This window comes from Falco rusticolus, chromosome 2 (genome assembly GCF_015220075.1).
Source record: "Falco rusticolus isolate bFalRus1 chromosome 2, bFalRus1.pri, whole genome shotgun sequence".
Taxonomy (NCBI): domain Eukaryota; kingdom Metazoa; phylum Chordata; class Aves; order Falconiformes; family Falconidae; genus Falco; species Falco rusticolus.
The window spans coordinates 9,991,197-10,063,285 of NC_051188.1; the positions used below are offsets into that span (position 1 = coordinate 9,991,197).

The following is a 72,089-nucleotide window of genomic DNA, read 5'->3' on the forward strand; positions in this document are numbered from 1 at the left end:
ATGCCTGGAAGTGTCCCCATTGGCTAATCTAAATTGTATCCTGAGCTGCTCTAAGTATTCATCACTTGCCAAGGATTAATGTAACCACAGATTACAAAGCGGAGCAATTCAGAGCTTCCTGGGTAAAGAGAAAACAAGTTTTCCCTTCCTCCATTTCATCTCTAGGCCACTTCCACTGAAACAAATACTGATTGTGGTTAAGCCTAAAACAGGAACTTTGAAAACTGGAAAGTTCTGATACTTAATAGAAATTAACCTTTAAGTTAGTATTTATGCATTGCTTGGCACACAGTCTAGATGCATATTTGTTATAGAGATACACATACAGCTACACACAAACTGTCCTGTGGATTGAGATGAAGAAGTGTGTTTTATTGCACTCAGAAAATCATCATCATCTGGAGATTAAGGCTGGTTAGGCAGAACCAGAGCTGAGAGACACAGCAGCCAAGGGCAGCCCTGGGGCTGAGGGCGGGAGGAGGAGGAGGAGAGGGAGGAGGAGGAAAGCAGCTGCTTGCCATCCCTCCTCACATCCCGCAAAGCTGCTGGCCACCGGTGCCCGTATGGCCAGGAGGAAGGCCACCCTCCGCGCATGGCTGGGCTGCCCTGGGCTGCTGGGCTGCTTCTTGCTGGGCTTTCTTGCTGGTGAGTACAGGGACACAGGGGTTCAGCCTGCAGCCTTTGCCCTCTATGGATACTTACGTGCAACCCCTGTTGCGATTAACTCCCCACCAGGGAGCTTTTACTGCTTTTAGGGATGTTATAAAATATTCATCCTACTGTTTTTCGAAGATATTTTCTCTAGCAATTTGGGTCTTTAGGGAGTGAGGAATATAATGGCCGTGGGCTTCAGCCCAAGACGAGCCCCGGTGAATTGACAGCATCCCGTAATGGGCAGTCAGCCATTCAAAGAGGAAAGTTTAATAGAAGAGATTGAGACTTACGTGGTTGCAAAATCTCCAGATATTTTTATTTTATTTGTATTTCCTGATTTTTACTGAAGATCTATTTAAATGCATCTATTCAGTTACTATTTTAGAAGTTAAGGGCAGAATGTACAGGAGGAGGAGTTTTGACTGACATCCAAGAGTGGAGTTGCTGAATTTTTCATCATGTACCATGAACTTCACTAGAGTATTAGATTATTTAATGCAGTCACTTGCAGCATTTGATTTTAATTCTAAAATTGCATGTCTGCATCTGTGCTTTTTAAACTTCTGTTGTAGCACACACCTAAGGCTAAAGCATGAAGGAAAAACCCATGAGGGTTATTAAATATAAAAACCATTAGTTTGATTTAGGAGATCCCTGAGCTGCAAATTTCTGGTGCCTATGCTATTCTTACACATTTCTCTGAACTTCATCTTTTGGCCATGCTCCAAAACAGGATTCCAGGCAAGATGGACCTTTGGTCTGATCCAGCATCACTGTTACGTTCAGAGTGTTACTAAAGCTGCATTTAAGTCTAACAGGTCATATATATTGTGCATATGACAGCATATATGCTTGGCTTTATTGTGACAGTTTTCCCAGTTTGGGATTTTCTAGCTCTAATAATGAAAAGAATTGTTGGGGTTTTTTTTTAAGACAAATTTGTATTGTTGATAGACTCCTTTTAGATTTATGGCTACCGAAAAATCTTTAACTTTTTAAAACTGACTGGGGGGTTGGTTAACATTATTCTTTTAATTATTAAAAAGACTAACCCCACCCTTCCCCAAATCTATAACTATTATAATGCTGTCAGGGTGGCTATTGAATCCGAGATCTTCTCTTTGAATATATCTTTAAATATCTTTAAATATGTGTATAAATTAAATAAGGGAATTTCATCAAAAGTATCAGCAGTATCCTCACACTGCAAACAGTTATTTGAGAATTTAAACTGTACTTTAAAATAAATGATAGGTGAATCTGCCTTCAAAAGGGGACAGTATTTACAAGAGTTTTAAGGTGTGCTCTTTTAATTATGTCATTTTTTAGGCAATTCAGTCAATGACGTATACTTTACTTTTCTGCTTCTGTGTTTGAGCCAGAAAATACTGACAGAGGGTGCTTTAAGCCCTGTTCATCTCGTGGTTTTAATGAAACTGTCCTGTACTTCAGGCTGCGCATGGGCTCAAATATGTGAGGACCAGGGTTCTTGCTAAGAAGACAGCTTTTCAAATGTGTTTCAGGATGGTTTACAAAACCAGCTGGAAAAGACCCCAACACTACAGATGTCTATCAAAATGTGAGACAGAAACTTGTGGCTGAAATGAAAGCAGAAAACATCAAGCAATTTCTTCGGTAAGCCCTGTGCATCTTGGTTTTTAAATAATTTTATCAGTCACAAAAGTCAGGAAGTGATAACATCGTCTTCAAGAACAAGCCTCTGAAAGCAGAGCTGTTAAAGTGCTTTGAAAGTATTTGGTTTTTACAGAATATCTGGGAGAAGGTGATGGAGCACAGCCTGTCTGTTCCCCCACTCCCTGGTTTTTAAGTTAGCTTTTTGGAGTAGTTGTACTGTTAAGTGTACTTCTCTCAAGCTGCATGACTGCCAGTGCTTATCATTCTTTTTTGTTATGATTTTCCATAGTCTTGATTTAATGCAGTGTGTTTGGTTTTTCCTCACAAGGTCTGAAGCTCTAACATCAGATAACTTTGCTTTCTTTCAGACTGAGACGATTTTGCTACAGTCTAATTAGAAAATGAATATATTAAAAATGTAGCATTAAAAATGCTATAGTTTTCATGGCACTAGGTTGCATGTATACTTAGAACTGGTAATTCCTTTGGTGTGGCCCCATTGGATAACGTGCTGTTAATTGGGTTTGTGAGATCCCATTATACCCTGTCTTCTATTTCAGAAGATGAAGGGCTCCATTCATGCACAGCGTGTGCGTGTGGTTGGTTAGCCTTAAATATACTTTTTTGTGTCCTAGTGCATCCATGTGGTTTTTCCAAACTATTTAAGATGCCAGGGATATAGAAATAGCCTCTTTTTTTTCGGTGTATTTTACTAGTAATGAAAAAAATATTATTGTACATATTTATATCTTTTACAGACGAACAAATGTGTTCACACAAAAAGTAAACAAATATAACCTCTAGTTAGTAACATGGTATTCAGCATGTAAGCCAGCAGCTGCATCAAAAACATCAAAGGATTACTGACAAATTTGATTCCTGTACATTTATTCTAAAGGTTACATTTCTAACATCAATTAGCTTTTTAAGTTATAGGCCTTATCTTATTTGGTCTTGGTTGCTCTCAGTAGCTTGGAGGGTTCCTGAAGATTATGTTTGAGTAAAAATCTAGGCAACACAGAGATTGACAACGGCATGAAATAGCACTGCAATTATGCTAAAGTTTCTTGGCCATAGGGCATTAATGGTATGTGGTTTGTCTGCTTGCTTAGATGATGGACCAAAGGCATCATACAGGTTTTTTTCCTAGATTCAAATACAAAGCAGGAACTGCAGAAAAATTATATTAATATACTATCCAAACAGTTTGTTAAAAGCATAAAAAAATGTGAACTTGAGAATTTTGGTCCATATTCTTACTTTTTCAGACTACCAAATCTGCTTTTGTCAAGTGGGGAAAACAAACTATGAGTCTCAGAAAATGCACTTGGACCTTAACATTGAATCATACCTCTGGAAAGGATGAAACTGTTTGGAAGTGAAAAATTGAAAAAAGGCATCCCGTGTTGTTCTGTATATTTTTCCTGATAACACATGTATTATTTAAACTAGAGTACTTAAGGAATTAAAAGGTATTTAAAATGCTCTAGAGCATTAATGTGCGAGAGGAAGACAGGCAACAAGCTTCAGCAAAGGTTGCTTCCAGCCGGTGCATACCACCACGGTTTGAAGAGAGGGAAAGACAATAGCACAGGGCTGGAGGTTGTGGTTTGCTTAGAGAATCTAGATGCGTGCCAATCCAGGGGCACAGGTGGGGTTGACCTGGGTGTTATGATTGCAAGGCTGCTGTCTATGACAAGTTCTGGTGATTGAAAGAGGACCTTGGTGACTGAAAAAGGCTGATGTTGTGCCCACCTTTAAGTTCTTCCATGGGTTGAAAATAGTCAGAAGGGACAGGGTGGAGTAGTACTAATCATGGTATATGGTACCACTAATTAACGGTAATTAATGGTATCTGATATCCATGGGGCAGACATTCAAAAGTAGCCTGTTGGGAAGTTGAAGCTGGTGCTTAGCACCCAGCTGACTGATCAGCATTCACCATAACTCATTTGTTCTGTGGGCCAAACAAATTGTAGACAGATTTCTGTAGGGTAGCCCAGAGGGTCTGGATATTGTTTCTGACTATTTATCAACATTATATGCTGTATCTCATCTGGATGTAAATTTTCTTAATAAGGCTTTTATTATTCAGGCTTCTGATTAAGAAAAAAAAAAAAAGAACATGACTGTGCAGATAATTTGGCATAATTATATTCAAGTTAAGCTTACTAGTACATGTTATGCCAACAATGTACAAGCCCATCATCAGATACCAGAATTATATGGAGGGCTTCTTTCTGAGTGTGTAGCTTTTCTGTATCAATTTCCGCTCCTTGGATACTCTTCATATTCTTTTGCTGAATGTCTTTGACACTGATTTTCATTGCTTGTGCATAGATGTGCCTATTCTTGCTGTGCAAACAGAAGGGTTCAGCTGAATCATCTTAAGGCCTCAGGAAAGATCCTCTGCTCTGATACATTTTGTGCTTATCCTGATAAATTGACCCTGATAAAGAATCACATTATACAGCTCGGACTTTAATTATAAGACCTTACTGTCTGTGCATGTGGCATGAAGATAAGCTTTGTACACACCGATCCTAGTTTGCTGTTGTGCCTCCCTGCTTGTGCAGCTTACTAGCAATTTTCCGTTTTATTCTAGCTTGTTTACCAAGTTGCCTCACCTCGCAGGAACTGAACAGAATCTTCTTCTTGCCAAGCAAATTCAAGGCCAGTGGAAGGAATTTGGACTGGATTCAGCAGAACTTGTTCATTATGATGTGCTTCTTTCGTACCCAAATGAAAAACAGCCAAACTACATCTCAATAATTGATGATCAAGGGAATGAGGTGATCTTACTTAATGATTAAACTGTATTTACGTAAGACTTCTTTAAAGAAGCAGTACCTTCCTCTGTTTTCCCATCCAGTCACTGCAGCATGTGCTTTATAGCATGAAAAAAATTCAGTGCAAAGGGAACTCATATTTAGAAAAGGTTTTCCTGGCTGTGCAGCAGAAGAGCAGAGTGGCTGCAATCTCAGTGCTTCATACGGTAGAGAGCGGATGTTTGGAGAGGCTGCAATTAACACCAGTAGGCAGTAAGATGTAAGAATGACCATACTGGCTCAGCTTAAGGATACACCTAGGCCAATATCCAATATTCCATAAACAGCCTTAAGTGGATGCACAGCGGTGTTTAAGAGCAAAGAAATGTTTTTAAGGCATGCAATTCTTCCAGTGTCTAGCTGTTTTCAGCTCAGGGCTTCTCTGAGCATGATGTAATTAGGGTTTAAGAATGTTCATTAAACCTCTTTTCCAAGTATTTAACCTGTTAGTGGCCCTCATTAGATCTCTCTTCCAAGTATCTATCCAAACCCTGCTTGAACATCTGTGCAATTTTTGCTTCCACAGTATGCTGAGGTAAAGAATGCCATGCAGATACTACCCATTGTATGAAGCACCTGATCCTGCTGGCTTCCTATGGTGTCTCCTAAGTTAGTGGTGGAAGTAATAACAAACAGTTGGTTTATAATCACGTCCTTCATTTTGTACACCCGGGGGAATAAAGAAGTAGATGTAAAATCTGACAAGGAGCCTGAGCAAGGAGAGGAGATGGGACTGCTAGAGAAGCGTTATAGCACATATGTAGGGATAAAAAGCCCTGGTAGAAACTAAGGAATATGTATGTGCTCAGGGATGACATGATCTTAGAGGTGAAAGAATGGAGAAATTCTTCCAGAAACCCCCAAGTCTCTCAGCTATAATCTCACAAGGTGACAGAGTGGACATGAACCTTGAGGTAATGTGTTACAACAGACTGTGATAAAAGGCAGCGTGTTTAACAGGAGTGTAACTAGTAAAGAGGTCAAGGGAATAGTAATAATGCAGGTGGGAGTAATCACAAAAAATACCTGTGATGGCATGGATGAAATAGGTGTGTTTTGATTGCCACCACCTCTTGGCAATTTCGAGCTACTTCTTTGCTTAGGTTCAGGCAATGACTGATGAACATCTCTGAATACAGAGTGAAGTCTAAATACAGAGCGATCTGTCTTTCTGTATTCATATCTACATTCTGTTATAAAAAATCAGCTATGCATCTCTAGCTGGTTTTTAGTTTGAACTTACATGTGCTAGTTAGAACTGTATTTTTTGCTGACAGTTTATGGAAACTGGCATATCATTTGCAATAGCCAAGCTTAGTGTACAAACTTGTGCCTGGAGGTAGAGTGTTTAACCAAAGACTTCTGTTCTTTATTGATAGATTTTCAATACATCATTGTTTGAACAACCTCCACGAGGGTATGAAAATGTTACTGATATACTACCACCCTATAATGCTTTTTCAGCACAAGGAGTGCCAGAGGTAAGAAAAAAAAAAATTAGGTAAGGTTATTATTAGCTGAAGTCATATTCTGCAAAACACTTGCTGGGGTAGATTGCTCCAACTTCTCAAAATATTTGTTGTAATAGTTTTAATTAACCATTAGTATAAGAGACCACTTAAGGACAGCTAGGCCACATACCGTGTGAAGGTTAGAAGTCTCCTATTACAAAAAAAAGCTTTCTCAGATTTCTAGAACTCTGAATCATATAATAAATGAAAAGTTTTTATCTTTATGGAAAATTTTGGATACATCTCAGATTACTCCACATTACTTGATCATAAGGAGAGGGCTTGTTTAAGTCTTAAGTACAAATAGTAATATATAAATAAATTCAGGAGACATTTTGGATTAAGTGCGTATCTTCAAAGGCTACAAAAATCCCTCACTTAATGTGGTAATTCATGATGGAGGAACAAGTCAGGGCGATGTTGCATTCATGGCAGTGTTTGTGTATGCAAGGAATACCACTATTTTTTCATGGGCACAGAATTTTGTCAGTGTAGCAAAGTATGTTGGTTTAATTTCCAACCCGTTTATAAGGCTGATGTTAAATGCAGGATAATACAGAAATGTCAGCAGCGTGAGCTGTGCTTGCTGTAGAATATTAGGGATATCTTTTGCTATTGTTTTTATGGGCACTGAATTTCATTTGTAGAAATGCAAAACAATAACTATATCATACATAGTGAACAAAACTGTGTATTTCTGAAAGCAGATATTTTGTTTGTTGAATGACCAGCTGCCATGAAACTGCTTCTCTTTCCTGTGCAGGCAGATCTCGTGTATGTGAATTATGGCCGTATCGAAGATTTTTTTAAGCTGGAGCGTGACATGGGAATTAACTGCACAGGAAAGATTGTCATTGCCAGATATGGGAAGATCTTCCGAGGAAACAAAGTAAGGATCGTGTTTTATTTTTTCCTCTGTGGATCAGAGACTGCTCCTGGTAGTGCTGGCAGGAGTTAATGGGGGCTGTAAGCTGGAGCACAGGAGCAGAAGGAAGCCTGCAATATATCCGTTGTGACTGCCTTCTAAGAATAACTTCCAAAACAATAAAAACAGATGAATTTATTAATCTCCTGAGCCTGAGATGACTGCAAACTCCTTGGGCAGTTCTTGCAAGAGATTCCTTTAGGGAACTGAGTAGTTTGTAAGGCCAAAGCTTTTAACACTTTGTATCCATAGAACTGCAATATTTGGAAGAAATATTAGTCAAGGAGTCTGATGCAAACGGACTGAGTGACTAACTTTTCTGACATTAGATAACAACTCTGACAGAATTGGTGACAGTGGGGCAGTGAGGGTAGTGATCAGTTTTTGTGCTTCAGTTTTATGTCCTGTGCTTTATTTCAGTCTTGTGCTATGAGTAAAGGTGTGACACCAATAACAAACATACTGTGCTTCACCGTGGTTTGTTCTTCTGCTGAGTCTGTGGTCATTTTCACCCTGCCACATACACAACTTCTAAAGCTATGTCCTCATGGGAGTAAATTGCAACATTCAGATTTATTACCACATTAAAAAAGACAAAAAGATAAAAACCCCAAAAGGCATTTCTTAAAAGCAAATAATTTCACAGGTTAAAAATGCCATATTAGCAGGAGCCAAAGGGATCATACTTTATTCAGACCCTGCTGACTACTGTGCCCCAGGAGTAGAGGCTTATCCAGATGGCTGGAACCTTCCAGGTGGAGGAGCCCAGCGTGGAAATGTGTTAAACCTGAATGGAGCTGGGGACCCTTTAACACCAGGTTATCCTGCAAAAGGTGAGTGGAAGATCTGTACCCTGGGCCATCAAGTAATTTATAAACTGGTGCTGAAAATTATTGTGGCACTAGAAATTAATTTATTTTCAGTAAAGATGTAAAGCAAAGAGCTGATTAAAGTTATTTTTAGCAGGAGTTAATTTTCCTATTGCAGACTAAGTTCTACCTGTATGTCCTTTCAATCGGTTGCTTTTGAGTTAGGCAGGGAAAGTAAGTGTTTAGGAAAATCTCTTTGTATGATCCCAGCCTTGTAACTTCTAGAAAAGCAGGACATGTAGGTTTACAGACTGTGAAGCAGCAGAAAATGGCAAGAATTTATAGCCATTTTTAAATATCTGTGTTTCCCAAGAGGACCAGTTTAAACTAAATTGTAGTCTACCATCAAAAAGGAGTAACAGCTTTGCTTGGAGGTATGTTTCCTTGTTGACCCTAAATTCCAAGCAGAAAAACAGTTTAAATTTGTCTTTACAGGGAGTAAAATTTCTTTTATTTTATATATGTATATATATATATATATATATATATATAAAATATATAAAATAGTAAAAATAACAGTAGCCTGGAGTATTTTGAAACTTGGCACTATGTGCTTGTCTTCTCCTTGTAGGCATCCTGAACTCAGTCTGAACTAAGATGCCTACCAGTCCTGCCTGCTGATGGGATGGGGATACAGGGGTGCTTCTGGAAAGCTTACTGGTTTGTGTGATGGTTTTTGGGTGCGTAGGACAACAATCTACTGAAAAAAGCCAGCATAGATTGCGTGTGTCTGGCCCAACAGGTTCAGAGGGACACTAACTGTCTTCAACATTGGTAAATGCATCTGTGGATGTCTTCTGCAGCTTGCCAGCAGGCTGCACAGGGGCCATCTTCACCTCACACACCAGCTCGGTTTTCTCACAGTCAGCTTTGAGGAGCTGTAATAATATGGATGGACAACAAATCTAGCCTTGCATCAAAAGCGGGGACTTCTCTTACACAGCTGGGCAGATGCACTATTGGGTTAGTTGTTCTGTCATTACATTTTGGTTTCCTAGAAGCAATATCTAAGAAATGATGTAAGAATTAAAAAAAATGATGCATGCTTGTGGCTACTGTGTGGCTGCACTCTTCAAAAGTATTTCCAGTTTGGTGAAAGGTGCTAAGAGCACTACAAACTTGATGTTTTGTTCTGGTTTCTCAGAGTATGCTTTCAGGTATAAAGTTAATGAAGGTGTAGGGATTCCCAAAATCCCAGTTCATCCCATTGGATATCATGACGCAGAAGTATTATTACGGTGAGTATACATCAGTCCTCTTCACCAGAAGTCACTATTCACAAACGTGCAGCAAAACTTTTTGTACTAAGATGCCAAAATCCATGCTGTTACTTGTACTTATTGTTCTTTTATAGCAGCATGTGCTTCAGAAAATGTGGAAAATTCAAAGCAATATGTTTCTAGCATATGTTTTCAAGAAGTTTGTAAACTCATCTTGGTTTAGGTGCAGTAATCATTAAGGGAATTTAAGTTTTAGCCTACTGGTCAACTCCATTTGTCTTGGTTTTCACTTGGCAGTGCAATGGGAGGACCCGCAGCTCCAGACGGCAGCTGGAAGGGAAGTCTCGATGTGTCTTATAACATAGGGCCAGGATTTGCAGACAACTCTTCTACAAGGTCCGTTTTAACACTTGCCTATGTATAAAATATTGGGGGGTGGGGTGGAAATCTCAACAAGAAAAAGACTGTGAAACAATGCATCTAGAGATATTCTGGAGAAATTGACTTCCTTCTGAGTGGGAAACACCTGGTGATAATTATTAGAATTTAAAAATAAATTATCAAAACTATGGGGTTTTTTCAGTGTTCCCACTGTCAATAGCTAGAGAGATTCAGAGGGTGTAGGTCCAGCCCTGACATCTCAACTTTAATTCTTACTTTTGTTTCACTGGTCCTTTTTAAAAAGGCTATATAGAATTAAGTAGGCATTTTTTAATGCTGTTGAATTAACACAAAACTCCCTCCTCACTTCAAGTTTGGTTTTTCTTTTCTGTTTCTGATGACCAAAGGAATAGGAAAACCAGCTTGTACCGGTCCAACAGGGAAGGACTGACAATTCAGTAGCTCTTTCGGATATAAGTTTCCCTTAAAAAAAAAAAAAAAAAAAAAAAAAAAAAGGGAAAGTTCCACTGGAAGCCTCCCAGGGTTTCTATGAACTTAGAGCTTTGAAGTGTAGCAATTATTTGGGAGTTCATTAACTGTGCCCCAAAGCTGGCAGGCCCCATGGTTGAAAGCAATAACAGGATAGAAGAGCCCAAGGCACATACATCTTGCTAATTTTTTTTGGAGGAACTATCCTTTGACCAGCTGGATTATCAGTAGTATGTTTGCGGTTTACATTTTTTCAGCTCTAACAGAGAAATACAACTTTCCAAGTCTTCAGAACTAAGAGTTGCTCTCCGGCAGACCAAGCTGCATTACGATTGCATTTGGTGATCAGGGACTGTCATAGCGTACTTCCTTTTTTATAACTGATAAGCTACAGTACATAAAGCTAAAGATCACTTTTCTGTCACTTTTTCACATAAAAATACTTTCCGTTTACATGAGATACTATTCTGTGAGGACTGGTAGTGGACCACAACGAACAGTGTGTAAAAATGGTGTATCATTATCACTGCTCCGCCTCCCGCAAAATGAGAGTATGTCTGATATACAATTTTATCATTTTTCTGCTCTGCTTTAACACTAGCTGAAAATGAATAAAGTAGGAATAAATAAATAAGAAAGCATATCTGACATAATTAAGGTGCTGTTTGGAATGTCTTGAAGAGCAACAGTGAGAAAAGAAACAATACGATTCATCCACAAAATACATCCATGGGAAATATTTCTGAATGCACTTTTTAACATCTTCCTACTTGATAGGGTAACAGTTTTTGTAAATGTGGGCTAATCCTACATACACTTCTTTCTCAGAGTAGCTCCATATCAAAATGAACCTTCTGAATCTAGTTAGAAAGTCACTTGCACATGGAAAGTGTGCAAGTATATGCATACTCAAGGCACCAGTGTCAGTTATTTTCTGGGCAAAAATCCAGTAGCTGTCCTGAAGTAGGTTTGGATTTTGACAACTATGCAGATTTGCTGCTGAAAAGATAACTTCAAATGTGAAACGCTTGGGGTTTTGCCAAACACACAAAAAAGCATTGCTTGATGCTTTGTTTCTTCTACGGGTTAAGAGGGGCTGAATACTACATTATTTTTAACTCTTCTAATACATGAATTTCCTTCCTTTTGATAAAATTTCACAAGCAGATTTTAATGGGGGTGGGGGGGTGTGGGGTGGGGTGTGTGTGCAGCAGGGTAGGGATGGAAGATTGACAGATCCTGGTCACTTAGATCTGCTGTCCTAAACAGAGATTTCAGTTTATTCCTGTGTGAATATTTCTAGTGACCTTCTCTCCAACTCTATCTTATGACATGGAATTATTCTAGAAACCAGAGTGTATTCTTTGTAAAAAAAATGTGTAACCAGCATTATAATTTTGGTCAAAATGTAAATCTATTTTTAATTACTGTATATGCTTTTCAGTTTACTCCTGTAATATACAGTTATCCAATTGACTCCCATAAATAACAATTCAATAAATTCTGTAAATGTTTGAAAGTTTATAGATTGCTACGGTCCATAGGGTTTTTTCTAAGGTATCTTTCTGTCAGGAGGTTAACCTGAAATAAAAAATGGGATACTGATACAGCATAACAGGTTAGATCAGTGCTAATACACAAAGCAGAACAGAAACACAAACTTTCTGGCTTACAAGTTGTTAATGTTGACTTTTTATTGCCTTCTCAGTCAGAAATTGTTACTCCATACTGCTTTTCGTTTCAGAAAAGTCAGAATGCATGTTCATACAAACAATAAAATAACACGAATTTACAATGTGATTGGCATCCTCAGAGGAGCCGTAGAACCAGGTGAGCATGAGTGTGATGATTTTAATTCCCTCTTAATTTTGTGTCTGGTGATCTTGTTGTCATGTTGCAAAAACCTCCTAGTTTTTTAGATAGTCAGATAATATGGAATCTGAGAAACCCTTAATAAATGTCCCACCCATCACACTGTTTTTCGTTGGCATTCCCAAGAATATATTTGAGTGAGAATGCTAGAATGATAGATGTCGGACAATTTTTTTTTAACGCTTGTCATTTTACAGTAGGTTTCCCCTAACATCATTCATACATTTTGCCTTTGCAAAAACTACCACAATGCAAAGTACAGAAAAATAGTGATGATTTGGGACTTCAACATACTATTGTTGATACTTAGTCATATACATGAAAGACTTTTAAGTGGAAATATATATATAAAATATTTCTTGTTTTCATTTATATACTTAAGTAGAGTAATTAAATGATTGCAGATTACCTTAAAAAATAAATTTGTAGCACTGGAATTAAATTTTGTATTTCATTTGACACAAGTAGGGATGCAATCAAAGGATATACAGGTAACCTAAATGCATTTTTAATTAAGGATTGATACTGTGTGTTTGTTTCCAGACAGATATATTATTTTAGGAGGTCATAGAGACTCTTGGGTGTTTGGTGGTATCGATCCAACTACGGGTGTAGCTGTTCTACAAGAGGTTGTACGGAGTTTTGGTAAAATGAAGATGGAAGGTAACTTAATTATTACACACATAAAATGACAGATATGGAAAACATCAGCTTTGAGGAACTGTCACATAAGCAGTTGCATTGACTCAGTTTTCACCTCTACAGAAAGTTGTATTTCTCATTATGAAAGATACAAATTCATTGAAGAGATGCATATGTAGCATTGCATCTTAGCTGACTGAACTTATTTCTTCATGTCTGTCATCAGTATAATAGTACCCTCTTAGTTGTGTGGAATGAAAATATTGCATTAAGAAGAAATGCCTCTGCAATAATGTGTTCCTCTTTTTTTTTTTTACTGCTATGTCAATTAAGTGCTATTTTTAAAGTGATTTCAATTAGCTGTTGTGATCTTTCACTAGACTTTCTAACTCTAAGTTGAATTTTCAAGTTTAGCTATGTGATTGCAGGTTGGAGACCCAAGCGAACTATTGTATTTGCTAGCTGGGATGCAGAAGAATTTGGATTATTGGGTTCCACAGAATGGGCTGAGGTAAATAAAAAAAAGCAAAACTTGAAAGTCTGTTGCAGGCAGCTGCAGTACCCAGTGGCATCTATTCCTAGACTACAATCAATAGCTTCAAGGTAAAATTGGAGCACAACAGACTCCTTCAGGTCCTGTGAGGCCCTCATTTGTACAAATTACCTATCCAGCTTCTTACAACATAAGCGCACTATATCTTCCAAGATTTAAAAATCTACTTTGTTTCAAAGCTAATAGACCCTCAGTGCTGTCTATTTGGAAATCTATCTGTTCATTTAACAGAATGATAGCATTTTATATAACCTAAATTGGTTTATTTTCTAACTTTCTATTTGGGAAATTCCTTAGTTCCTATAAACTAAAGCCCAGGTCATGTAACTTTGAGCCATACGCACACCAAGCCCTTAGTGTGGAAAGTAATCCTCCTGGGCAAACGAAAGAGTAGGTAATCTGTGAGTCTGTAGTTCCAGATCCCCATGAAACTTCCAGTGTTGTAAAGTCTCAGGGGCAGGACGATTAATTCTGCAGAGGGATCCTTGACTATATTCCTGCCTTATGGAAGGATGTTGGGAAATTCAAAAGTGAGGTTCTGAATGTTTTTCTCTTCCTTTCCCTGTTGGGCATATTCAGTTTTTAATCCTGTAAGTGGATTTGTTCAGCCCTGGTAAAAAATAGAGATCTTACAAGAGTTTTCATTGCTTTGTCTGTAAAACCCAAACTAGAAATAGAGCAGGCAGAAAAATGTCAGATGAAACACATTTATGCTGAACTATAGCAATTTATTAGTACTGAATGGTTTAACAAAAATTTGTTGCCTTGTTCTTCTGTTAGAACTTTATTTACAAGGTTATATTTAGATATATGGATAGAGCTTTCAAAATCTATAAAAGAAAACATTTTAATCTTTTTCTTTTAGTTTATTGGCATGTATTTTAGTAAACCACAAAATTACATGGCAAAATGACAGAGGAGGGAAAAAACCAGAAATACGCTCCCAAACACCAAGGAAATCCGCTGGTAACAAAGCTGAGATTTCTGTTCCTTTAGGCTTGCATTAATTCTTTCTCCTGTAAAGTGTTTGGCTTCCAGCTGCAATAGACTCTCTGCATCTTACTGTTGGTTTATGGGACATTGGATCAAGAAAGCATAATTTAAATTATCTTTGAAATCGTTTACTGAAAGATTTTAATGAGTTGGCAGTAAAGTTTCATCCCACCTGAATGCCACTGGTAACAAAAGTATACTATATAAAACTTTATTTGTGATTTTTTTTTCTATGTATCTGTGCACATATTTAGATGCTGTAAAGAAAAAACACACAATTGTTTTAACTGTGAGGAATATGGAACAGTGAAACTTAAAAGATCAATTTCTCTTGGGCAAGTCATGAATAAATTAAGAGTTCTTTTTATGTTTGATTTATTCACATATTGCTACTGCTGTTCTATAGTGTTTATTGTTTAGTAATTTCTTATCTGGTATTATATTGTCCATTATTTCATGAAATGGCAGCTGTAGTAGATTAGGCAGCCCTGAGCACAATTCGTATTTGAACTTGAATGAGTTTCTGTATTATTGGTTTCTTGCTTGATCCTGGTGTTGTGCATTCCTACTCGTTTACACCTCAATTAGATTCAGTTTCTCTAGAGACATTCCTCACAGCTTACATTCGTGTTTTTTGCAGCTGCCAGATCTGTCATGTGCTAAATCTTGAGGAAAATTAACCCATAATATTCACCATCTTCTGTGTAACAAAAAGACTCTGCAACTGTGGCAATATCCTTTTGTTACATGGTCTCCATTACTCATGAATCAAAGAATTTCTTTATGTTGCAAATATACTTTTGCATATATGCAAGGCCTCATGTATGCATATACAGGCTTGCTCCCTCCATCCAGATTCTCTTGCAGAATCTCCTCTACTGTTTAAGGATTTTAATTTCATTATGAAGTTATCAATTACCAATTCAATTTTTAGTTCACGTGACTTACAAATAATTAGCTAGGGTATAAACTGAATGAATCAAGTAACAATTACTAATCTAATTAGACTATCTATCACAAAGCCAAGACTTAGTAACGTACCACTTACTGATTAGAATATCAATTTCAAACATAATTACCAGTTTGCCAAAAATTAAACTAGTGTGTGTATATATTCACTATGAAAGCAATGCTTGGTTGACTCAAAACCGTCGGTCAAATCCTTTTTAATAGGAAATGTTAGTGCTTTGACTTACTCATTTTTGAAATGGAGGAGTGCAGAAATGACAGCAACACTTGGGTTATCAGTGTTAAAGTTGAGTTCAGTGCTTGGAGCTCACATGGATAACTAGGGATTAGAAGCGTGGAGGAATTCTGGCTGACCTCACAGTCACATGTTGCATGTTTAAAAAGCACTGCAAGTTCAGGGTGAAAATACATGTGTAACCTTAATTTACCCTGTTACGATGCTGCTCAGTAATTTTCCTGTTCCACCTTGCTCCTGTGTGATACAGCAGGCAGCACTGACATTCTTTGGATGTTTTCCACAACAAATTCAGTCCCAGAAAGCAGAATCAGATGCCCAGATCATTGACCCATCCTCAAGCATTAATATAATTAGTAAGTTACATAATGCTACTTATCCTGACTGGGTTCTTAAAGGTAATGCTGTAATAAACAGTGCACTTATGCCCTTGATGAAATGTCACTAATTGAAAGAATAATTACACTTTTACAACTCCAGGAAAATTCTAGAATCCTCCAGGAACGGGCGGTTGCTTACATCAACACAGATTCTTCTATAGAAGGTGCGTCCTTTGTTTTTAACTCACCTTATTTCACAGATGTCAATTTTAATAGCTCACTTTGTATTATTTATTGCATCCAGAGGTGGCAAACAGAAGATAGGTAATGCCATGTTCAAATACAGAGCTAAGTGGAGGGAGAAAACAGTTTAAATTGTCACGTGTCTTTCTTTTGCAAATAGCACCATCCATCCATGGAGCTGCAGCCCATGTATCTCACGTCCAGAATGTCTCCCCTGGAGGAGTTTAGTATTCTAATGAACTGAGTGGTCTGCATGTTAAACTCTCCCTTAACTACACTAGCTTTAATTTACAGCTACAGTTTTAATGTATGTCAGACTGCTCCTTGTCTGCTTGCCACTCCAGCTTCTTTCCTTGTGGAATTACAGTATTTGGGACACTAATTTATTACGATCTTAAGATGACTTGTGTCAAGACCTTAGGCTTACGTTTTGTGGGGGTGGGACCCATTTGGGTGCTTTGGGCCAACATGGTCACCTTTGTTCATCACTGTGAGCAGGGAAAATATGCAGGGAGTTTTGGGTGTATTATGGCAAGGCTTTTCTAGAAAAATAAGCACTGAAGAGTGTTTCACAAAATAACTGATCCACCGTTATTCCATTTCCTATGCCCTTCAGATTATGAGAAGATTCTGTCATACAGGAATGCTGCTTAGAAACTGGACTTTGAACTTTGGGCCCAACACTATGACCTGAATCACAAAATCCTTCTTAAATTATTCTGAGCTTTATTACAGAAGGACTTCATTTGCTGTTGTCTGTGCCAAAATAACAGTCGGTGGAGTCCTGGGTCATAACCTCAGTTATTTAGGGCATTGCTCTTCCCATGTTAAACCCAAATTATATGGGCTTAAAGCGTGTGAATAAAATGGATATCAACAGACATATTTAATCCTGTCAGCTGAAAATTTTGTCTGTCATGAAAGGACTGGGAAGAAAGAAAAGCTAAACCCAGTTTCTAAATGCTTGGTTGGAGTTGGGGTATAGGGAGGGTTAGAGCTGTTCCTTCAATTATGCAGCCTACATGCTGTGTAAAAAGTAGAGCAGAATTTCACGCCTGGAAGATTTCACGAATGAAATAATAGCTTTAGAACTGCTTCATATTCTCAGCATGGATTCTAACACATATTTTTTAGCTGGTTTGCAGCCAAGGTGCTGCTGCCTTAACAATTTACTTCTAAAGCTTGATTATTCAAACATGTCTCTTGCTTTATGCATTAAAGAAAATGTGAAAGTAAAACCACTGGAAAAGAAATATGTAATAAGGAAAAGAACACTATATTTAGTGTACTGGTTTAATTTTCTTGGAGATCTTTCACCTGACTGAGCATTAAAGTCCCCTGTAGAGCCATATCATCCACATACTCCGCCGATTGTTTATCATCATACATTCTCCACGGCACTTTTTATGCTATGTTTTGGACAGAAAATTACTTTGGTTAATTGTCCTTTAGCAATGAAAAGAACAACAGTAGGTCATCCTTCCGAGCACTTTTGTGACTTTAATTTCCAGTTCTTAAACATAGCCTCTCCTTGGAAACATCGTTAACATTATCTAGTATTTTTTCCATCGCTGTGGGGTTTCCTGTAATTGTCAGTCTAGTCCTCATGTGAGTATACGCTGTGCAAAAGATGACACAAAGGCCTAAAGCCATATCAAAACTTAATAACTGTGTTACCTGCTATCTTAAGTTTTATGATGTTCCAGCCTTGACATCCCTTTTCCCCTCTTTGTTGTTACCTGTATTTGAGGGCAGAGGTGTTTGCCCAGCTGCTACCTGGTGGCTGTAGTCTGTAGAGAAGACGCGTTTATACTCCTGCCTGCCTCGAAAGTGGCGATACTTTCTTTCCGGTGGGACTTTTGCTGCTGTAACTGATAACTTTGGCATGAGATACTTACCTAGCTCAACATAACCTGCAGGCAGTGTGGAAACTTCATGGGTGTAAAGTGTAAAAGCCATGGCATAGTGGCAAAAGGAGAGGTTTAGGAGACAGTAGATGAAAACATTGCATCCTTGTTGCTTCCTATTTGAAAAATATAAAACGCCAAATCTCTTGCAAGTGTTTTAGATGACCTGTCTTTCAGACACAGTCTGCAAAAACATTGAGAAAAAAACTCTTTATGATAAGAGAAGAAGTAGCTGCATTGAAATACTTTTTAAAACATCTTGCAGAGAATATGTCTTTACTCCTGCACAGTTCCTGAATGCGCTAGCTTTATTTTCAACATCCTACAAAAAGTAGGATGTTACACTGCCTTCTGCTTAACACAAGCTTTGGGGAGCGTATGAGTGACAGGGTCTTGTAGCTAATGAGGGTTAGTTAGGCATATTTTAGAACTATGGGAAGGCTTAATTACATTACTGTGTATGTATGAAAACCAATGTACATTGTCCTGTAGTAGCAGTAGCTTATACAGTATGACCAAGTAGCCTATTTCTGTATATATTCTGAGGCAAGGTCTAAATTCCTGCCTTGAAATCAAGAAGTTTGTCTAACAAAAGGACTGCAGGGTTTAATACATTAAGAAGATAATGCCACTGCTACACAAAAGGGAAAACATCAATGTCTTTATTTCATTTTCAGGTAACTACACATTAAGAGTTGACTGCACCCCTCTTCTCTACAAACTGGTGTATAATCTGACCAAAGAGGTACAGAATAAGAGTGTCTATTATTTGTGACTTTCTGAGAATGTAAACCTGCAGGTTTATTGGAAAAAGTCAGATTACTGAATAATATTGGATTTATCTTATTGCTGTGCTGGAAGAATCTTGATTCCACCAAAATCAATAGCAAACCATCCCATCAGTGGTAGACTGTGCAGGCTCCCAGTCCTTCAGTATTCTTAGAAAGACTGAAATGTGTCACTGGCATAAGTGGAATATTATTTTCAATATATAGTAAAAATGATAATAATAACAACAAGATAATAAAACACTTGAGCAAAATCTGTTCTCTAAAGTGATAAGCATTCAATGAAATAGATTGCATTTTAAATTTCCATTTCATGTGCAAAAGAATGTCTATTAATTTTCACACTGGTTAACTACCGCTTTCTTTCTGTCTGTTCCCCCTGAATTCCCTTCCGGAGCTCTCTCCCTGAGCCCCTGAAATACTGTCATAAAGACTGAAGAACCGAGCAGGTTTTGTAACCTGCCAGCGGTATGGATCTGCGTGATTACAAGTGCTCTAACAATGACTGCATTGCTTTCACCTTTCAGGATTAATTATAAGGCTGAAAGATTGTGATCCATTAAAGTATGAAACTTCATTGGCTGCATGAGGAGTTACCCAGCTTAGGCACCTAGTGTGAGCCGTGGTCACTATCCTCAGATCTGGATTCACCTCAGTTCACAGAGGATATCTCTGTCTTGACTGAAGCAACATAGGCTCCCTTTAAAGGCAATGGGTAGAAATAGGCACCTTTGGGATGAGATACATTTGACCAAATGTGGTTGCCTACTCTTGTGCATACAGGACTCTCCACCTGTTTTTCCCCTTGATATTAAGGGAACCCAGGTGACTTGGTCCAGTGTAAAAATCTACACTGTAACGGCACTGGTAGGATGACTTCAGCTACTAGTCTCCCATCCCACTAGATGCATTCATCCTAAGTTATATTCAAACCCAGTACATGTTTTTTTTTTTAACACTGGAAATGGCATGGTTTGAATCTGGGGAGGTTTATCTATGCTATTTCCATGGTTTTCTTTTCCTTTCTACATTTTATTTTCTTATCAGCTTTTCCGATCTTACTCTTTCTTCCTCGCTGGGCAAGAAGCTGTGCTTGTTCAAACGTTAGCTGTAACACTTTGCACACTGAAGGGCATTTTGCCTATAAAAATTGCCATGTCCCTAGTGCTGCAGGGCCCCTGGATAAAATAATTTACTTTCTATCTGCAGCAATCCACTTACCCAGGGATATGTTTTCCTGCAAAATATAAAATACTCAGGGCTAAAAATAGCACCTTACTCTTGATCATCAGTCAACTATTCAACTATTGCTGGATTCGAGTAGAAAACTTCCATTGAAGTACCATACAAAGTACTTGAGACTGGATTTTTTGAAAATTTTCCTATTGTATTATTTAAGTTTTAACAATAGAAGTTTAATGTAAACAATAGAAAACCTGACAACTATTCCGTAATTCCATGCTGTCTCCCAGCTAAAAAGTGCCTAGAAGTACATTACATTCATCTATGTTTTTCATAGCTCCATTTATAAAGGAGATGATTTTATGGTAGAGAGTTGTCAGTGAAAAGTGTGACTGTTTCATGGGCTCCTGTTGGAACATCTTAGATCATTTTTCTTCTGTTTGTTGTGGACAAAACCCTCAACTACTTTTGTTTTCTGTTGTTCCACAGAGTAGGATTCTGCAACAACATTCTGTTTCTCGGATGTTCTCTGTTTTCTGTACATAGTCAAAGAGCATTTTCCCCAGTTTTATCATATTGTCTCTGCCCAAAGAATCTCATCTGAAATCCTTTTTTTAATTTTTACTCATTTTTTTTCACAGTCTTTCTAAATAAATGTGAGGTACTCCTTGCCACATTTCTCTAGAGGAGTGTGTTCCTCTTTTTTTTTTTTTTTTTTTTTTTTTTTTTTACAGCTAAACCTGGAACCACCTCTCATCTTTTTGAAAAATAAAATCATGGTTCCATTTCTACAGTGATTCAACACTATAGTTTTCATTCTGAACCACCTTTTGTTTACTAGGGCGGATGTGTCACTAGTGATCTCAAGTGATCCATTCCATAAATCACAGGCTGTGAAATCTTTCTCTGAAACACTTCCACTCTTGAACTTTTCTGTAAGATCATTCCTAGAGATTGTTGGAATTTTCTCAAGGAAAACGGTGTTTTGATGGACTCTTTGAGAGAAGTCAGGGATACCAATGGGCGTTTGCTGAAGGACCATGTCTAGCTAGAACACCATTTTTGTTGGCATAGAAACCTGTATACAGATGATTGATACACTGTATGTGGCACATCTTTTACTGGGCTCCCTGCTTCTAGCATCACAGAATAAAATTCATTTAAGGGTTTTAATGTCTTTATTCTCCAGGTCTAAAAATTCTAGTGAATTGGATCAGGAAAAGAGGGAGAGAAACTAAAGCAATAGCTAGAACAGGGAAGCTCTGCTTTGCAGAGGGATCTGCTTAGGTGTTTTTTTTTATTTGTTTCTTTGTTTTTGTTTTTGTTTTTTTCTTAATTCACTTGCATTTAGGTAGCCTCTTATAAAGATAACCAAAGACTACATTCTGTACCTTTGGTAATAAGTTGTGTCCTTTCCACTAATCTGAAAAAAACCCACCTGATTTCTGGAAGGGCTGGAAGGACCAAGGCAGAGTGATTATATTCTTAGTTTTGCTATTTCAACTGGAATGCATTTGGGTTTGGATTACATTGGGAAGCTAGATATACACATCAAAGGCTCAACCAATTAAATCTTTGCATATTGTGGTTGTTATTTTCTGGAACAGGCATAGTGAGAAGTCCTATCCACCTCAGGAGTCCTAGTTAATTCTTGGAAACAGCACAAATGGTACTAAAATGTTCCGTATGCTTTGTATTAGGCTTTTGCATGGGATTGAGTTTCATGCAGGAAGCCCAGTATGTGAGAGAAGGTTAGTGCAGGTGTGGGTGATTATGTATGTCCAAAGTAAAATCATTTCTGTTCACGTTAAAGAGTCTAACATCCAACTATCCAACATCCCAAGATCTCTTTACTCTTCTTATTTTCAGTGAGCCACTCCTCACCAAAAATAAATTAGCGTATACATGAAGTGTTGTCTTTCAAGGAGTTCTGCATTCAGGTGTGGTCCTTAGCATACAGATGGGACATTTAGCTGCCGACAAGTCTTTTTTGGCCTCTCTCTACTACTAGGCTTTAGACAATTGCTCACCACCAGCTGGTGTCTGCAATGGATCATTTCCAATTCCTCCATTCTGATCATCACTTCTTTGTATTTATACTTAAAGGACTCCGCATCTTCCCTTGAGGTAGCAGCAAGCTTATGCAGATTCTACGTTTGGATCTGAGTCAGGGCAAATAGTATGTTTTACTAGGCTCTCAACGGTGTATGAAAAAGCTGGCCAATGGTTTTAACATGACCAGAGCTGTCAGAATAACATCTCTGCCAGAGCATGGAGCGCTTCTATTCCCATATGTCAGAGTTCAACTTGCTCTTATCAATGTGCCATTTCCAATTTAGCCCTAGAATTTGACCCCAGTGCCCTAAAAATTACAGCAGTCAAGCAATTGCTTCACAATTTGTTATTTTTCTGCTAGTTGCTGACATAATCTCAGAGGTCAGAACTCCGGATTTTCAATTTGGAGTCTGTATATTTTTCAATGCAGAATTTAAGTCTCAACAATACTGCGGGACCATGTATGTAGCCATGAACATTTATGCTTTGTATTCTTTGGGGAAAAAAAATTCCAAACCTCTGCACGTCATGACCGATCGTATATTTAAAGGACTATGTCTATTAAAGTTCGTTTAAGTGTAAATGGAGACCAGGGCCAGAGTCTTGATCTATTTTTACCTCTGCCACAGATTTTCTAAGAGCTTGGGTCAATTAATTTTATACTCTTTCATAGTTTTGCTGTCTGTATGATGACTGTACTAATACTTTTTCCATCCTGGTTATATAGCTTTTCAATTTTTTTTAATGGAAGGGTGGGGCCTACATCTGTGCGTATGGTGTCTTGCACAATGATTGTCCAGTCCTGTTTGAGTCCCCTTGGCATTGCTGTAATATAGTTAATGATGGGTTTTGACCCTTCCTTCTAGCACAATGCTTTCGTACCCTTCCTATAGAAAAAGCAGTCAAATTTCAAGCTTAGTCTGTTGAGACAATATTGCTGCTGCACAGGGCAAACCTCCACAGGGTTTGAGCTGTCATCTTCCCTTGCCTGCTGGAAGGAAAGCAACTGGGGCATCCTGGCTACTGGAGTAGCTCTGTGTTGTTATGTGTGTGTGTACATGCACAGTGCTATCGGGTGGTAAGAAGTCCTAGAAATCACTGGGATCCACTTTTCCCAGAAGTGGATGACCTCCAGCTAGTGTCATTGAACTTTTAACCTGCTCTTCCCCACTGTCCGTGGTTAGTTCCAGACAAGTGCCTTTGAGATGCTTTCTGTGGTTGGGACCCATAAATGTATGTAACAAATGTAAATAGTGTATGTGTACATCCCTGCATGCAGCAATGCTGTAGATTAAGAATGATGCAGATAGCTGTAAAGGTCTCGTTTGATAATTAATTGAGTTAAGGTTACTTCCAATGAGATTATAATATTTTCCTCTCCAGATTTTAAGCTCTGATGAGGGTTATGAAAACAAGTCTCTTTATGAGAGTTGGCTTGAGAAAGATCCTTCAACTGAAAATAATAGCTATCCCAGGTAAGTTGTTAGTCTGTTTTTTCTTTCCTGATATTTTAATCATATCATGGCATGGCTACTCTCCAGAATTTTTCAAGATGTGCTATTGATGACAGCAATACAAAGCCTTTTAGTACAAGGTGACTCTGTAGCAATATCTTTTAAAGTAAAATAAAACAAAAAATCTATTACTTTTTTTTTTTAATAATGGTGACATCTAAGTGTGCTATAAAATGAAACCTCACACTTTTTAAAGGCCTTTTATTAGTAGAAAAGCAATTTGGAAAGCAATCAAAAAAGAGCAGGGTAGTTTAGTCACCCTACTTGATGAGATAATATCGAAATCGTAAGGATAAGCAAATGCTCACGTGAAAGAAACTGCCTGGAGTGGTTATTAAAAAGCTCTTATTCTTTGTGTATACAATGGATGTAAATGTAATACATTACAAATCTATAACTGAGGGTATTAAGACTTCATGTGTGAAGGTATTAAAATGCCAAAACACTCTTTGAACCTATGACTCACGGGGCTAAATCTTATGCGCAATGTGGCATTCCTCACGTAAGGTAAACAGGACTGCCCCTTGGTGTGATCAGATCAAAATATTCTGCTTGTACTGCCCTGGCTTTCAGGCCCTGCTAAAATGAGTTTCTAGATTCATTAGACTCCTTGGGATTTCTTCCTCTTGAAAAAGCTACCGGATCTAATCTTTGTCAGTTGATACAAGTAGTTCTTTGTCGATATTTATACTAACAGAACTTTTGGTGGAACAGAAGAAACTTTTTTCTTTTTTTTTAGTTGAGAAACACCAATTATTCAGCAGATAAACCTGGAACTTAATATAAAATTTAAATAAATATTTGAAAATACTTAGAATATTACATCTGTCTTTATAATTGTTATTTTCCTCTGTATTTCCACACCTACCCAGCAGATGGCAGTATTTACTTGTAAGTAACCAGTTGTGGCTCCTGCATTGGAAATTATTCATCAGTCTTTGATTCTGCTGTGGAATATGCTAAGGATATAAACACATCTGTCTTTACACATATTGCTGCCCAAGTCATATTAGTTTGGAAATAAATGATTAATGTTTTAAGATTGCAGAGGCATGTCAGATACAATTTTATGGCTCTTGTGCATAATGTGTACTTTTATTTTTTTTAAATGTGGTCAGTCTCATAATCAGAATTGCTACCTTTAAAAGATCTTCCTAGCATTATTGGATACTGAATTAATGTGGTGGAATAAAATTAGAGTAATTAAGCTTGCCGTTCATCTAGTCTCTTTATCTTACTGGTGTCCCTCATGTGCCCTCCAGAACTGACCCCCATTTCTTTGAAAAATCTCCATTTGACATACATTACTACCATACCGTACAGTAAGTGCTCTCACTAAGATGTTGTCTTTTCTACATGTAGAATAAACAAGCTGGGATCAGGCAGTGATTTTGAAGCGTACTTTCAACGACTGGGAATTGCATCAGGCAGAGTCCGTTACACCAAGAACAGGGTAAGTCTTCCAGATTACTTGAAGAAGTTGGATAGTGTTGAGCGGTCATCTTTTAAAAGCATTTATTCATTATTAATTAAAAAAGCTTCGAAGAATCTTTGAATGTTTTCTATATAAGTGTCATTTGTTAATTGAGGAAGAAACCTAAACGTCTGGAGAATAAAACTTGTTACAGTGATGTGTATATTCTGTAGGCTGTCAAGTTCACAAAAAGGTATTTATAGAATCTGATTGGAGGTGTATATGTAATTCCACCATGCTACTAACAGGTCCCTCAATATCCAGATTTTCCCTGATTGTGTTCAGAAATAACTACACAAGATAAAAAGGGGCCATGATTGAGAACTGCAATCCCAACCCCCAAATTGTTTTAATTTTTAGTGAAGGCAATCTCTGTACAATGGAACGGAGGGCAGGTCTGTGTAGATAGAAGGAAGGAAGCCCACCCAACCTTGTGCAGCAGTCCATGGATTCAAATTGGTTTCATTTCTTAAAATGAACAGACAAAAATGGAAGGATAGTAAATTGTGTTTTGTAGCAATTAGCATTTTTGATTTGGAAACTGTCCAAAACATCATAGTTGTTGATGATCAATACATCCCTTAACTGCAGTTAGCATATGGGGCACTGACAAATTTGCTTGCTCTTTTACAGAAAGCAGACAAGTTCAGCAATTATCCTGTTTATCACACTGTATATGAGACCTTTGAGTTAGTGGAAAAATTTTATGACCCCACCTTCAAGAAACAGCTAACAATTGCCCAGTTACGAGGCAAACTGGTTTATGAACTGGCAGATTCCCAGGTCATTCCATTCGACTGTAGAGATTATGGAGAAGCCTTAAAAGAATACAGTAATAGAATTTATAAATTGGCCAAGAAACATGAAGAACAGCTGAAATCTTACAAAGTATCATTTGGTGAGTAATAACCACAAGACTATTTCTTAAGTGCATTAATTAGAATCATGCAGAGGCACGTTATATCTGTTACAGCTTTGAAACCTGATTCCTTCCTTAAGTGTTTCAATTCTACCATCATGATAAAGCAGGGTTTTTCTTCCTAAACATAACACAGACTTAACACATTGTAGACGCACATTAACCTCATGTGTAGACGAGAGGGTTATAAAAATTTTCATGCATATTATTAATGATGAGCATTATTACAGGGCTCATGAACAGTCATGCACCTCAAATGCAGTATAAAGAGATACATCAGCCTGCTTCTCACTTTCCTGCTTAAAAAAGAAGACAAGTTAAACGTTTGTGGGAACTGCCTAGAACTTGAAAGACACAGGTGCTCATTCTTCCTCAGCCAAAGACTTCATCTGACCCTGGAAAACTTGCTTACCATCTGTCTCAGTGCCTGGTTACCACTTTTAGTCCACAGGAGCACTTGTCTAACTCCTCTGCATAAATATATCCGTTTGCTGAGCAGCTGAACACCTTGCAATGAAGCATATAAACAGCCTGAAGCAGCAGGATGCTCTGCAGCCCAGGCTAGGGGAGCTTCCACAGTAATTTTTCTTTCTCTCCATCTCCCTCCTTTTTTATTTCTTGCCTCATTCCTCCCTTGTGTTTCTGTACCAAGGAGGATTTTTAGTCAGTGCTAATTCACTTGCTATCTGATGGACCCATGGTTCAGAGATATAGACTATTTTTTTGGCAATGCAGTACTCTTTGGTTTGCGTGAAACATTAGAGGCAACTCAAACTGATTCTTTCTTTGGGGAAAATGAAAACTTATGTTTAAAACTTCATGTAATGAGTTAGGTGAAAAATTTTTGACTATTTTGAAAAGACATTGTTTTTTGTAAAAAGGCCACTCGAGACAGAGGAAGCTTTGTGTGATGGATCATTTGGTCTGAGATTTTGCGTGACACAAGGATTTATTACAATATGTTCCTGTGTTTACTGCAGCACATCTTGTAAGGAAACATCAAATCTGGAATTTTTTTTTTTTGCAGTAGTAGAACATCTACCAAAGTTTCTGTTAAATCTTTATTTTCATTGTTTGAGTTTCTTTCTCATTTCAGATTAGAAGTTGCTCAAACTACCTTCTGACCAATACAGCTATTTTTGTTCCTTGATTCTAGAAGCAATCTTTTTTTTTTCTTCTCCCCCCCCCCAATGTCACTTAACTCTCTCCTTAATAACTTTTTAGAGGTGTCATTTTGACCAGTTTTTTACAAGGCATGTTTTTCTATCTTTTCATTATTTTCATGGCTCTTCTTTGATACCTGCTTAGTTTAAAGTTATTTTTAAATAAAACTATAATTTTTAATTTTTGTTTATTCTATTTTACCAGAGTACATTAAAATATATAGGCAGTTTTTACAATACTGTGAAGTGGAAGATGTCCCTGCCCATGGCAGGTGGATTAGAACTAGATGAGCTTTAAGGTCCCGTCCAACCCAAGCCATTCTATGATTCTATGACTCAAATTAATTTCACTCAGCGTTTTCATAGAATTGCCTCTTGAACAACACTGCATGTCAGAAAATTGTTAATTAACCCTGAATAAATCGTTGTCCTTCAATAATAGATTAAGGTTTTTATTTGCCTTTGGATTCACATTTTCAGCTGTTCTGCAAAAATGAAGGCTGGAAACCTTTTTTCATAAAATACGTACTTTTAGTCATATACTACCAGGAGCTAAGGTTTGCAGGGAAAAAAAAAAAAAAAAAAAGAAATGTTGTGTTATTTTCTAAAATAACCAACACTAACAACACTAAATAGCCAGTGAACATAAGCGCAAATTCTCTTACGTATTTTCAGATTATCTTTCTTTTTTGTCTTAAATCCCCTCCTACTGATTCTGAAATACAATCTGTTGCCATGATATAGCCATGATGTCAGCAGGGCAGAACTCTGTCCTCTGGTAAACTTGTAACTATTGCCACCATCGTGGTCAGGCGCAAATTCTGACCCTGACAAGGTGATGTGGGTCTGCCTATACTGCAGCCTGTAAACAGCTTGCGTACGTAAAATCTGTGCTTCTAATTACATAAACTAAACAGAAATATTAATACAAAAACCAGCAAGTGTCGGCTGGTGATGAATAAAAATGTTTGCTAGAAACAGAAGAGCAAATGAGACTGCAGAACAGCTTTCAATAGTTCTGGGAACAGAAAGCCTGTCACTAAATAATGTGATAAATCTACAGAAAGCCTATTACACTAAAATAGTGCGATAAATTTATAAACAGTCAAGGGCCGTAGTTGCCAACAGAGGACTGGATTTTGGAGATGACCTAATCTTATGCCTTTATTCCTGTATGGTCAAAGAGAGGATACTCTGGTTTACATAAAGTTTTCTGAAACTTGTAGGCAAAATGTGCAAGTTGTAAACCTTCCTTTTTATAATTGAGTTGATTTCAGTAAGGCCCAAAGTTCTTCTGGTAACACTTACCTGTTACTTATTCTACATAAATTACTTGCATAAATTGATACTTTTCCCAGGCCTGTATTAAATTAGACCCTTCCGCAGGAAAATTGTCACAGCTGAAACCGTCATTACAAAGAAAAGCCTGCTGCTTCTTTGGCTAAGTTATTCCACACGGCTTGGCTGTACTGCCAGGAACGGAGCAGGAAAAAGCAACCGACTGACCCGCCAGCCTGCCTACACACAGTCAGGCATAGCAGGCAAAATCCCGGGATGCGAGTGTCAGCTCTGCGGGATGCACGCAGGGTCGTGGCAGAGACACCTGTGATGCTGTGACTAGCGCACGCGTAGCGCCGGCACAGGACTTGGCTGCTTTAGTCTACCTGGTCTGTCCCTGTGTCCCCTGACAGCTGTGTCTTTTATGCCTTGCCTAATACTATTCCACATACATATCGCACTCTTCTGTTATGGTATGAATAGGACGTAACGTTCCAAGAGGGAAATCCTGCTGTTCTTCCACAGCCTGCTGGAAGAGCTGGTAGTTTTGATGTAAGTCAGGCTTTTTATACCTAAATGCTGCAGTGCGTCCCTTTGGTAAAAAAGGAAACTGCAGAGTTCTCCATCTGCAGTGCGAGCCAGTCTTTTCCTTGCCAGGCGGAGGGAAGATGCATACTTATGAAAGCTTTATCAAACATTCTGCTTTATTGTTGGCCTCATTGCACAAGGTCTTTGTCTATTCCTGCTAGTAGTGCAGCTCTTTAAAGTCTGCACTAGGCAAACTAATGAATTATGGAAACACAACAAAATTAATGCAATTATATAAGCAAAACAAAAGTAGTTTTTCTCCCACTGGGCAACTGAATGTATATTTGGCTCAATAGATACTCTGAAGTTGTTCACAGAGTCCTTCCTTTTCTAGATCCTCTTTTTTCCGCAGTGGTGAACTTCTCAAAAGCTGCTGCTGAATTTCACAGGAGACTTGAACAAGTTGACAAGAATGAGTAAGTCTGAAAATAAATAAATAAATATATATATTTTTATATATATATATGTATATCGGCTTTAGGTAGCTAGGGTGGCACTTCTTTCTTTCCAGTCACTACACGAGGAGTCTCTCTGATTAGTGTAGAACAGAGCCCTTGAACTCTGAGACAGGCAATATCTGCCAAGATGAATTTGCTTCTCATGATAAATAGTATCAGTTCTAAAGCTTATTACTAGTACCAGATTATCATTAAAATTATTGTAATACATAGAAAGGTAAGTAGCAGTGAAAGTTAAAAGTTGGACTGAGGTCTGTGTTTAGATACCTACACTTGAGTGGTGTGGGTGATGCCAGAATCTGTACTTTCAGCACACCTCAAGGAGACAGGGTAATGCTTCGGATTATCTAAGATATCCATATGATGCTTGCAAACCTAAGGGCCTATGGGACTCCCATGCCCTCTGAGTGCAGCGGCTGGAGGCACTAGGTGCTCCTTAGGCACCTAGTGTGGTACCAGATGTTCAGGCAACTGAATCCCATTCTTAGTATGTTACTGCATAGACTAGAGCAGGAGTTTGGATACTTGGCTTGTGGGCAACACTTGGCTTACGGGTGGACACCAAAATCTAGCTATCTTCATCTTGCCTAAATCTCAGCCTTCCTCTCCCACCTGTTAAGTGGGATGTGTCTAGTGCCATTTAGTACTAAGCAAGTATCTGACACTCTCAGAAAGTCTCCCATTTTATTTTGCATGGTATGAAAACTTGTAGTTGAGTTTTCTAAGACTGAAATCCCAATGCATTAATACAACGTATTAAATATCTCCATTTGCAAATCCTCGTCCTTTTTCAAACCGTAGAACATCTTTTTCTCTTTTTTTTTTTCTGTCCAAAGAAGAGAAAAAGTGTTTAAATAAAACTGTGAAGTCATGTTGCCTCATTGTGTGAAATGTCTGTCTCCGTTTTCTGCAGTCCAGTTGCAGTGCGAATCATGAACGATCAGCTGATGTTTCTAGAAAGAGCTTTCATTGATCCTCTTGGCTTACCAGGAAGGAAGTTTTACAGGTGAGGGAACAAGTTTCTTGACCAGCTGTCTAAGGCACTGTATTTTTGCAGGTGAACCCCAGCCTCACTGACTGGTCAGTTGAACTGCTCTATAGGCCTCATATAGGAATTACAGCTCAAAAGGTTCTTTTAGGCACAATCCAGTGAGTAGCGGACTTTGTTTATAACCCCCAAGGAGAACTTGGCTGCACCAGTCTTGTGGTGCCTAATTCCTCTTCTTGGGTCTGTCACTCTTTTTATTAGCCATTATGCTCTGTGACTTTTACTTGCAGGTGTGTAGTACTACTTCTGTTCACCACTTGCTCTTTTGAACTTGTACAAAGTGAGGGTTGAGTGGTGAATCAATTGTACTGAAAAGAACGGAGAAACAAGGGTAAAGTAAAAAGCAGAAGAGGATGAGAACAGATGTGTAGTGAGAGTCAGATGAAGAAAGAAGTCCAGAAGAGTGAGCTTGGAGAGAGTCCTTTGAGCACAGGACAGATAAAGGCCCATGAACTGCGCTGCGGTCCCATCTGTCCCAGCTTTGGCTGCTTCTATGGATGCTCCTATTGGCTTAAATCATTAGCTAGTTATTCCTGAAATATTCTTTCTACAAGCACATAGGCCAGGAGAAAGGCAATGTTTGCTGCACCACCATACCCTTTATAGAAACCCAGCGCATTTATTAGTAACACTTTCCAGTGTCAGGTGTGACTACCTCACTTTACGCTCTTATCCCCCTTTTGCCAACGAATGGATATCTCCGACTCACTGATTGATGGCTTTCACACCAAGCCAGAAGTCCCTCAGGCAGGTAGAATCGGGAATCACACTTGCATCCTCCTAGGATAAACTGTTGTTCACACTTTTGGAAGAATGAAATGGTTGTTTTCTACCGTTCTTCTTGTTGGGTGTTAGATATCATTTAGAGCTGTCTGGATTTTTAGTTATTTTTTTTTACTTGCTTCCATTTATTAACATCGTTTTAGTGTTTATTTTTATTTGGGAGGACTCTTTCACATCCTACAAATGTGCTTTGCTACTTCATGTGAAAAAAATAAATTTAAAAGCAGATCTGCAACTATTCATTGTTTAAGAAAAAAAACATACCTAAAATAAAATTGATAATTTTGCACAGTTCAGTTCCACTATGCAATATGATCACTTCTTCTCTGAAGAATTCATGCTTTTCTCAAGAATTCTCCCATAGACCCCCCCTCTCCCCCCACACACACACACCGCACACCCCCTCTTTTTACATTTCTTTCCCAGATCTGCTGACCATCATCCTGCCTAGGGGGGGGTTTGAGGTTTCTGTTCCACTTCTCATGTACGGCCATAACTCCTTTTATTCCCTGTTCCAGACTGTTGCATTAGTTCAACAGGTTTGTTGAGCTCCCATTTTCAAAATTTGAACAAGGTTTCATTCCTAATTAGACAAATGTGTCATCTCTTCCCAAGGAGAAGTCTATCTGTCCTAAATCTGTGCCCTTTCCCACAGATTTTGCCATTGGGGCTGCTTTCTCCTGTTTTTTTAAAGACAGGTCCAGCTAGATTTCCTGTGTATCTATTAAGTTTTGATCTTGATGAGATTCATGGATGGTTTATGTAGCACACATACAGTTCCCTACAATGAACACCCCCCCACACACACACACCCTCCGTTAATGGTTACTTTTATTTAGTGCAATTTTATGTTCCTTCTTTCCCCCCAGACATATTATCTTTGCCCCGAGCAGTCACAACAAGTATGCTGGAGAGTCCTTCCCGGGGATCTACGATGCCATGTTTGATATTGAAAGCAAAGCGGATCAGCGTGAAGCCTGGGAAGACGTCAAGAGGCAGATTTCCATCGCGGCCTTCACTGTGCAGGCAGCAGCAGGGACACTGAAAGAAGTAGCATAGGGTGATGGCTTCGAAAAGCTCAAACAGCAAAGTCTGAAGCGCAGTGTAGTCAGGCTACTACAGTGAGCCAGTCTCTCCTGACTGCCTACTGTAGCTGCTTTGCCAGCCTTCTGAATGCACGTAAGTGTGCTGGCAGGGTGAGCAGGAGCTCCGTGTACCAGAGAACTCCTGAGTTAGAAATTACTGCTTCTCTGATACTGACAAAGCTGTAGGTTTAAGAACAATCCTAAGTGGAAGCAGATTTTTTTTTTTTTTTTTTTGGGGGGGGGGATGGTGAAGAGAAGGAAGAATCAGTTCCCAATTAGAGTTTTCTGAAAGATCAACCAATTTTGAGGGCCCATTATTTTGGATGTCCAATTAAAAACAAGTTATTGCCAAGCTACCTGTAACTCTTGTCTGGAGCAGTGATCAATGGAACATTTTTCAAGAGAAAAAATACACTTCTCAGCATGTGCATTTTTCTTGTTCTGATAACTATTTCTATAATATAGGGTATTCAAAGGCATCTCTGTATTTCAGAATCTATTCTGCAGGACTGGTGAATGCTCATTACACAGATTTGCTTTCTTTTCCTGAAAAAAAAATAATAAATACTGTCCCTCCTGCTGATTGCCAAAGTACTACTAACCATTCTTGATAATCAGAGAAAACAGCTGCTTATATGCAGAAATCCAAAAGCATTTTCTTGGGGAGTGAGTGTCCATCCCTCTAAAAGTCACTGTGCACTCCTTTATTTACACTTTGGAAATTAAAGATTTCAGGGGGAATAACCAAAAGCTGACATCCTTGCTCCTTGTGGCACTTTTGTTCCTATTTTTTCTTGCGAGATCTCTTCCATGCAGATGCCTTCTTTCCAGCTGAGGGAGCTGGAGGACATTGTCCCCATGAGGGCATGGGGCTTGAGGTTATTCTGTCTGCAGGTAAGACCTGCAGAAAGTTTCCCATCAGGAACTGCTTTTACATTCAAAGAGAAACTGAAATGCATGAGAAGAATAATTCTACAAAATGTTAATTTGTAAAAAATGTGATTCTTGCTTCGTTTTCCCCTTAAATGTATTTCTCATCTACATGCTTTACAACTAATAAAATTGCTAGAATTTTATTGAATCACCTTTCAGTTTGTGGGAGCTGATAATAACCAATTTCTTCTCTTATGTAAAATATATTACAGTTTTTCTCACAACTTTAAATTGCACCAGGTTGTGGGAATAAAATTCTTTTTGTTTTATGGGGAATAGAACAGATGTGGTACTAAAAAAGACAGAATTAGAGGAACAAGACAATTGCTAGGCTACAGGAGCTGTTCTCATCTCAAATGCCTTGAATTCAGACAAGGGAACAAGAAATTACTATAGTTCAGTCCTTTGGGAAGTTGTTTGGGGGGGTGTATGCCACCAAGAAGAGAGGCTTTCATTGGCATCACTTCCAACAAGCCTCTCTGAAAGAGAAAGGACTGTGTAACTATGGATGTTGTGTTTATAAGTCACTATTGGATTGCTTTTTGCAAATGAAGCCGCCTGCACATGAGGAGGAAATGGCACTTCCACAGTCCATGCTTTACCTCTTCTGTTGGAAAAAGTAGTGCTTAGCTGACCTGGTCAGCATGCACGTAAGAGACATAATTCGTCAATGCCGAGGACACCAGAACAGTGACTAGATTTTTGTTGTTCTCTTTACTTCTGGCTGACTGGGGCCACTCACAGTTATGAAGTTGTTCATCTCCACATCTGTAGCTTAAGGTGTTTCTGAAGGATGCGGTACCTTGGGAACGGTGACTGGTACGTAACAACACTGGTTTTTCTTCGCTTTTCCTGAATCCCCCACTCCTCCTGCTCCATCATAACTATCTGTTAACTGCAATGGGCCGTAACTGCATGTGCCCCAGGGGAGGGTTAGGATATTTGGATGGTGGAAAAAAGCCACTAGTGCCTTTTTCCTTGTGAACAGCAGTCAGCTTTGGATCTGTCAGTGTTCTCTGCCATAGGATCATCAGAGGGTAAGACAAAAAAGGAATTTCACGTAAAAGGGAAATATCTGACAAAGTGTGCTTCCTCCTGCATTTACAGAAATCTCTTTAATAGTATAAACCAGTGAACAAATGTTTCACCAGTAAACATACTTTTTTGGTGGTAGTTAGCCTTTGAAGTTCTGTGCCATTACCTTGCTGCTGCAAAAGATATCTCTTCTTGTTTTGTGTGCAGTTTGAAGCTGTAAGAATAAATTACAGCTCACATCAGGCTGAATGCACAGCCGGCATAGATTGCTTTGTTCTTCTCAACTTAATTGATAACTGTATGAATGTACAATTCATCATGACCCACTACATCCTAAGAAGTATACAAAATAGCTTAAATTATTTCCGTTCCTCCCGATAAAGTTCTGCCCGAGGGAAAGAGATATCCAAATCCTTACATATAAGGAAACCAAACCACTTATAAATGGCTTATACTAGTTGATTTCCATAAAATCCTATATTCTTGGTACTGAAAGCAGCAGTTACTCAGAGCTGAGATTGCCTTCCCCACTTCAGTCAGTAGTATCTCCTTTTTTATAGATGGGCAACCAAGCAGCTGCTGCTGTCTCCCAGCCCAAAGGGTGCTGTATTTGTGTAGCTCTGCCTACCCATAATTTCAAAGTGTGTGGGGATTTTTCAGTCTCTGCTCTACCAATGAGTAACTCCGGATCCCCTGCTCTGTCCTTCCATAATTCTATTTGCACAGTTCATTCACTCAGCCTGGCTGAAGAAATTTGTGAATCATACATCTGGGAGAAGCAGTCCCTTATGCCTAGACTGGGGCTGAAAAAAAAAAATATTTGGCAAAATTAAACTTGGATGAACCAAAAACCACTTGGATATTTGGCTTGCTGATTTTCCTTTAGAAAATTGTTTTCAAAGGCAAAGTGCCAAAGAAAGGAAGTTTCTTTCACATTGTCTTATGGCTGAAATACCTTTATTTTTAATTTTAATTTGCCTTTAGAAAACAAGCTGTAACACTTGGTCAGTTTAGTGATGGCAAGAATGTGGATATAACCTACATGCTCTGTTCTCCACAGAGTAAGTGATAAACCCAATCCAGTTACAAAATTCATTCATTTGCACCAAAAATGGAAGTAACAAAATAGTTATTCTGCTGTGTTTTTCAATCAATCAATCAATAGAAATAGCAACACCTAAAAATAGCTCTGCAAATCTTAAGCTTAATAAAACCTCAAAGTAATTCAAAACCTTTGAAGAGTCAGTGTTTGGGATTAGGTGATGCCAGTGCTTCTCTCAACACCCTGTAATTTAGCAACGCTTCCCAAAGGTGACTCATGCATCAAGGGGCTGCTTTTGTGGAGCAATGAAATTAAAATTTCCCTATCGCAGTATCCCGATGACTGAAGTACAAGTATGCCAGCTGAAGAAGTTTCATAAATCTTCTCAGTAACTATACAGTTCAGTTAGAACAGGGCATTTGGATTTGTCTATTTTTATGGTTCAGCCAAAGCAATTTGTCAGGTCCAGGTCAAACTTTTAAATTGCTGCAGCTGATCTAAAATGTCATTCTTTTGCAATAGTGATAAAAATAAAACACACTGTGTAACTCAGTGTATCTTTATTAAGGAAAATACATTGCAGGAGAAAGTTCCTAAAGCAGTCAGTCAATTCAGCCCATTAGGCAGATGATCACAGCCAGTACTGGTGCTGTATGCTGTCTTTTCCACAGACTTGATTTCTATTATTTTGTCCTTGTATAGATAACCTATAAAATAATCTCTGCATGTTCATAAAGACCAAGAGAATGTGAACTCTGTGCATAGTGTTTTGCAGCAGAAGAGGACCTGAACACCGGGCCAGCAGCCCTCAGTGACCTGAAACATGTTCCTTGTGTGGAGGAACTATTGCTGTTCCTGCCTGTGCCGCCTAATAAAATACCAGGCAACAGGTTTAAAACAAAGGCATTACTCACACTACATGTGACTAGATGGTGAAGCTCGTTGCTACAGCTGCTTGTGAAAGGTGAAATGGGTTAAAAAAGGATCAGAAGCATGCAAGGAGTGCTCATGCCTAATGATCCAGATGCAACTTTTCATTCAGAAGGCCCTAAAGCATCTGGGAATTAAGGCATATGTATGCATGAAGGGATTAAAACATACCTGCTTCATTCCTTGCTTTAAGCATGTGTCATGGAGAGATTGCTGGGAAGGGCAGTACTTGGCACCCTCCCATTGTGGTGCTTTCCACTGAACAGGCAGCCCCTTAAGGGCTGCTGGTGGTCCTCTATTCATGCAAGCTTGATTGAAAGCCATGACAGTTAATAAAGATATCTTTAAAAGGCTGCTTATTCACCTCTTTAAGCCAAGATAATAAATAAATGTCAACCACGTGTCTTTTTAAAAAAAACAAAATTGCTTGAAAGCAGAAATAGTCCCCCAGTGGTGTCACTCAAAGGGTAAGAGGTGCTCTGCAGCATCTGCAGAGAAGAGCTACTTCAGTGACCCCACATTATTCCTAAGGAAAACAGGAGCCAGATGAGATTCTGGAAGATACTGAAAGCCACCGAGGACTTTCTGCACCTCCTAGGCAATGCTGTAGAAACCTTCAAGGAGGCAAAGCTGGAATCTCCTCGTGACACAGCATCAAAAGCAGCTGGGGCCCTCCTCTCCGCAGCTGGTAGGATCGGGGTATAGTCAGCATGGCCTGTTTTTCCTCCCTCTAACTCTAAATTCCTCTGTTTTCATTCACGAGACTTTAGCATACAGTTAAGAGAGCCATTAAAATTGCTGCATGATGGTGGATGTCATGGACTTCCCTACAGCAAAGCAGAGAAGGCAACACTAATTAAACGAAATACAGACATCTTGCTTCTGCTATACTGTTCTTTTCTGTGCTGAAGCAAAGTGCCACGTTCCTCAATAAGCAACACCTGCTACACAGAAACTGTCCCTAAAGAAACCAGCAGGAGCTGAATTTAGTGAGCAGCCTGTTTTTTAAGGCAAAAGACTGGTTCAATACGCCGCTGAGACTAAAAGTAGCTCCGGTAAAGCAAGAATGGCTACCGTTCAACCTGTGATTTAGCTGCAGGTCTATGGTGTATTAGAGTTGAGCCCTTGGTCAAATTCAGCAGTTACTTCTGTTAATCAGTGCCAGCAGAAGGGGCTCAGAAAGCCTAAATGGTTTAGGAGCTGTCTGTCCCATGGATTGCTTCCGTACCTGCTGGTGTCCGGTAGAATTTGTGAAATCAAGGCAGCTCTGGTCAGCGTCAGCACAGTGTTTGCCCTGATGGATCCTACACCTCTAAACATCTTCCTCACCCAGGAAAATGGACGAGCTATTGTTCTTCAACCCAATCGGTAAGGCACATCCATCTTCTGGAGGAGGAGGACTGTTCTGTTAGGCGCCTCATGCAGGAGAGGCTGGACCTGGTTCAAGTAAACTGCAAACATGTCACAACCTTCCATAAAGGGAAAGAACGGGAGAGGTGATAATGGGAAAAGTATTTCACAGGAGGTTGTGAGATAAGAATAGACTTGCTGTGTTTGCACGGCACCTTCCCCAGATGTGCTTTGCTAGCTTGCTGACAGTGAGCTGCTGACGTATTCCTGGTGCTGTCATCCACATTATCTCTAAACTTGGCTGTACGTTTAGAAGGAAACCCAAGCCACCGTTGCTGGACACAGTGGCTGTTGTGACAACACACCCTTATGTAACCCACGAGCAGCAGAACGCCGGGCTGGGCAAACACAGTCAGCTGCAAACAGAGCACTGAAAGGTTTAGCCCCCTCTGGGATCGCTAGGCCCTTCAGATATTCCTGGAACCAACAACCCCCTCCTGAAGCACTGCTTTTGCTTCCTCAGCTCTCTCTGTCTCCCCAGCCACGTTTCCATACTCTTTCCACCCAAGCTCGCATGCTCTGGCACTAAACCATCATTGTCAGCCCACAGCTCGGGCAGGATGAGCCCCAGGAGCTCTGCAGGAGTGCAGGCACTTGCGTGGCATCACCCATTGCCATGGCGGCGGAGTAAAACACAAACTTCCCGCCTGTCTTATCACGGGCAGAAAGAAGCACACTTCATAAGTAAAGGCAAGTTCATTTTTAGAACACCTGACATCTCAACTGTGTAATCAAAGACTGTTTAGTCTCTATTTATTACAGAAAAAGAAAAAAAAAACAAACCAACAAATACTATTACAAACAGACATTTCAGTAACAGAGCAGTCAAAATGATGATGAGCTCTTTCTCTTCCTGGGGTCTCCAGCATCATCCTGTGCCCCTTCTCTAAATCTCCCACACCCGTGGTCCTTTATACCATATCCCACACCCCAGTTTTCAAGGCCTCTGCTTCTATCAGGCTCCTATTCCTCTGCCACCTGGTTCATAAATATATGTTCTGCACAGAAAAACTGCTTGTTACTAGTATCTATAGACAAAATACGGTTATAACATACAACTATAAAGTGAGATACAAAGGTAAAACAAGTAAGGCAATAGCCACCCGGTCATGACAACATTTGTAACAGCCAAACAAGCTAAAATAAAGCTCTAGGGAGGCAAAGCGAAGTTCAGAAAATGTGAACATGGCAAGTCAGGAGACCCTGCAGAGCCGGAACAAGGCTTGTGCCCTGCTACTACCCGTGGCAATACCATATTTACTGAGCTGTCAGCAGAGATCGGCACTCAGGGACTACGTGGGGAAGATGCCAAGTTTTTGAAAGGACAATCATTAAGGACAGCTACTTATATATAGTTGTATACATACTTAGTACCTAGTACTGGCAAATCTGAGAAATGGATGAAACAGACCTAGCTTTTCTTTCTACATCTCCAAACCATGCTAGTTCACATAATTCAGCCTGATTGAACTTTGGTTTTGCAAATAACCATCATTCTTATTATCTGCAGTCTGATAAATGATAATCTGCCCGAGAACTGAATATTTATATAGGATTCAGAGTGTAACAGCAGGACTCTGGCAGTATTATACCCTGATTTCTACTAAAACATAATTGCCAGAATATGGAGGAGCTCTGGCAAAACCTGTCAGGTCTTTCACGATTACTGCTCGTTCTGCAGACAACTATACTTAACAGTTTCAGTAAAGAATTCCTACAATGTATAGAGGGAAAATGAGGACATAGAACACTGCAGATCGCAACATACCCCTGAAAAGTTGTTTACTTAAGTACCTCCATGGGACAGTTTAAGATAAAACATATGTGCATTATATAATGAAAATGTGAACTGCAAAACCTCATTAAAATGACACGTGCTTTAGCTTAAGAATTGTGCATTCAGCATTTCGGTACCGCCACTCAACCATGTTGAAGTTTTTGGCTACTTTTGATTGTACAAGTCTCAACCACACTGTGATCTTCAGGCAATGTGCATCGTCATGGTTTAACCCCGTCCTGCCAGTGACCAAGCCCCATGCAGCCAGCTGCTCACTCCCTCCCGGCAGTGGGAAGGGGGAGAGGATTGGAAGATTAAGTAAGAAAACTCGTGGGCTGAGATAAAGACAGTTTAATAGGTAAAGCAAAAGCTGTGCATGCAAACAAAGCAACCCAAGGGATTCACCCAGCGCTTCCCACGGGCAGGCAGGGGCTCAGCCATCCCCGGGGCAGCCGGGCTCCGTCACGCGCAGCGGGGACTTGGGAAGACAAACACCATAATGCTGAATGTCCCCCCTCCCTCCTTCTTCCCCCACCTTATATACTCAGCATGACGTTCCGTAGTATGGACTGCCCCTTTGGCTAGTTCAGGTCAGCTGGCCTGGCCGTGTCCCCTCCCAGCTCCCCATGACCCTCTTGCCTGTAGGGCCCGAGAAACTGAAAAGCCCTTGACTTTGTACAAACACCGCCCAGCAACAGCCAAAACCATCTGTGCTACTAACACTGTTCTAGCACCAAATCCAAACCTCAGCACTGCACCAGCTCCTAAGAAGAAAATTAACTGTGTCCCAGCAGAAACCAGGACACGCATCAATATAATGGCTCAATAATAAACGGAATAAGCTTCATTGCCTGTGTTCTAAAGTAAAATATAGTTGAGAAGAAATAACAATGCCACTGTGCTCACATAGCACACAGCAACAAGGTGAACCTTTATAAAGATATGGGAAAAAAATTATAAAATACTGGGATTTGTAAACTTTCAGTGCTTTGGCTCATTCACAGTTGGAGTAATTTCTTTGTATGAACCTTCCGTCTTAGCGTGTTCTTTATGAACTATTTCATTTTTATATAAACATATGAAAACCTTTCCCTTAAAAATTTATTTTCAACTACACTTTAATATCCTCCACTCCATTTTACCAGTTTTATCTTCTTTACAGCTGTTAACTGCTCTTGGAAAGATTAAGCACTCCATTTATGTTATAAATCCATTGAAATACAAAAATTTTCTAACAGGAGTGCCGACAGGCTTCTGATTTGCAGAGATATAATTAAAGAATAAGTCTGAACTGAACAGTTTTGTTGTAGGCTTTGCTCATGAGTAGGTGCTCCAAATGTTAACTGCTTTCACAGATGAAGGCAAAACATTTAAAGTTCAGGTTAATGTTTATGTATACAACAATGTAACCTGATTACAAGGCATGCCCTTAAAAAATTTAAATTAAGTCCCCTGGGGACTAGAACAGCACAGTGTCAACTCTGTCTCTTATGCATGAGCCTGATTTTCAATAAAGGAAGAACAAAATAGGTTAAGCATGTTAGGCTAGAAGCTCATTATGTTAGTTTTCTCCCAAGCATTGATTTCAGCAGTAATACTGCAGTATCAAAAGTTCTCATAAATTTAAAACATATTTCAGAGAACAAGGTTTTTGAACTAAAAATATTTCACAGATTGTTGTAAGGTAACAGCTCTGCTTCTAGCTGGCTTTGAATTACTTCTGTTGCAACACAGCTTTTATTAATATTTAAAAACAAACGAAGTTTTCAAATACTTGTTTCCAGTAGGTAACAAAAATATTTTATTCAGGAGGATGCTCACACAGAAGCACACTGGCTGCAAAAAACCCTGTACTTTCTGGATAGTCAGAATTAGTCATCATATAGGTTGATCAATGAAGCTAATAAAAAGACGTTAATGCCCTTCTCGTACATCCAGATTCCTGGTGTTCCTACAGCCCCTTTCCTTTCAGGTTCACAGGACTGACTGCAAACGCACAGATGACAGCGGTCGCACACAGTTCTTCGCTCCTGGTCACACCGACGCTGTGTCAGGAAAACAAAATGTTCAGCAGTTGAACAGAAAAAGGTTGACTTTATGAACACAGGTTGAAATCTGTGCTGCCGACAGAGCAATCTTAAGAACCGCACTCCTTGCCCATCCGTCCTCCCTGCCTCTAACGGGGCTGGGAGCAGCCTGGGCTGGCGGAAGGTCCCTGCCCATGGCAGGAGCTTGGGACTACGTGATCATTAACATCCCCTCCAACCCAAACCAGCCTGTGATTTTAACAACCGTGTTGCACATCCAAAGGGAAGTTCTCTCCCATAACAAAAGAAGTAAAAAACTCCACCAAATGCAACCAGCATGTACGAAGAATTTTATTGAATACATTTAGAAAAAAACCCTAGAGCATGGAGACATGAGATTAATTTCCGCATATAAGTTTTACGAACGCGCAGAATCAAACCATGCAAAAAGACATCTCCCCTCTTCAACTGCAGTTGAAGACTCTTATAATGGCAAAATTATTACTGCCTTAAACCCAGCGTTCCAAACACGTAACTCATTGCATTAAAAAGGATCTTGTTCCTGAACAGAGATAAAAGAAATTTAGTAGCAGTTGGGAAGGACCAGTGATTAACAGGTACAGCATTTAACCAATACTCATGCCATGTTTAAAGAATGCAAGCAAAAAATGCATCGCTGCGTAGAATAAGTAGATTTTTTCTTCAAGGCAAAATTCCCAGTAGAACTAATCTCTAAAGTACTGAAATGGTGACTTGATAACATACATGTTCCAGAAGTTCATTGCATGGAAGATTTTTTTTGTTAAGTTACATCGGTGCCCTGTAAGAATCACAGTAGCTAAACAAGCCCAGTGCTTAACAGTATATTAACATTAAAAATAAATTCCAACTCCTCCAAGAAATGTTGCTACAGATATAATATGCAATGGTAGGTAGGAACACGGGCTTATACATGAGGGAAAAGATTAAGGTTTCTGTCACAAACTTGCATAACCATGCAACTTTTCATATTAAAAACAGATTGTGAAGGAAAAGTTCCACAGTCAGTTCTGAGACACATAATACGCTGTCTACATGTGTCACATGTAAACCCATACCAAAATAACACTACAGCTTTTAGAGACTCGTTAATTATAAAAATATAGCTAGACTGTATCAAGTTAACCAACTTGGTAAATACAGCACAACTTCTGAAAACACGAAACATGGGTAAATTTAACAGCAAGTGTACCAGTATGTACTTGTTTGCAATTTAGTTTCACTATTATTAGACAGGTGAAAACCTGTGCAATCAAAAATCACTTCACTTAGTTTTCAAATCTTGCTGTTGAGAAAGTATTGTGCCTGGCTTGGTACACTACAGCCGGTTTCACCTTCTGCCCACGTTTACTAGTAAAAGTTATGGCCAATATTCCATTGAAGTGTCAGCTACCACGCTCCATGTCAAAATGTCATTTCATAAAATGCCAGGATCAAACCCCGGTGTGCTGAAGCCTGTTCTGAGCAACTGCTGCAAACACTCCGATGCAGTAAGCAACACAGCTTTTGCAGCTTGATGATGGATGCAGACATATGGTTATAAAAAGCTGCTAAGAATTAATGTAGTTAAACAAGAGACTTACAGCAGCCTACACCATCTGAAAGTTTATCCTTTTATTTTGAAAAACATCACAGGCACAGAAAAGTAGGCTATTATTTGTAAAAACTATACCTCCTTGCCTGATCAAACCTGGGCTTTTTTTTTTTGTTGTTTGTTTGCTTACTTCTTTTGAACAGGTGAATTTTAAAAATGGTTTTATAGACACTGATGGGGTAAGTTATTATGAAACGCCTGAAGTATCTTTAATTTTGTGCTTAAGTAAACAACAGAAAAAAAGTAGGAGGAATGAATAAAAAGCAAAAGCAAAACTGAGGACCACATTTACAGGAGCTTTTTCTACTTCAGCCAAGTTGACTCAGTTACCAGCAGAACGTAGTTTGAAAGTGTGTACCACTTACAGGGTCTCAAACCCTGCAGCATTAACAGCAGAAGGTGCCATCATCCACATTTCCCTCCGTTTAGTGTTAAGTATACTAAAGGAGAATATGACTTCCTTAAAACTCAAAATTCTGCTTTCCCGAGGAAACTCCATTTCTCTTGTAGTTCTTTAAAGCTGATTTTATGTGATGTAAACTCAGTGCATGTGAGGATGCAAATAAATTGAAAATATGTTAAAAACATGGAAAAGCTATTTAGGGTATTTTAAATCCATATGGATAGACATGTTTGAACTGGCTTGTTAAATAAGAACTTTATCCTGGCGTTTAAATGCTGCTCATTTTGCTGTCCAAGATCAGAGTTCTGCATACAAACCCACAGATGGCATGCTAGTAACTACAGCTAGCTAGAATTTTTCACCCACTAAAGTAATTCTTCTTGGTATTACACTAATAGAAGCTCCACTGGGTGGTTCAGAACACATCAGGGAACATCTGTTCCATTTTTAGAGGACGATTTACAGGCATACATTTTTGTAAGCTTGTACCCCATCACTTCACAGCACCTGAAATTTTCAAATTTATTTAGGGAAAAAAAAAAAAAAAGAAAAAAAAAAAAGGTGGCATTATTAGAGACTAACAGAATCTTTCAGGCAGAAATTAAAGCTGGAATTTTTAATAGAGGCCCAATGGAGTAAGCAACCACACTCCTTCCAAGTCAATGAGGAAACAGGACCTTGAAATGATGGTAAAGAAGCACCAAAGAACGTTCTGTAAATACAGCACTGGTATTACTTTCTAGATGTCTGCGGATGGGTTTCTTTGGTAATGTATTTCCGACTACTTTAAGCATGAAGTAGGATTTCAAGTACTGCTAAAGACAGAACTCTCAGCTCGAGTGAAATTACACCTGCTGAAAAACAGTAAGATTCTTAGAAATCCATCTTTTAGCTTCAGAATGCCTTTACTAGGTTCTGTGTTTCTCTTGGCATCATTCCAGGTCTACCAAGGTAAGTAGATGAGCATCCACATTTCAACAGTCCACAGGACTGCTTGTTTACACATAAAAGTTTTGGCACAACAAATAACCGTGTACACTCTGCGTGCCTTGTATGCAAAAACTGTTTTTCTTTCAGCTGCAACTCAAAACTAAGAAACTACTTCAAGCAGAAAGAGAAAGCAACATTACTGCATGTGTTGCTGTTTGGACGAAAGTCTCATCTTTAAAACTATCCTGTTTTCAGCCACCCATCTTCACTGATGGAGAACTGAAAACAAAAGTAAGGTCTTGATTTCTAATTAATTGCTTAATCTCTTCAAAAGACATAGTATTTTAAAAAATATTTTAATTCAAAGGTACAATTAAAATTTGAGACGTTTTAAAGCTTTTTGTTTCTAAGATTTGTCCTGTAGATAAATTTAGTTCTTAGATAACCATCCTCAGAAACAAGAGCTATGCATGTTCACATGGAAATAATTTTCCTGAGACACCTACAGTGTGCACTGGCTTCTCCTACTACACACATCCACCAACTTAAAAAAAAAAAAAAAAAAGAGACACATAATTTTAAATGTTGTAAAATAGGACAGAATATACATTCTAAAGACTGTCAAATATATACAGCACCTTGGTAATTTTACATTAGTCTGCTGTTTGTATATTCTCCACTGCTGAGATTCCAAGTTATTCGGCCATATCACTGTCCATTCACTTTTATGTTTAACAATTCAAATAACCGAAGGTACAGGAATATAAAAACCCATAAATCCCTTGTTACCAACCAGCAAGTACTGAAATCCTTAGCAAAATATCATTTATTCCATCCCTCCACAGCCAACAGGTATTGAAACAAACCTTACTTTCAGAAGACAAAAATGCAAGTCTACAAGTGTCCTTTCATATTCATGTTTATGTACCTTTTTATTCTAGATGTAGAATTGCATGCTAATCACTTCATAAACTCAGATTTTTCTGTCTGTATTACTGTATACTTCATAATGAACAGTGCTGAATTTAACATGTGCTAGCCAGTAGAAAAAAACACCTACGTTTTAGTCCAGCCTAAACTGAACACTTGAAAAATTAACACAGACCGTTGACTGAGAACACGTCTGTTTGGACAGTCATTGCGTGGTAGGTAAGGCTGTAAGCCAAGGGCAATAGTTCTTCTACCCTAAATTCCCATGGAGACACTGCAACTAGCAGAAATACACTCATGTGAGCAAGAGCAGGAATAGCTATTGCCCTTCAAGATTACACCCCCGTTTACTGTGCGTCAAATTTCTTTGTAGAATGGAGCATATGATCTAGCATTAACAAAAAAAAAAAAGGAATCTATATAAAAGTTAAATATTTGATTACAGTAGCAAGTCACCACTTCATAATGGGAAAGAACTTGTCTCTTGGAATCGCTATTGATCTGCATTCTCTTTTTTCTGTTGTGTGCTGGATACTGGTAATTCAAGACTTGCCCATAATAGGGGCTCTGCTTTTTTCATAGTAAGCTCAATCTTTGTAGCCGTCATGTTCACATAACTCCTCTTTACGTCGATTACCTGTAACAAAAAAAGAGATTTCCCACTTCAATTTAAGAAACAGACTGCTAGATATTTGGGAATTAAATCTGAGTACCTTATCACTAAATTTCAGTAGACGTTTAGGTAGATGGAGCTTCCTCTGTTACCTAGAAAAGTCACCCCTCTCCCATTCCCAAGCTATGAGCATGTGTAACCTATACATTGGTCTAACACGTACTATAGTGTCAAGGGTTTTCTGCAACACCACTATCATGCTGTTGGGATCAAAAAGGACCTCAGGAAGTCACATGCTCATGCTGCTCAAAGTAGCATCAACCTGATCATTTGGGGTATTAGATTCAGATTTAAGTGTTATTACTGAATGACATGCAAGCAAATTTCTTTCAAAAAGCAGAATAATGAGGAAAACCAAACTATATTGAAAGAGAAGTAGCTGAGGGTTTGTGTTTTGTTTCTTTTAAGAGCAGAAAAATTATTCTTATACTTACTCCCCATAGTTTCACACTGCGATGAAATTCCTTTTCTCCTTCAAATACAATATGGATATTTAACTTCACAGGAAAAACAACAGAAAATTTTGTCAGGCTAATAAAACATTTGACACCTCAAGTATTTTAAAGCAAAATATACCACGCTAAGACTCAGAACCTGCAATGAGCAAAGAGATCAAATTGTCTCTCAGGCATAGGAGTGAAAAATTATTCTAACAGATTCTCGTATAGTATCATAGTCAATAGTGGCCATGTACACATCCTGGAAGCTGTATCATATTCTCTAAATGCGTAATTAAGAAATCAGAGAAGCATTGCAACACTTTTTTTAATATTAGACGCTGTGAAACTGCATACCATGAAGAACCATATTAAATTACATTAAGCCAAATACAATTAAGTTATGAATCTATAGTTATTTACACATATGGTGATGCAAATCCATCACACTTGGGTTTTAATTTCAAAAGTCAAATTAAAGATATTATTTTACATATTATATTGCAGCTTTTAAAAATGGAATATTAAAGCACAGATGTCCAAACAGAAGGGAAAGAAAAAACTATACATGCTTGAACAAACACAAATGCCAAGAAAAAGCTGTTATTCAAAAGAGATTCTTATGCTAACTCTGCCTTGTAAAGAAAGTAGAAGCTAGATTTTCCTGACTTCAAGGTGCTATAAGAATTAAAAGAATCTTAAGGTAGATACTCACCATTGTGCTATTTGCTTCTACATAGCTCAGGTCAGGAACAGAATTTTTAGCATATACAGAAATAGTCACTTCTCCTCCAGTCTGGTGCCAATCATGCCTGCATGGAACTACTTTCTTACCCTACATAAGAAAAATGGTACAGTAAAGAAGACTTAAAATTGCCTTCAGGAGAATGAACCAATAAGCATAGCTAATAAAGGCCTGTGTTTCATGTTCACAGGAGATTGCAAGACTCCACTTACATCTCTTTTTACTAAATATTTCAGCTATTGGTCCCTGACAAAAACCCCAATGCTTCTAACAGAGACTTCAATAAGAAATCGAGACATTATGTTGATTATGTTGGGGGACGGGGGGGGCGGGGGGAGCCCACCCCAAACCAAAAAAAGCCACCAAAACCCACCCACCCACAAAAAATATGTTACTTGTTGCATTAACTTCCCTTCCAAGACTACAGTTATCCAGCAGGTTGTAGAAAGGACCTGCACAAAGCAAAACAAAGCCATGACTTCAAGTAACATGACAAGTAATATTGCATTACTACAAAAAATGATTTAGTGTTACAGTCTGTTCTCTGATGCAGGAAAAAAAAAACCAACAGTGAAAAAGTCCCAAAATAACAACACAAATGTAAAGTCAAAAAATTCCTGCTAGCTAGAAGCTCATTATCTTGGCATACACACATTTAATATACACACAGTTTCTTAACGTTTGGGTAAATTCATTACAACAGGAGAGTATTCTTGTAGGCTAGTAACTTCAGTGTAGTTTTTTTGGTTTTCTTTTAAAATCTCTCCTTTCTGTATTTGAAAATACTTCTTCAACACAAACATAAATCTTCAAAGCAAGCAGAAATTCTATGGCTTGAAGGAGTAAAGGACTTGAAGTAATTGTTTTAGAATGAGGTAACAGAACTACACTTTCTATAATATGACTTTTCTCTTCTGTTTAATATTATTGATGATTGCAGTATCAAACTCATTTTTCCTCAGCAATAGACAATATATTCCTAACAAGGATTTTGTGTTCAGCTGCATACAATATGTGACCAGCTAATGTTTTTGAAGTAAGCGTTCAGTTCCATTACTACTTTCTAGACCATTCCCTAAGAATCTTTTTAAAGCTTGAATGGAGATATTTTTCACCTTGCAATTCTGCAGTTTGTTCCCAACACTGCAATTCGAAACCTACAAACTAAACAGATTCCCTCTCTGTGTTTGTTAGCCAACTCGAAACACTCAAGTTAAATTCAGGACATAAAAATATTCAATGTGTAAACAGAATCCAAATTGGACAGAAAGAGAACCTTCCAACCCTGCCTGCCACCCCTGGAACCTCACTGACCTAACCTGCCCTGCCTTCCCAACTCAACTACTCTGAATGAAACTGGAAGTACACTTATTTTACTACAGAACACATATGGCTGCTCTTTTCATGGTCTTTGGGAGAGGAAAGACTTCTAATAACCTTGAAGTAATATATATGGAATACTATAGACTTAACTAACAAAGCTCAAGAGATTGCTATGTTTTTCCTGAATTTGCAAAAACCACTTTACTATAACTATATGTATCACTAAAAAGAAAGGCTGTAATCTTATCACAGGTATACTTCTGCCACAGGCTACTTCACACTCCATCTCTCTGTTGTCATGCTGTGCACAATATTCTCCAGATTATTTCAGAGGCAGTGATCTGTAACAGCTCAACTACAGTAGTAACTCTGTCAAGCTAATAACTACATTTCAGTATTCAAAATTCAGAATGGCCAGCTACAGAATGCACCATTAATGCTACTTACCGCATCTTTTTTAGTCCATATGTGTGTTCCTGTTGTGCAGCCTTCCTGAGCTAAAAATGTATTGAAGTCAGACGTTTTCCTTTTACAACAGCTCCAATACTTCATCCTTGAAAGTTTGCAAAGTAATTAAACAATATTAGGACACTATTTACTGTGAATACTTACAACCTTTATGCAATATTACTGCTAATTTAGTATACCCTCTTCAAGCATTGCCATTTTTGATTGAAGAAGAAATACACAATGAAAACAAGGCAACATCTACAAAGAAAGCAGGAACACATAATGACTATTTAATTAAAAAAAAATAAAATAAAGTTAACTGAATACTAACCCTTCATGGAATATAGGTACACCAGAATGGTATATACATACTTCTTCTGTGCTGTGTGGTCCTTCGTATGTCTAGTAAAACAAAGCATTTGAAGTACATTACTGTTACAGGATGTGGACCAAAGAAAAAAACAAAACAAACCCCATAACAAACACTGAACAAAGTACTACAAAGCTTATGAGTAAATAATCTACATTTAATGGCTTGCCCTAGCTTTCCAAAGTAACTGTTCAACTTTCATTCACAGAACCTTCCCTGGCACTCCTGCGAACAAGGTACTTTGTATTAGTTCAATGGTATACATCGAGGGTGACATCATCTATGCTCATAAAGGTCACTTTAAATCCTCAGAGGTATCTACCTTTAAGAATACTCTGAATATTCAGAGAAAACAACTACTTAACAGGTAAATAAAATTTAATTAGTATTCACAGAACACACGGATTCTCAAAAGGAAGTAAATTTAAAATATGCAACTCTGCCACTGAAAGTCAGATCAGCTCTTCCTAACACAAACAAAAGACTGTTGTTAAGTTCTCCTCCCACCAGAGTTTCAGTAAAAAATGCAAAATCTGTCAGATGTCCAGTGAAATACCTATTTAAATTCCACTGTCCCATTCTGTACAACACAAGGGCGTCAGTGCAAAAAAATTTCGGTTTAAATGACCGTAATATAAAGACTAATTTTGGTTCTAGAAGTTTTACAACATTTTCTTCGTGGATTCTTCTGGCAGGAAGCATTAATTGGTAAGATCTGCAGGTGCTTCCAACCTAGACACAGATTATCAAGAGCAACTGAAGTATTACCAGTAAAGTACCTCTCACCAATATTATATTTAACATTTTAAGTTGAAACACAGCAGTATCGTAGGTATGGCAAGCTTACTAATTAGAAGTTCAGGACAGGCTTAAAAAACAGTAATGTTAGACCTACTGCATGCACAGTACAATACAGCCCACATCAGTCCGCACTAAAACGTGTTACCAAATCTGCATTCGTTAAGTCTGATGGATTCTCTGCCTTCCCCAAATCAATCTGTAGCACATGAAAAAACAGCCAAGAAAGGAAAACAAAACTGTGCACTTAAGTTTAGCAGCTGGCTTTAAGAGTGGAGCTGTACCACTTACTTTTGAACAGCCTGCATTTTTACATGCCGTCCCAATCTTGATTTCATCACTGTCTTCCTCTGTAAGCAGAATCATATTATAGAAAACAGCAACTGAATTGTATGATGTACTAAATATTTTGCTTTTATTAAGAATTAAAACAAGCTAAGGAGAAGATTAGAAAAAAAAACCAAAACCAGCAACCCTTCTTAAGCTGCCTGTTTTCTGCCTGACACTGAAGTGACAGGAAGGTACAAAGAAACAGAAATTATGCAAACATTCCAAAAGCTGTATTACCTATGCATCAAATTCTGGGTTCTATACCTTTACATTGTTTTAAAAGTGGGGCAAAAAAAGACTGATGAAGAGGATAATTGCAACCTTAGGGGAAGAGAACAATCACTCATCTTGTTTGGTTTTGTAAAACTAAGAATGTAAAATGCTCCAATTGCCTTCTATAAATACACACGAGAAGAATATGGATGCCAAGCAGAAAGAAGAGATAAGTGGAAGTTTTGGGACAAGAGTATAAAATAGCCACAAAAGTAGGCTGAAATGAGAAAGTGTTTCCTAAGAAGCAGTGTAGTTCTGGTACCAAATGCCAAATAAATTTGGGAAGAAAAAGAGGAAAAACAGATGAGGGAAAACAAACCAGTCTTCAGAGGATTTTCACCACTTTATGAAAGGATTTATAAGACATCATGTTGGCCAAAATACAGGAGTAGAGTTCACTTCTTGGGAACTCTTTCAGTCATACCTATTCAGAAACTGATGTTCCCACCATGTCCACTCTAACCAGGAAATCTCACGAAACAGGCAGTTCAAATAATTTTAATGGCAACATACTGCTCCTAATACCCAAGTCTCTACATTATTCACATTTAAATTTTGATTATCATTCCCTAGACTGGAAGGGATTGCCCAGTTGTTAGGAACAAGAACATAATTACATGAAACAACCACTTCAGAAGCAAAACAAAAAAAAAGCATTTAATTTCTTTATGTGACAATCAGCATCATACACGTACTTAATCTCCCTATAACCTTACCTTTTTTCTCTTCATTTTCTGATGACAGTTTCAGTTTATCTAGTGCTTGCTTCAAGGAAGCTGACACTTTCAGCTGCAAATTTGTCATTGGCTCATCCGGGCTAAAAAAAATGTCCATGCATTCATGTCAGCTTCATGAAAAATCATTTACAAAAGACAAAGCAGTATTTTAATCTTGCTATAAGGGTCTTCTTTTCCAACCTCCCTTACATCAACAAATAAACTAGATTTGTAAATGCCAATTCTTACTGATTATGAAAAAACAGACTAGAAATTTAGAACAGCTTTCAACAGGAAATCCTAAGTACTCTACAACAATAAAAATAAATCAGAGAGATTAAGGAATCTACAGGTAAGCACCCTAAAACTTTTTATGACTGTTTAAAACAGTACCAGTGGTATTCTAAGCTATGAGGCCATAGACTACAATTTTTTTTTCCTCTGAAGCTAAATGCTGAGAGATCCAGTGCTAAATGCTGAGAGATCCAGTGCTACCCCATCCTAACCAGATTTCTTTTATCTCATTTTGAAGCTTAACACAACATCATAACTGCTACCAAACACAAGCTCTTTTAAAGTTAATTTGAGAATTTTTGCACTGTATGAAGTATATAACATCAAATAACCAAATGAGCTTTAACTTGGCCAACTGACTATAAATTTGGCAAAACTTAGTTTCACATACTGTACCTTGGCCTTTTAATTGTTTCCAATGGTTTTGGTGCCTGAATTATGTGTTCTTGAAATTTGGGTTTCAGTTCAGCTAGCTCCTTTCGTTCAGAGGTAGTTTTGACTTCTGGTTTAACAGGCTCAGGAGGTTTCTCACTGTTATGGAGCCCCTTTGTACAGCCCTATTGTGGAAAGCATATGTTTATATACATTCAGTCTAGTCTGTATGCACAATTAAAAATCAGAAAGAACTGCAACAAGCTTTCTTAATTTATTTCTTCAGCCCCATCCTCTCATTTAGCCAACTTCAAACATTGGCTGCAAAAGAAACCCTACAACTGAAGGGGAAATTACCTTCATTTGGATATATGTGAAAGAAAAATGCATACTTTCCATAATCAAGCAAAGTAACAAAAAATATTGAAGTTCCTTCATTGTTAAAAAGTGTCTAAATAGGTTTTGATAGAATGAATTACAACCATTCAAGCCTGAAAATGAGACTCAAATTCAACATTGGAACAATAAAAATAGCGCATGCAAGACTTAAGAGTTTTAATGAAAGTACGCAAATTTTAAAGATCTAAGCACATGTACCATTCAATATTTATCACTGTCACTTGACAAGTCTAAAAATCATAAATAATCGTAAGTACATACCACAATGCTTAAGAAGTCTGAAAAATCTGTTGTTCTTCTCTTACAACATGACCAACCCTATGAACATTTTGGAATAAAAACAAAACAAGCATGACTAACTTACTTGGCAACAGCTTACAAAAAGCAAAAGACTAATTATACTCCTTTACAAGATGCAGCACATCATGGCTAGAGATTATTTTCTTCCTTTCTTTGGACAATGTTATCATTATCTGTGTTTATAAAAGCCAGAGAAATCTGTTACAGCTGCCATTTCTAGTTCACCCATGCTGCCTTAATCAGAAAGTTCAATAAACCCGGGGCAGTGCTTCCATAGCAAGTTAGATGCCAACTCTGTACAAAACAAAATGCTACTTCATCTGATGAAGTAACATGTTAAACATAACCAACAAATCCTATACAGGAGACTAGGCTCACCTACAGCAGAAGGTACAGGCCCCCTTGCTAAAATGAGGATTTATTTTTTTTTTCCTTTCCTTGAGCAAATCTTTCACCTGCTTATTTCCCACCAAAACTCTGGCTATCTGCATTGCATAGCCATCTATCCAACTACATGAACCAAGAGCACTTTTTATTATATAAACCAGAGATCTTATTTTAGAGAAAATTATCTTGCCGCTGTGATTAATGTATCTTGCAATTTGAAGAATATTATTAAAGGCAACAGTTTAACTAACAAATGCACCACTGCTTGGAGTGCTTAAGCAGTGCAACACAAAGGGTTTTAGGTAGGTGGCTCTAAAATATCCTCAACTATTTCCACAGCCAAGGAGACAAATGCCTCACCCTGCCCACTTAAGATTATCTAGAATTCATAGGAAGAAAACTGTTCATATAAATTTATGATAAATTTCTATTTGGGGGAAAGTAGTACTTGTTTTAATGTAAGAGAAAGAGGGTAAGCACAAGCTTTTGAGGTAACTGTATCATTTCTGTCTTTATAATTAGGTAAAGTTTTATGTACTGTGTCCTGGTTTCAGCTGGGATAGAGTTAATTTTCTTAGTAGTTAGTGCAGTGCTGTGTTTTGGCTGTGATATGTGAACAATGCTGGTAGCACACTGATGTTTTTAGCTGTTGCTGGGTGATGTTTATACTAAAATCAATGACTTTTCAGTTCCTTGGGCCCTGCCAGCCAGAGGGCTGGGGGGAGCATGGGACACTGGGAGGGGACACAGCCAGGACAGGTGACCTGAACTAGCCAAAGGGATATTCCATACCTTGGGACATCATGCTGAGTATATAAACTGGGGGAAGAAGAAGGAAGGGGGGGACATTTGGCATTATGGCGTTTGTCTTCCCGAGTAACCGTTACGTGTGACGGAGCCCGGCTGCCCTGGGGATGGCCGAACACCTGCCTGCCCAGGGAAGTGGGGAACGAATTCCTTGCTTTGCTTTGCTGGGTGCGCGGCTTTTGCTTTACCCTTTTTCCCCAACTTTCCATTTTGCTATTATTAATTATTATCGTTACTATTGCTGTTATTATTGTTGTTCTTACCTCTTTATTCTGTTTAAATTATTAAATTGTTCTTATCTCAACCCTTGACTTTTACATTCCTTTTCCAATTCTCCTCTCCATCCCTGAGTGAGGGGGAGTGAGCAACTGGCTGCATGGTGCCTGGTTGCTGGCCGGGGTTAAACCACGGCATACTGTTAAGAGTACAACTGTAATTCTGTACCAAACAAACTGCCAATAGTTTAAGTAACTGTTTCGTATCTGATCTAACAGCACCCATCCCAATTTGCCAGAGGCACATGATGGCCGATTCCACAATCACATACTGGAGTATGAGGAACAGCTCACAGAAAACATGATACCCAGCACATACACACAAGCTTCCATGAGCTCAAAAGACACCACATTATAGGCTAGGGATGAGATGCACTGCCAGAAGAAGCAGCTCCTAAATACCCAGAAAAAATGCTTGCCCCAGAGCTTAGTTCAACAGCAGTTTAATGTCCTAAGAAAGGTCACTTAGGTTACATCTGTATTAATACATTAACAGTGCCAGGCTCCACTCCTAAACACCAGATTTCTGACCATACAATTGTTAGAATGATTTCCAGCACTGTTTTGGCAGTTGTGTCTCAATTATTCCCTCTAGGCACTTTGAGTGCATCCAGTAGATCTTCATGTTGGAAAACAGTCTAACATAACGAATATGGGCTATGCAGTTGGCCTAAGCACTGGAGACCAGTCACAGGTATATTTAATTTGCTACTGAAGATGCAGGCCAAGAATCCTGGACAGCTCCATCGGAGGCATGAGTGACCGGTCCCATCTTAACCAATGCTCCCATCTGGCCGATTAACAGAACACAATTATTTTTTTTTACAGTAGGTAAATGTCACATACACACTAGTGCTCTAGCCACATAAGACCACAAGCAGCTGGTCTGAATTCCAAGAAGGTTAATTAACTGAAAGAGTATGACACCCTCAATGCTTCCAAAGACCTATTCAGAGGACCTAATTAAACTGTTGAGACACCTGAAGTCAAGCAATATGAAATGTGTCATACAGACTTGTATCACATTTAGACCATGTGAGTACAGTTTTTAATTTCTTCTTCAGGTTTAAGTAAGTGTGTTTTTCAAATTTCATGGAGTTGTTCAAACATGATAGGCTGAACATCAGTTTCTACAACACTGAAAGATTTGGAATCAAAAAGGAAAACAATGTTTTACTTTTTTTTTTTTTTTACATTTTTTTTACATATTTGTTTTACATATATGGAAAAAAGGTAAGACTTAAAAGTATAGTTGCATACTTACTTTTAGAGCATCATGAAAGACTGGCACACCTGGATGGTAAGTGCATGAATCTAGAAGAAAATCACTATAATTAATATTCCAGCATACCAAGAATCTTTTATTCATCTGATCACAAATTCACCAAAAAATTCACACTTGCAATTCATGTATGCAGTGTGCTGTCCCACTTCCCCAAGTACATATAATTATTAAAGAAAATACAGAACAAACTTTCTGACTGCATATATTAAAGCTAAATAATCAAGATTTTTTCTCTTCTGTGTTATACAACACAAACTTCCACTTCCATACAGAGCAAGTAAACCTTCTATGGACCATTCCTTGCCTTCATCAATAATCAGTCCTTACCAGTAATTCAGCAGAAGTAAAAAGATGGCCCTACGGCCACCCAACAGACATAAAATACTGGTTTACAGCATCACATACATCTATTTGCATATGATCAAAGCTTTCTATCTAGAAGCACTCTGTTAAAAAAGTCTCTTAATACACATCTTCAGTTCATTAATTTGTCCATGATAATTAGCTTGCTCTTTTTCCCATGTTTGTAGTATCCTAGCTCACTTCAGGACTTGAACCCAAAGGCTAAACTTCCATATACACAATTTAAACATGTGAATACTATTAATTATTAATAGTTCCTGTACAAACACTACACTGAAACACAACTTCAGTTAACAGAACTGTTTATATTCATAAATGTTTATGAACATTAGTTTTATGTAGCAACTGTTACTTTTTTACTGATTTTTTTTTCTCAAAAGTAATGTAATTGCTCTGATTATGTAACTTCTCTTTGACATATACTGCATAGATAGTATTTTAATGACCTGACTCTAAAAGCTATCTTTTAGCCTTTAAAGCAAGTTTTTTGGTGGTGTTAGAGACAGCCAAAATTAAAAGTGACAGGAGCAGTAACCATTTTTATAAGCCCACATAAAAAGAAGAGTGAAAAATATTACAATGCACATAACAGGAAGCAAAAGAGAGAAGTGATAAATAACTTTATTAATAGACTACAGATCTTAAATAGGAGGAAAAAAAGAACCCAAACTTTGTTGTTTCTGTTTTTATAACACATAGATTTGTAACAGATCTTGCTTATCATCAGTTTCTCTAAGTTTATATCAGTCTAAGGCACTAATACAATCTGACATATCAGTTCCCACTGTAACTCTAAAGGTACATATTTGGGACATTAGTTTCTTCAGCAGGACTTACAAACCTTATCCATGAATTTCTACCATTCCTTCAGCTTCACGATGAAACCTACACCTGGTAAACCTCACAAGAAAAATTAAAAAGTGTGGTTATTTTGTATAGAGACCAGAACTTCACTGCTCATCAAGTAAAAATAAAAAATAGAGGTTATTCTTCTCTAGAAGTATGGAAACTATGTCATCCTGGAGTAAAACTAGCCCCTGTTGCAGCAAAGATTATTTCTGATTCAGAAGACTTAAATGACAATTTCTAATCCCTCACAAGCATGTTTGTTTAAATGAAGAGGTACTGATAAGCCGTGCACATGTTGAGAGACCAAAATCATCTTACAATCATTAACTCGGGGGGACTATGCTCCAGCTCTCAAGTCAGACAACAAGACAGCATTTATCCACCTGGCCAAGTCCAATCCTTTTTTCCTTGCTCTCTGAAGCCCTCACTGCAAGAGGTACATCATGCAGTAAGCGACAGCCTACTTTGCTGCTAACTCACGAGGGCCATACGTGTTCCACAACAGACGATGCTGAGACAAGGAGTTCTGCAACACTCCAGAGAGTGGCACTCCAGAACAGAGGCAGCGGGACTTACCTACTAAGCAGTCTGACCATTCTGCATACAAGACGACAGTAGAAAACCCAAGTTGTTTTCAGTCATACTGAGCCCAACAACTCTTGTCTGAATATAGTTTACATCCATAAAAGTATCCTATCTCAGATTAAGTGGGGAGAAAATGGGAATTTAGGATACACTGATAGTCACCCGAGCAGTTAAAAGCATTGCTCTGTTGCTGATTTACACAAGTTCTGATTCCAGACTCTGGTGCTATTTACATTTTTCACTGGGGGAAAAAAAAAAAAAAAGAAAAATCTAAGTTACTCTCTACTGGTGTAAAACCTTTCCATAACCAGGAAAAAATGTAAGGTTTTCAAAGCATGCCATTTCCACAGAATCACAGAATGGTCAGGGTTGGAAGGGACCTCTGGAGATCATCTAGTCCAACTCCCTGCTAAAGCAGGGTCACTCGGAGCAGGCTGCACAGGATCACATCCAGGCAGGTTTTTCATGTCTCCAGAGAAGGAGACTCTATAACGTCTCTGGGCAGCCTGTGCCAGGACTCTGTCACCCTCAGGGTAAGGAAGTTCTTCCTCATACTCAGAAGGAACTTCCTGTGTTTCAGTTTTTCCTCTCACCTTCAGATCATTTTTTGAGATGCAAGTACCACAAATTTTCCAGTTTGTTGCTTGGTTTTGTGTTTTTTTAAAAAATGCTGATTTCATACCCAAACCAATCCCAGACCCACAATGCACACACTGCTGTCTGCTGTTACCTTACTGCTACATACTTCCTTATTCATTTACAGTGCCAAAGCAATGGGAGGTCATTAAACCTCGTGAACTTCATTCAGCACCTTGAGGAAACTGATGCCTTCAAGTGGTTGCTGAAGCTAGGAAGCCAATTCCAGTGAATTTCTCACAGTGTTGGAAAAAAACATAGAAAACTGGACAAACATGGTATGACAAGAGGAAAGAAAGGCTCAGCCTGAGAAACAGCCATGGGGAAGACAAGAGCATCAGAGGTGCACTTCATAGGAACAGAGTTTGAACTGTGGGACCAGAACAAGGTTAAAGAAAAACTGACTCCCGGCAGACTCAAAAAATCAAGCGTATCACTTATTGCAACTACATCTCTCACTCATGACTCTCAGAAATACATAAAGTAAGTTTTCATACAGCTCTGTGACCACGTTTTATCCTGTGGGTGCAACATCACTAAGTTTGGTCTAAAGGAAAAAGGGTATAAACAAACACAAAAGAGTATGTGCTTCTGGTCTGGCAATGGACCAAATTAAACCACATTAAAGGGCCAAATGTAGCTCACACCAAAAAAAACCCCACTGCAGTATGGTGAAGAAATAGAGACAAACACATATAACATATACAATTTCAGTCTGGTTTTGCACACCATTTCTTTCAACTGTCATTAAGCAGCACTGCTTTCAAACCTATGCCAAAGTTTACATGTTTTACCTCATACTGCTGCTTTAATGACAAAATTTAATCTGGCCTTAAAATGGATTAGAAATGTTTATATGGTCATTCAGAGGTTAAATAAAGATAATTAAGAAGCTACCACCACTTCTGAATTAAGTTCTACCTTCTATGCCAAATGCTGTACAAGTGTTTAAGACTATGGATTAACTAGTAGTTAACATATCTAAAATGCATGTGAAATTTGTACCTTGTCAGGCATGCCACATAAATTCATAACTGTGCAGTCAGTCACAACTGTGTAGACATACCTTTAATGACTTCCCTCAGGCTGTTTTTTCTGCCTCTCTTTAAGAGGCATACAGTCCTTCATGTCAGCCAGTTGCCACTTGCTCATTTTTTGGAAACAATGAGAGTTTCTACAGAAAATACATGCATATGTTATTTCAGCCATCAGATTTTTAAGATAATATTAATGGCCTCTTACCTCAATCACCACTACGGGATTATCTATACTGCAGGCTGAATGTAGACAAAAAATACTGAAAGACCCAAAACCACTTTGGGGCGAGCAGGCCTCATTTTCTACCTATTATTATTTAAGAAAACTTCCTAATAAAATATTTATTCTAAGCTTAACCATTATATTATGTCAATGCAAAACTTAGTAAAAGGATAAGTATTTCAGTGTTTAAACCTGTACTAGCTTTAATCCCCACAATATTTTAAGAGGCAAATCCAAACACAGCTCTGAAACACAAATATTTGAACTTGGCTGCTATATACAGCTAAATGTGGATTTAGATGCCTAAGTAGTAATCATCCCATTGAGACCATGGTGAAGTTTAGGGACGCCACAAGTTAAAATCACTCTGCTTCCACAGAAAATGTCAAACTTGGTTTTCTGAACTGGTCTGCGAATAACCGCGTTTACCTTTAGAACTGCTTAGTCTAGGACACGGTAAATACAGTAAGTGTTCCAGCCACTCGGTGAAAGAAACTTCACCACAGGAAGCTGTCTTCCCCAATCCAAGCACCACACAGCACAGGGCCATGCCAAGCAGATCAAGTCGTCTACAGCTTGATCACGAACACAGTAGCAGATGGTAAAGAACTGTTATTTTAATAATGAGCACAGGTCATGAAGCCCCAGTGAGTAGTTTTACTATAAACCCCCCTGTCTGCTTTGTCTGTTGGGGCAAAGGGGACGGTGTGGAAGAGGTCACTAAACGGAAGCATTCCACAACTGTGCCTACTTTTGCTGTTACTACCGTTAGCAAGTCTTAATCAAAATGCTTGCCCCTCCCTTTGCAAATACTTAGATCAGAAAAATACTTTATGCCATGGTTCTTACCCACATACTTGAACATGTTAGCCTACTTTTAATCTTGTGGGTCACTAAAAATTAAGCTAATGTAAAGAGGCCGTTATAGAAATGCAGCCAACAGAGTTACTGTACAGACCAGCTGAGAGCAAGCCTGCTGAAAATTCAGACCACCCTTCTTCTGCCTCTGTAGAATTACAAAACCTAAAATGACAGTGCTTTAAAGATGTTTCACCAGCTACTGGGTTGCCAGTACACGCAGGGGAAGCACTACAAGAGCTCATAGCGCTCGGCAAAGCAGACACGAGATACATTTAAGTACCTGCTGCAAGTCCACACACTACCATTACAAAAATAACAAAGTAGCTGGTAACTGCTACGGATGCAACACCACACAAGCCCTCAAGAGAAACATCTGTCGCTCACGGCCTCCAGTTTCTACCTTTGGAACTTAGGGCAGTACCGTACAGGTTCTTACCGGCCCGTTTCCCCTCATACTGCTGTGACAGTTTTATCATTACGACAGAGACCTCGGGGCCAGGCCCACGGCCCGCGCCGCGCTTCCGCATCGACAGCGCAACTTTCGCTGTCCAGCTGCCGCGGAGCCCGCAGCGGAGCAACCAGCAGCATCGCTTGACCCCACCGGGCCAGCCCCGGCCCCTAAAGCCACAGAAAGCACCGCACGAGCGCACGAGTCCGCCCGGGGACAAGCGAGCCTGGAGCAGCACCCTGCAGTGCCAGGCGAAGGCGGGAGGGACGCGGACACACACAGGCCGCCCCCCGCAGGCCGGGGTGACAGCTCCGCACCGCGACGCGGCTCCGGCAACCGGGGGGGGACACCGAGCGCGGCGGGCACGCCAGGCGCCTGCCATCGCCCCTCAGACCTCCCCTGCAGACCCCTCGGCACCCCTCCGAGAGGCCCTCCCTCGCGTCCCCCACACCGAAAGCTGGCTGGGGAGGGCAACGAGGGAGGCACCCCGCGCCCCTCTTCCCTCACCGCCGCCTTTCCCCGCAGCTCTCACCCTCCGTGTTGGTTTCGGGGTCGAAGCGCTGGCCGCAGCCCCGGTTGTAGCAGAGCAGCGACATGGCGGCGGAGCGGCCGGCGGCGCTTCCTGCCCCACCGCTCGGAGCGCGGAGCCCGGCGGAGCAGGAGGCGGCAGCCGGGCAGCGCCGGGAGGCGGGGCAGCTCCCTTCAGCGGAAAGAACCGGCCGGACCCTTCCGGAATCTTCACGAAGCTTCGGGGGAAGGGGAGATCGGGCAGGCGCGGCTGCGCAGGCGGCGCTGCCCGGACAAGAGGAGGAGGAGGAAGCGGCGGCGGGGCCGGTGCCGGCTGCAGGGCGGCGCGGGGCGCATGCGCAGGGCGGCGCGGCGGGTGCCGGCGGGCGGCGGGGCGCAGGGGCTGCGGCCGGGGAGCGGGAGCCCTGGCGTCCCGCGGCGCTCGGCCGTCTCGCCGCCCACGGTGGGGCTGGCGCCGGGCTGAAGTGGCCCTGGGAAGCTCTTGAGCTGCAGAGGAGGAGGAGGAGGATGGTTGTTACCTCCTCTGGCCGTGCTCCCCGTTCCCGGGGCCCTCTCACGCTGCCATGCGGTGGTTGGGCCCCTGAGGTGCTGAGGGAGGCTGGCCGCCGCCTGCCTGCCTGCCTGCCTGCCTGCCTGCCTGTGGAGGAAAGGATACTTTATTTCAAAAGAAATTTCATAGCTATCAGAAATGCCGGTGAAAACGATTTTTTTTTTTTTTAATGTTCTGTCAGTTCCCTGAAAGTTACCTGGAATGCTCCTGTCAGCTGACCAATACATGCGTCCTCTCTAGTGTGCCAACTTCTTTGATGTATTATATGTATGTACTAATTATAGCTAGCTACGTTTCCGCAGGCAAATACAAACTGATACTTTCTAATTAAGCATCTACTGCACGTCTTTAAAAACAGAAATCCCTAGGTGTTCTTAAAGCATACAACAAATCCTGAGGCGCATGTGCATGGAATGAACAGATTAAGTGATCCCTACAAGTGTTTTAAAGGGAGTTTAAAGATTCAAAAAAGATCCTCAGGAGACTGCTTCCAAAGTAGTCCTAAGCTTTGCAAGTTTATGTGAGGTGCGCTCCGCTTGCTTCGTTATATGTATATCTTACATAAAAGATCCAGGCGTTTGCTTGAGCCATCACTTGCTTCTGATCTGAAGCTCCCACTGAGGACTGTGGTAAAACCACGAGGAAAAGCTGCTTAGTTTCAAGCAGAAAAAGCATTCTGTTGCTATTTGCCAGGAACATTTTAATGTATAAGTACATGTGGTGATTTTGAAAAGAAAGGGGTGAAGTAAGGATATAATTATGTTTTATGCTTCTCTTTTTCTATAGAAAGCATTTAAGTTGTTCCTGATTGTTGGATATCTTGTTTTATAAAAGAAGATTGACAGAAACATTGGTTAAAGTAGGTGCATTTGCATTGTTATCATAGGCCCAAGAATTGTTCTTAGGGCATGAAATTCACCTTATTCACTGTCAGTGAAATTACCATGTAAGAATAAAAGTCTGATTCATAAAATAAGCTTTGTGCTATTCCTGTGACTGTTGCATTTCATCCTTAGTCAGCAAGCATACTTCCATTTCAGAAGGAGCTAGCGTTTTTTGGCTTTACAATGCAAAAAAGTTAAGTGACTGCAGAGGCAGCATCAGTTTTGGTTCTGAGAATATTTGTATAGAAGTTCAAAACATGTTATTTTACTAGCATGCTATTTACTGGATTGAACAGTAGCGTTCCTATGACCTTAGTAATGGAGGTTGGTTCAGACACTCACAAGTAGTAAAACTTGTGGGGAGAAAAATTAAAATTAAAATCCATATAGTTCCCAAAAAGTATCATGTGGTGCTATTCCCCACCTAATTATGGAGACATGCCTTTAGATCTTGGAGAAGCAAATCCGTAAAGAATGTATTTGTTTCATAGTTCAAAATTCTATAGTCTATCCTATTAAAGAAACTAATTTGAAAACTCTGTTGTTAATTTTAACAGACATGTAATTGGTTCTCCAAAGGTTACTGAGCTGTATTTGTCTTCTTTCTACATTATATTAAATGGAATGGCTTTTTTTAAATTTTTGCTTCACAGAAGCAAATAGTGGTTTGTAATTGAGTCTTTTGAAATTGCATATATGCTGCCTGCATGAAACACTACAGATTCACAGTACACAATAGTCATCTCGCAGAGGTCTGCGTAGCCTCAAAAAAGCAGTTCCTATGCTTGATAGGAAGGCCTAGGAGATTTTCAACCCAGTTTTGAAAATGTAGTGATTAACTTGTTCAAATAACATTTAGAGATTCATCTTCTTGTGTGCATATTAGACTTCCAAGTCTAGTATGTCTATAAATAGACATTTATTCCTGTATAATTTATGTAGAAACCTCTCTTTTTAACTGAGTTTCAGAAGGATAAGGGTTAACTGTAATGGCTGGTCACTGGATTTTGGGTCCCTAGACCTTAAAACATTAAGAGTACTTACATAATTTTTAATGAGTTTTGTCTTTTTAGTTGCAAAGTCTTCTAGAGTGTTGGACAAACTTTTTATGTAATCTTTAACAATTGGATCTTGTATTTTGTGTTCTGAGATATCTTATCGGAGAAATAGTGAAAGATTTATGTTCATATAACTTCTTTATTTTTATTTCATTTACACATGCTCTATTATTCTCGCTTAAGAAATTCTACACTTAAGTATTCTACACTGAGCAGTGTTCTACAGTGAACAGACATGCACAGGGGGATTTAGTGCTTTTCTGGACTCGTATGTATGTATGCATTTGGATAAACTTAAAAAGTCACTAGGAAATAATCTGTCAGTGGCAGTCATACTGATGGTGAGAACACAGGGGGTTTTTTTTGCTGATCACAGATGACTGCAAAATGTCAGAAGTGTTCTCATTGAGGGGAATTTTGAAGTAATTCTAGAGCAGATTAGGACTTGATCATAGTTTGTATAATTCCATGAAAAACCGCCATTATTGATACGGTGTCACTGAGGCTAGCAGAAAGGGATGGGAAAAATAGCAGCTAGAAAGGGAAGCTGCACATCTGCAATCCAGAAACCAGATGCACATTCTTAAGAGTAGTGATGACTGATGTGATTATTACTGTTACTCCATCACTGAAAGCTTTAAAAGGATGTTTGGGTTTGTATGGTATCTACTGGTTTTATGTATATATACATGTTATATAAATAAAACAGTGTCTTTCAAGCACAGATAATATATGTGAAGCAGGAATTGCTCCAGGAAATTCCTGTGTCTTGTTATTCAGGGTGTCAAATTAGATGGTCAGACAGTGAAAATGAGTTTCTCTTGTGGTGAAGGAGTTTGATCCCTCTTTCTCAGAGAAAATCCTTTTTAATTTGAGATTCATTATCTGCAATCTGGACCAGAAGACTGAAGTGTCACAGCAACACATTCATTGTGACAATATTCTTCTCTTTCTAAATCCTCTCTGCTTCCCCAAAGTGGTAGTTAGACAGATTGAACTAGTACAGCCGGGAATGTGTGTTGCCTTTTAGGTGTACAGAGCCACTGCCAATCCTGTGGACTTGAGAACCGATGAAAAATGCTTCCTTATTATCCCCTGGAGATGACCACTGTCATGTGAAGCGTTCTCATCCTTCACACCTGCTTGCCATGAAATACTATGCATTTTATTATTCTTAACATTAATGTACCTAAACCCAATAGTTCAATACTTTTAAGAATTTGTTATGGAAGGTTTCAGTTCAAGGCACTCTGTAGCAAGTAGGAAGCCCCTACCAAGAACTGTATTGGCTACTTTGGACCAAACAGGTAGGTGAAATGAACAGAGTGTGATGTTGAATTCTGATGAGGTAGATTGCAAGGCAATTCTTTGTCAAAGGCAGCATTAGGCAGGCATAAGTGATGCCTATTAATTGCACTCTAAGCTTGAAAATATATTATCAGATCTGGTGTTTGTTTTACTATTACCCTCTTTCGGCTCTCACTGCTAAGTAGCATGTCAGTGCACCCTGCTCTTGGGCACTGAATGATTTCTGTGTGTCCTGACATGCTGGATGTATTTTCTGGCTCATAGCAGAGGGGTTTTTATCCCCTTTTTTTGCACAAAGCTAGATTCTGTGCAGATTTCCTTTGCCAAAAGCCATCCTGAGTTTCTACCAGACAAAAGTCATCTCATCTCATCCATGGTTAATGGAACTTATACATGAGATAGTCACAAATTTCTAAGCATTTGAAACGGCAGGGTTTCACCGTAAATCCCAAATCTGTAAAGAAACAGCATGTTTCATTTCACTTCTCAGAATGCAGAATCTGCTGATTTCCTTGCCGTTTTTTTCAGCGAGGAGCCTTTGATCCCGCTGTCTGCAAACCAGGACATTTTTCATGCAGAATTGCTAATCCTAGGATTGCAAAAAAATACTCAAACTAAACCAATTTCAAATAAAACTGACAGACGGTGGGGAGAAGATTGTCAAGACTAGCTCCGGACTAAGGCTTCTATGTGGGTGGCACCTGTCACACCAGAATGTTTTGGCTTCTCTTGAGTGGCAAAGGGCAACTTCCTTGAACAGATGGGGAGTCCTTAAATTCAAAGGGATTCTGGGGACACATTGAGAATCAGGGCAGGTAGCTCTGTTTCAGATCTGGAAATATCAAAGTGTGACATAATTAAACAAATCCTTTCTTTAGGAAGCTTAGCAGAGGTTTAAAATACAAATGTAAATCCCTGTAAAGCCAAGAATCAAAAGCCTGCAGAACTTGCAAAAAACTGTCCAGTTCAACTGAAAATGCTTAGGTTTGATGGGCAGAGCATCTTAAAATGTCACATCTCATGGAGAAGGAGAACTACTGGCTTTTTAGGAGAGAACACTTTTCTCCCCCTTCTGTGATTGCCATTGCTAACATTTTTTAAATGCCAGTTTTTCTCAGGCTGTGAAGGAAGTTAAACAGGACCCACTTCTAAAAATCCACCTGAGTGCTTAGATGCTTCATTAAGGCTCGCCACCTGCCTTTGATATCTGGCTTTAGCATAGGCTTGCTGTGTGATCTTCAGAATTCATTTAAGGGAGAATTTTCGAAGTTGTCATCTAACCTAGGTGCCTGCATTTCATTTTGAGAGAGGTTTAGTCACTTATGGCTGGATTCTCAAGGGGCCTTTGAAACCTAGAAAATGTTCTAAGTTTTTAAGTAGTTTTCAGAAGCTGGCTTTCAGGTCCTGCTAAGGAGACTGGAAATTTTGTTACCGAGTTCAATAGGACATGTGTTAAGTCCAAACAATACATTGATTCCTCCCCATTTAAATTCTTCTATGCCTTTGACCTAGCTGCAGAAAATAAAATCTCTTTGATGCAATCTGTACAGCCATTCTGTAGAGTGGTGCTTTTTAATAACTTGCAGTGATGCACGTATTATAATGATCTTTTTCATCCTGTCTGCCCTGGAAACAAGGGTGAAATACAACAGAAGCTGTCAATAATTAAACATAAATGTTATGATGAAATTTTGAAAAATTCAGCTCCCTAGATGAGAGAAAATACTCAGATATTTCATGTAGATACATACAGTCCACTAATGCTATGACCTAAAGCAATTTGAAAATAAAGTTGATATATTGCATGAGTACTAGTGGGACAAGAACAAAAACTAAATATGAATTGGATGCTTAAAAGCTACAGTGTATGAACATGTTTAATTTAGTGATATTTTCATGGAATGGCTTGAGCTTCTATTTGCCCCATTTTTGTCCTTTTTCCTCCTTTTATTCTGGAGGGAACTAACTCAACTAAATCTGGCTTTGTGCATGGTGAGGGGGATTTCTGACCGCCTCTGTCAGAAACAGAAAGGACTTATATTAGAAGTAGTTGCCTGGTCTTGATTATGAAAAATAATGCTGACCTTTCCTTTACTCCTATACTCTTTACTCATCTGATTACTCCCAGTATTGCCAGACTCATTCAAGGTGCTCTCTTGGACAGTTCTCCACATCACATGTTTCGTGTTTCTCAACCTTTAATCTTACAGCTTCAGGCTTTTCTTGAGCCTGGGTAGTTACTTAGGAGCAAAAGAAGGAAGAGCTAATTTTGTTACGCAACTCCAGAAGTTTTAAGAATAGATTGTGACAATAGTAGAAAAGGTCATAACACAGCTAACAAGCCTGTGATCTGGTTATGCTCTGTTTTCATTCAATTTACTGCAAGCAGTTGTGTTCAAGTGAAAGCTGCCATCCAGCATATTGATCGTCTTTGTTTCTGGTGCTGTGAAGTCAGTGACACTAAAACACGTGTGCAGTGGGAGGGGTGTGCACAAGACTTTACAAGATTGCACCTACTGTGGATTATTATAGTGATGTAAACAATGGATTTCTCTGTTCATTGATATCTAAATGAACTAAATTGGATTGAACCACAACACTTTTTTTGGGAGGGATAAGAAGTGGAAAAAAACCCCTCTCAGTTTGCAAAGTGCAAGTGTAACTTTTTTGTGTGTATTTCCTATTTCTGTATTAAAGAAAATGGGACAGTAACGTGTGAAGTGTGCAGACTGAAAAAAAACAGCAAAAACGTTACAAACTCGGTGTATGTAGTTAAGTAAGTGCTAAGTATTTCTGTCAGCCAGAAGGTGGTAGCAGAATTCTCCTGCAACAGCTCTGAATTGTGTTCCAGCAGGCATTTTCGATACAAAGTGATTTTGAAATGCAGTTCAGAAAACATATTTTTTTTAGTAGCAGGAACAAATAGCATTGACTTTTTTTTTTTCATTTGGCAGCATATTTGAGTAGAAAAGTGTCTGCACTTACGCCTGAGATGTCATGCATTGGGAATGCATGTGGGATCTGTTACTTGGGTTTTGTCTCTGTTTTTTTGCAATTGTAATTATGGTTTTTACAGACTTTTTAATGCCAAAGGGAGCCGTTTATGGGCTGAAATGACATGAGATTTGTTTTCCTCGTAGTATCACACGACTGGAAGATGTCAGTACCAGAGAAGACCAGATAACACATTATTTCCATCCAGAGGAATTCTGTCATTCTGTCACAGATATGGACACAAATGCAGACAATATTATCCATCATCTGGGACTGATGCAGCACCCCAGTCATACTCTTAACAAGTGTAACAACTTGAAGATGCAGAAGGATAAGTTTTATTACTCTGTTTTATTATTTTGTGATATTTGTGTGTCCCACTGATAAGTCAGTTCACTGTGCAAACAGCCATTTCTATTTCAGCAGAGACACTCTTCATCACTGTGAGAAACTTGCGAGAAATTCAGGCTGTGAAGCACAGCCCGTCCCTCATTTTCTTCTGAACCACTGTATCACAGCTCTGCTGATACTCCGTACTCCTCTGCAGACTTCTTTAAGAAATCGTTCTGTATCTTAGAGATAGTTTCTATGGTAACTGTGATTGTGTTTTGTTTTTTTTTAAACTTGGTGGATAGTTTGGAAATAGAGGGAGGAGAGTTTTAATGTGACATTAGAAAGAGTCACCACAATAAAATAAGCTAGAAAAATAAAGCGTTCTATGCTTGATCTATTTATCAGTAAACTGAAACAGCAGTTCAGGAGGGCATCAGTCTCACTGCCTGGCTTATAAAGCAAGCAGGCTGGAGCTGCTGGAACTATGTAGGAAAGCAAAAAAAAAAAAAAAAAAAAAGAAAAAGCCCCAGAGCAAGCCCTGCCAGTCTTCCAATTTTGCAGCTACCAGTCTTTTTTTTTTAATTAGCAGCTTTTTAGAGTGACTGCAGTTTTCATAGTCTCCTCTTGCTGAAGTTCTGACAGAGAAAACCATTCACCCAGGATTACAAGAACAGAGCATTATTTCGTGTGTGCTCCCCTCCTTCTCCCCATTGCCTGTTCTTGATAGTATAAATATAAAATTCTTTGGGGCAGTATGTATAGGGCAGTAGGTATGGAACTGGAAGTGGAGCTACAACAATTACTGTGATTGAAGGTACTGAGTGAGCTGATTTAGAACACAGCAAAGGATGGCAAGAAATACAAATAATAAGTAGATACAGATACAAAATATAGATACTAGAATACAGGTACGGTAAGCATGGTGAGGACCCAATATGTATGTACTGTGTGGAAGACATACCAAGATATTGAGATAATCAAAATTCAGACGTGGTTTTGCCACATCTGCTGGGAAGCATATTCATGGGTAAGGTGTCCTTTTAGACAAAAATGTAGGTATTGCAAAAATGCCGTAAGTAAAATTTGCTGTGGATTTGCATCCTAACACCTGGGCATTAAAAAGCCCCTCATTAGTTTTGCCAACAGCCCTGTTTTCTACTGAGGCAGAAGCTAGGAGAGGGTTAACCCCAAATGAACTTACTCAATGAAAATAACAAATATTGTTGTAATAAATGTCCTAGGATTGTATTTAGAGTAAGTACCATATGCTTACCAGTTCCTGTATTTACTGTTTCATCTCAAAAGAAGGAGACAAAGTGTTTATTTTGGGGGACCAAAACAATGGTATGAAATCAAAGGCAGCTGATGAAAGAAAAATGCTGTAGTGGAGTGCTCTGGTATTTTGTCAGTAGTTACAAAAACCACATTATTCCTCTGTTTTGTTGCAATTTAGGGGAAGAAAAGACCATGCTATTCAAAACTGCTTTACAAATAGGGAGTTCAGTTCAGCATAATACTGAAGTGCACAGTGACTGCACTTTCAAATGTGCAGGGTACAAAAGCATTAATTCTAGATAAGCACAAGTGAATATTTTAGAAATAATATATAATTCCTTTATCTCCAAGTCTGTGAGGACTCCTAATGAAACCAAAGATGTTCCCATTTGCTTTAAATTGGTACTTGGCATCTCCTTTGAGATTATTGGATGTTATTTTATCTCCATATAAATCTGAATGACTGCTGAAAAATTGAAGTTCTTTTAAGATGCCTTATGTTGGACACCAAATTAATTGGGGTATCTGAACTCTATTAGTCATCTGAAACAACTTGGTCTCTATTTCCTGCTCTTACTGACTTATTAATGTGGTTGTGGCAGGAGAGTAAGAGGCCAAAGAAGAAAATGTCAGTGCAGTTCTTTGCAGGTAATGCTTCCATCAGGAGGGCAACAAACACCGCTATTCTTGCAAAGAGGCTAGAGTGTACATACCTTCTGTGGAGTCTCTTTCCTAGAACTGAAGTGAATACCCTGTTGCAGTAAAACACGGAAAAGACCACATTCTGTAGAGTGTCCTGTGCTGACCCCTTTGAAATCTTCCTTTGCTGGCAGTAAGAGACCAAGCGAGGAATGAGGAGTCCCAACTGCTGCTTGTCCTCCAGGCTGCTCATGTCTCCCTTTATCCTGTTGCACTGATGGAAGTGAAATCTGTAGCCTGTGTCTATTTAACTGTAAATAAATGGATGTGTCAGTCAGTGAGAAATTTTAAAAAGGAGGAAAGCTGTGCAATTGATCATATGTAACCAGTATGAGAAACTAAGCACTGAAACTGCTGACATTGATCATGTTGTCAGGCATGAGTAACTACAAGTAGGACTGGCAAAACCCAAGGTACTTGTAATTTAAGCTGCCTGGCTGGACTCAGAATTCTCCAAAGCAGGATGCAAATAGCCATGTGACCAGCAGTTTAAGCCTAAACCCACAATAAAAAATATGAGTTATTGCATAAAGTAGATCAGCAGGCAATTAGTTATTAGAGATCTAAACCAAAGCGTCAATATTTTTCGTGTAAGAGAAGCTGGAGATCCTTTTATTCAGACCTTTGTGGTTGGAGAATAGGTCTTGGTGGGTGCAAGCACATTACACACTGAACTCGTGCTGGCAGTGGAAAACCACAGAGGCTTTGGAACACCTCTTCTGAGTGGATGCTTGGCTGGAGAGCAAGTGATATGATGGCCAGGTCTGCCTTAGGATGATCTCAGCATCGTAGCTCAAGCCCTAAACAAGAACAGTGCCCTGCAGTAGTACGTAGTGGCAGATACGCTTCTGAGCAATGGGCATATGTAAACTACATGGTGTAGTTTTAGCACAACAGCAGCTGTCTGAGGATGGGTTCTTGGTCTAGAAAGGCTGACACACTCAATGTAAAAGGTGAAGACATTACACAAGGTCAGATTGACAATAGATTTTCTTAATACTGAGTTTATTTGGTGAAACTGTCTAGGTTGTTCTTTTTCCAGATTGTTGCTCAGATCTCTACAGTTGATGGCAGTTTCCTCTTCATGTTATTTGCCTTTATTACGGTGTGCCATAATCCCTGCTCAACAACACCGTAGAAAACTATAGCAGCGAGCAAAATATTTATCTGTATACTACAGCCTGTTTCTGAGCTTAAAGTGATGAGATGCGTATTTTCCTTACAATCTGCTAGTAATTTGAGTTACTATTCTACATTGGAAAAGCAGTCTCATCAGTAAGAGCTGTGAGATTTCCCTGTTTTCACAGTTATGTGAATGCCACCCATGCTGAAGTAATAATCACTCGTTAACCTTACATTTGCTGCTCTTTCAGATTTCGCAGCCAGAACTGACACTGCTGACAGCTTGATAAACTGTTTGCCACTTAAGATGGCTTTGCCTCTTCCAGGAACACTCTTCTCTATGTATACTCACTTTGAAGAACCACCCTGATTTTAATCTGAAGCTTCTGTGCAAATTAGGCAGCCTTTGCTGCTGCAAAATTAACGAGGGTGAAAAATAGGAAATTCTGTCTCGAGAAAATGTTGCCTGTA

General features: G+C 39.1%; 2 protein-coding genes across 6 annotated transcripts; one reads left to right on the top strand and one right to left on the bottom strand.

Moving 5' to 3' along the window:
• The first annotated feature begins 498 nt into the window (after positions 1 to 498).
• On the top strand, positions 499 to 33,662 carry LOC119143084 (N-acetylated-alpha-linked acidic dipeptidase 2-like). 5 transcript variants are annotated; one of them, XM_037376929.1, is made up of 19 exons: positions 499 to 645; positions 2,178 to 2,289; positions 4,895 to 5,081; positions 6,497 to 6,598; positions 7,392 to 7,517; positions 8,200 to 8,386; positions 9,567 to 9,660; positions 9,940 to 10,038; positions 12,257 to 12,342; positions 12,928 to 13,047; positions 13,455 to 13,537; positions 16,257 to 16,320; positions 18,924 to 18,991; positions 23,655 to 23,746; positions 25,148 to 25,238; positions 25,893 to 26,157; positions 29,542 to 29,623; positions 30,579 to 30,671; positions 32,366 to 33,662. In XM_037376929.1, the coding sequence occupies exons 1-19, from the start codon at positions 564 to 566 to the stop codon at positions 32,553 to 32,555; spliced, it is 2,223 nt and encodes a 740-aa protein (XP_037232826.1). In that variant the 5' UTR covers positions 499 to 563; the 3' UTR covers positions 32,556 to 33,662. The 5 variants fall into 5 exon arrangements, with proteins under 5 accessions (XP_037232826.1, XP_037232827.1, XP_037232828.1 ...); XM_037376930.1 differs by having other exon boundaries at positions 29,560 to 29,623; XM_037376931.1 differs by lacking the exon at positions 30,579 to 30,671.
• Positions 33,663 to 42,062: 8,400 nt separating this feature from the next.
• On the bottom strand, positions 42,063 to 61,695 carry CHORDC1 (cysteine and histidine rich domain containing 1). The gene is made up of 11 exons (XM_037376470.1): positions 61,400 to 61,695; positions 55,845 to 55,894; positions 53,073 to 53,129; positions 52,437 to 52,597; positions 51,747 to 51,847; positions 50,719 to 50,777; positions 49,591 to 49,661; positions 49,257 to 49,362; positions 47,457 to 47,576; positions 46,739 to 46,801; positions 42,063 to 46,268 (listed from the first exon to the last, which is right to left on the bottom strand). The coding sequence occupies exons 1-11, from the start codon at positions 61,461 to 61,463 to the stop codon at positions 46,125 to 46,127; spliced, it is 996 nt and encodes a 331-aa protein (XP_037232367.1). The 5' UTR covers positions 61,464 to 61,695; the 3' UTR covers positions 42,063 to 46,124.
• Between the last annotated feature and the right edge of the window lie 10,394 nt (positions 61,696 to 72,089).

Coding starts and splice junctions, on each gene's coding strand:
- CHORDC1 (XM_037376470.1), bottom strand. CDS start 61,463: ATGTCGCTGCTCTGCTACAACCGGGGCTGCGGCCAGCGCTTCGACCCC. Junction 53,130..55,844: donor TCTTTCATGATGCTCTAAAA/GTAAGTATGCAA, acceptor AAATGTTCATAG/GGTTGGTCATGTTGTAAGAG. Junction 46,802..47,456: donor TAGAAGCAAATAGCACAATG/GTGAGTATCTAC, acceptor TTTCCTGTGAAG/TTAAATATCCATATTGTATT.
- LOC119143084 (XM_037376929.1), top strand. CDS start 564: ATGGCCAGGAGGAAGGCCACCCTCCGCGCATGGCTGGGCTGCCCTGGG. Junction 6,599..7,391: donor CAGCACAAGGAGTGCCAGAG/GTAAGAAAAAAA, acceptor TTTCCTGTGCAG/GCAGATCTCGTGTATGTGAA. Junction 13,048..13,454: donor TGGTAAAATGAAGATGGAAG/GTAACTTAATTA, acceptor ATGTGATTGCAG/GTTGGAGACCCAAGCGAACT.